This window comes from Gallinula chloropus (genome assembly GCF_964237585.1).
Source record: "Gallinula chloropus genome assembly, chromosome: 4".
NCBI lineage: Eukaryota > Metazoa > Chordata > Aves > Gruiformes > Rallidae > Gallinula > Gallinula chloropus.
Window position 1 is genome coordinate 44,912,288 of NC_140088.1, and position 71,108 is coordinate 44,983,395.

Consider the following 71,108-nt stretch of genomic DNA (forward strand, 5'->3'; position numbering starts at 1 on the left):
TCACTTAATTCGGAAGCTCTTCCCTAGATGTGCCTTTTTTGTCTGTGAAAGAAGACTTCTACATTTGTAACAATGAATAGCTGAGGGGAAGGAGTTAAAAATAGTTTCAGTTTGTAGTTGAATGTCCATATGAAGATTTAAAATCATTATGGCCACTTGCAGTTCATGTTTGGGAACTGACTCGTCCAAGTTTCCTTTTCATCTTTTTGACAGATTGTGACTGGAAGAATGTCGTTTCCACCTCATTTGAATCGCCCTCCTATGGGAATCCCAACACTTCCCCCTGGGATCCCACCTCCACAGTTTCCTGGCTTTCCTCCACCTGTACCTCCTGGTAAGTTATGTCGGTATATGGAAGTGGTGTAGAAATGAGTTACCTTTTATTATTCCAAATTGTATAACTTACAGAAGTTACTGGCTCTTAATGTATATCAACAACTCTGGTTTATGTACAGATCATGTTGTGTGAGCAAGTTCCTTCTGAAAAAAAAAAATCTAACAGTAAAGAGATAATACTGCCTTTGCCTCAGACCTTTTTCCCCCCACCCCCACGACCAAAGTTAGGTGATGATTTTGGTTAACATTAGGTATTCTAAGAGCTGAGGTTTTGACAGTACACTGTGAGTGGTGAAGTTAATGTGCTGGAGGGACAGGATGTCATCTAGAGGGACCTGGACAGGCTGGAGAGGTGGGTCTAGGTGGACCTCATGAGGTTCAGTAAAGCCAAGTGCAGGAAATGATGTGCTGGAAAGCAGCCCAGAGGAAAAGGACTTGGGAGTACTCATGAATGAGAAGCTTGACGTGTGCCATCAATGTGCATCTGCAGCCCAGAAGGCCAACCGCATCCTGGGCTGCATCAAAAGAAGTGTGGCCAGCAGTCTGAGAGAGGGGATTCTGTCCCTCTAGACTGCTCTTGTGAGACCCCAGCAGGACTACTGTGTCCAGCTTTGGAGCCCTCAACACGAGGAGGACGTGGACCTGTTGGAGCATGTCCAGAAGAGGGTCAGAACAATGATCCAAGGGTTGGAGCACCTCTCCTATGAAGATAGGTTGAGAGAGTTGAGCTTGTTCATTTTGGAGAAGAGAAGGCTCCAAGAGGACCTTATAGTGGCCTCCCAGTCCCTGAAAGATGCCTGTAAGAAAGCTGGGGAAGAACTGTTCATTGAGGGCATGGAGCAGGAGGACAAGGGTAATGGTTTTAAACTTGAAAAGGGGAGATTTAGGTTGGATATTAGGAAAAAAATTCATCACTACGAGGGTGGTGGTTCCTGGAACAGGTTGCCCAGAGATGTAGTGGGGGCTTGATGGGGCTCTGAGTGACCTGATCTAGTGAAGATGTCCCTGCTCACTGCAGGGGGGCTGGACTAGACAACCTCTAAAGGTCCCTTCCAACTTTACACATTCTATGATTCTGTGATTTTTCAGTTCCTTTCAATTAAGCCATTGTAATAGCCTTTGGAAATGCTTGGGTACACTGAGTACGTGTGGTGGGAAAATACAGGAGTATTGTTTGAGTTATTCCATTGTTTTCCCCCCCTTTTTTAAATCCCACTTTCTTTTATCCTGTTTCTTACATACTTTCCTTCACGCATCTTGTGAACTTCCTGTACCATTCCTCATTTCTTCTACTCTTCCCAAAAGTACTCCCAAAACTTCCCAAAAGTACTGTCTCTTTATTCATCATCAGTAAGATCAGTCTCTGTTTTTTGCATTGAGACTTTAAGTTGTTGGTCTGGAACCACCACCTGTCCCTATATTGCCAGTGACTGGAGGCAGAAAACCATGGAGCAAGTGAGAGAGAGGAAAATTTCAGAGAATTCCCCCTTTAAAATTCATCCCAGGGGTTGCAGAAAATAATTCCTCTCTGTATGGTTTTAAGCTGTGTTGTGCACAAGTGTTTTGTAGACAGTAAAGGCATTCAAAAACCAGATGGCCAAACTCAGGAATGGTTTGTGCACATCCATTCATCAGGCTAATCCTCACTTACATTAATTTTTCTAAACGTTTTTCCCTCCCTGAGATCCATGAGATGTTCCCTATTTTCAGCTGAAGGCAAAGTGCTGGATTTAGTAGCATTCTGTCATTAAAAATGTGAGGTTCAATTTTCAAACCACGCCTCTCCTAGCTTTGCTTTGTGTCTGCAGCTGTGAAAAATACCAGATACTTATTTTTAAAACTTAACTTTCTTAATAATATCTTAAAATGCTAGATACAAGTTTCTGCTCTGAACACTTGCTTCTTGACATGTAAGACAAAGATCTTTTTATTCTCTTGCTGTGTTTGTCTTACGGAAACAAAACTTCTTTATATATTAGTAATCCAAACAGTATGGGAAGTGGAGGAGCCTGGTATTAGGCCAGAACTCATTTTTTCTCTGCACACTAGAAACACGATTTGGTTATCTATACAGGTAACATATTTTGACATGTAGAGAGTATCTGTACACAGGTGTGTCAGAGTTGAAAATGCTGAAAACCCCACAGTGGTTTTATGAAAGCCCACTCTGAAGTTATTCCATGTATAAGATGACAGTTTTAGTGGCTTATACTACTGTCTTTAGCTGTTTGGCCAAATTTTCATGTTCATTTTTTCATGTTTTTAAGTTTCGACTAGAGCAGTTTGTGTAAGAATGAAGTTAGGGGAAGCATTTTTTAAAAATATATTTTAGCTGTTCCATTTCTAAGTGTGGAAGATCTGATAAGGAGGTGATTCTGATAACTCATCATCTCTGAAGATTATTTGGTACCATTAAGATGTAAAAATATTACCATTGATGTGTTAGAAGTGCTGCAGTGGGTCAGAGCAGAAGTTCATGTTGCCTGGTGCATTGTCTGGGCTGTGGGATTACAACATATTTAGAGTGGGCATGGAGTCCTTCTTGCTTTGAGTCTGTTCCCTTATACAGCTGTAGTGTTAGGGATGTTGAAGGAAAAATGAAGGATCACAGTCTGGCCTTCTGGACCTGTCATGAACATCTTGATAATTTTTGAGCCTGCAGATACCGTCCCTCTCCACCATAACCTCTTGCATGAAATTATAAAGCTTATTAACTGCTGTGCAAAGTGCTACTTTTATTATGTCAGTCTTTAAACTCATTGCCAATTGAGTGTCCCTCTCCTGCTGCAGTTCTGGTGTGAGAGTTGGGTGAGTTGTGTTCTGTGGTTTTATACATATGCCTTGCAAACCTCCTCAGAGTATATATAGAGTCTTTCTAAGTAAAGCAGCTGCTTAAACGCTTAGGTCATGTACTTGTTCTCTCTGAGGCTGCGTGTTCGTGAGTTGCAGGGTCCAGGTGTGTAGGCAGTAGTCAAGGTATAATAGGTGCATCAGGCTTTTTATGGAAACTAAATGGTGCCTGTGGTCCTGATCAGTGTGTTTTCTGATTACACCCAACGTTTTAGTGGCTTGTGTTTTGACTCTGCTCATAGTCTCAGGGAACTGTCAGTGATAACACAAGTTACTGAGTTGCACTTTTAAAATCCAAGTTCAGCATCATGATAATTACAGTTATAATATTTATAGGGCTACAAACAAGAGTCTTGGCTTGGAGTTGTTCCTCTGGACTGTGAGAACCCATGATGCATTAAAACTGAGAGCAATACCCCTTTTGATTCTCTGAAGAGCTTGGAGGGATAGGGTGTAGTATGACTTCAATATGAAAGGACTGAGGAAGCTTTGAGAGATGGAGAAAATAAATGATGGAATCAAAGCAAAGCCAATGTGGATGAGGAGAAACCTGCATTGGGTGTCTGAGAAGTTGTTTCAGGACTAAGCACTGGAGGAAGTGGGGGGAACCAGTCCAGGAACAGTAGGTTGCAGAAGTTTGGTTGGATTTTATGAATGCTGCAATAAGACAGATGAAGGATTGAGAGTGAAAGGTGAAGAAAGAATTTTGAAGGGCAACGTAGAGAGTATTTCTCTGAAGAACATGAGGTTGACTTCATTGTTCTTGAGTTTCAGTGTTGTTACTGGCCAGCAAGTAGTTTTGAGATCCGTTCACTTAATATCTTTAAGCTCTTCTAGCATTGGCACCGGAAGATAAACAGCCTTTATTATGATTAGATCTTGGCTGACATGATAGTACTTAGAGGGAAAGAGGGTATTGCATGGTGTCACCTTATTAAGTATATATAGCTTTAAGTTTTAGAGACTGCCAAGTCAGGTATTCAGCAGGTAGGGAGCTTCTGGATTGAGGTTTTCTTTGGCACTTTATCAAGCTATTCCATAAATAGAATGGCATTCTCCAGTGGCATTCTCCATAGCACTTCATCCCCAAGTCTGCAGAATTCATTGTGCTATGAGAACTACAGCAAGTCCAGAACAGGAGTATAATCTGCAGGACTTCAGATACTTTTGTTCTCTAAGTAATTCCCTCATTCATCACAGCTATCTTCTCAATACTGTGGTTTGAATGTGCTTTGAAAAACACACAACTTGAAATGGTAATATGATAAAGCTGACCAGGATGCACATGCTGTTGTAGTGTATTCAGGTTATGCTTGAATGCGTAAGGAATTACTGTTAATTAATACTTTGAAATTCTTATTTGACCAAAATTGCTGTCTTGTTTGGAAATCATGTCTGTGATAAGTTCCTTTGTATTCATCAGTAATCTTAACAGGGCAGGTTAATATTAATGTCATGTCTTTCTTAGGGACCCCTATGATTCCTGTACCAATGGGCATTATGGCTCCTGCTCCGACTGTAAGTATTTCAGTGGGGATGAGATCATAGTGAATTGAGGCAGAGAGTAGAATTTACTAGATGTCAGCAGTATTTTTGTTTTTTCTCCATGCCATCAGAGTTCACTCAAAGAAAATGCTTCATAGTAAATGCAACTATTATGCAAATATGCTAATTCCCGACCTAAACAAAGTTTAAAGTACAGTTACTGTCTTTGCAAAAAGCTGTACTTTGCTCAAATACAATGATTTAGGTTTGCCTTTGTTTCATGGGTGTGGTGAACTTAAACGGTACAGTTAGATGAGTTAGATTCCAGATCTCTTGCTTTTGAGTTTGTTGGCCTAACAGTGCTGTGAAGGCATCACCTCACCCTTGTTTACGAGGCCACCATGCAGCCTTGCTGATTTGGCCAGCAGATGTGTGTGTTTTGACAATCTTACAAACAAGCTCTCCCCACACTGCAGGCGAAGGAATAATTGCCTGTAATATGCATCTGCAGACGAGCATATGAGAAAAAGGTTTCCTCATTTGTCCTCCTCATTTCTAGTTGGAAGAAATTGTTATGATTTATGGGGGGCACAAAGGAACTCTAAAATACAGGAGGTTGGCTTAAAGGTGAACTACCCTTTCTGTGACTTTGCAGAAGTGAAACCTCCCCGAATTGCTCAGTTCTTTGATAGCTTGTGCTATCTGGTTTCCAGTTCATGCTGTTTTATTTAAGACAAAGATACAGAAACAGAAGAGTTGTTCATTTTTCTGATTAAAATAATTTTTATTAAGTGACACTTCTAGAAGGGTGCTCTGAGAAGAGGGACTTGGTACGTATGTACCGTTAAATTTTAGGTGAAAGGAGGGAAGAGCAGCAAAATGGAGGAGATGATTACGCCTATCTCTGTATATTGTTTTATAAATGTTTGCTTCTTTGCCAGTGGTCTTGGCTTGTATATTAATTAAATCAAGCAGCAGTGTTCATTCACCCTGTGAAAGCTCCCAAGACCTGTCATGTCCATTAGGTCAGTTACTTTTATGTTTGCAGCTTGGTTTTTAAAGAGTTCAGTACACTGTTAGATGAAGTACTTCAACCTTCAGTTCCTCAAATGCTGCAAACTAGTTATTTGTAGAAGAGGTAATACCTGGTGTTACATATGTTCACCTTGAGACCTTCCAGTAGCCGTGTTCAGGTACTCCTGTCTGTTTTGGCCAGAAAATGTCAGTCTCTTTTGTGTTGTATAAAGTGTTAAAGCCTGAACCACTTACGGGGTCTCATCCCATAAGCCTAACCAAGGTTTGTATGTGTATCCCCAGTCTTTTCTCTTAGGGATTTAAATACAGGAGGAAGCCAAAACCAAAGCACTCTTTTACACTCTGTCCTCGTTTTTCTAGGTATTAGTTCCTACCACAGTGTCTATGGTTGGAAAACATTTGGGAGCCAGAAAAGATCACCCTGGCTTAAAGAACAAAGAAAACGATGAAAACAGCGGTCCCACCACCACCGTTTTTGTAGGCAACATTTCTGAGAAGGCCTCAGACATGCTCATACGGCAGCTTCTAGCAGTAAGTACAGAGTGCTTGTGAAACTTCATCCCTGGCTGATGAATGAAGTAATGACTCACAAGCAGTGGATTGAAAATAAAAGCAGAGTTAGTCTCTGTCACTGGAATAGCATTCCACTGAGCTTGAGTTTGAAGTCAGCAAGTGAAGAGTACAGCTTTTTTTAAGCTGTAGGTGTCAATGAATGTAGACGTGTTTTATTTTTAGTAGTGTTTACCCTTTTTACATGTCTTTGGCAAAAAGTAGTTGTGATGTTTTGAACATAATAATATTTAATGAATAAATCTTATTTCTAATGCAGAAATGTGGCTTGGTTTTGAGTTGGAAGAGAGTACAAGGAGCATCTGGAAAACTTCAAGGTAATCATTCATACTTTTCAAACTCTTTAGGCTCTTGTTTTTATTAGCTGGCAGCTTTTCAAATGTTTGACACCTTTCTGTTCCTAATACTTGTACATTTCAAGATACTGTATATGATACTTAAGTGCTACATGCATTCTAGTAAAGGGTTAGTAGTTTCTGCCCTTGGAGTCAAGACAGAAAGAAAAATAAGATTGAGAAAGAGAAGATGTTTTGGGAGCTTAAGTTAGCTGACCTGTCTGTTTTGAGACTGAATCAGGAGTTTATAGACCATCCTTGAGAAACATTCACCTTGCAACACTGTCTTCCACTGCTGTATAGTAACCTTCTCTGTTAAGGTTTTCCTGATTAAAAAAATCGATCTTCCTTCCCTATACTTAAATTGAAGTGATTTCCATTTTCTTGTGGCTTTTCCTGATACAGGAAAAAACTTAAATTAATATTTTTTGCTGTTATTTTTTCATCTCTTCCCTAGGTTGGTTGGGATTTTTTCTTTTTTAATGTTCCTTTTTTTTAAGCTTTTTTTCCATGCTCCATTTGTTTTGCTCTCCTAAGATGTTTTTTCTCATGTAAAACTTTGTGTAACTGTTGTGAGGAACCTTTACATTAGCAATGAACTGTTGATTGATGTCCTTGCTTGTAAGACAGCTGCAAAATCTACCTGAGACATGTCCATCAGAAGAGGAGTGGCCAGCAGGGACAGGGAGGGGATTGTCCCTCTCTGCTCTGCCCTTGTGAGGCTCCATCTGATGTCCTGTGTCCAGAGCTGAGGGCCCAATACAAGAAAGATTTGAACTGTTGGAGAGGGTTCAGAGGAGGCCATGAAGATGATTAAGAGTGCTGGAGCACATCCCCTACAAAGAGAGGCTGAGGGAGCTGGGCTTGTTCAGCCTGGAGAAGAGAAGGCTGCAGGGGGACCTCATTGCAGCCTTCCAGTCCCTGAAGGGAGCAGAGAAACAGGAGGGGAATCAACTTTCTAAAAGAGCAGACAGTGGCAGGACAAGGGGGATGGATTGAAGCTGAAGGAGGGAAGGTTTAAATTAGATATTAGGGGGAAGCTCTTTACAGAGGGAGTGGCAAGGTGCTGGAAGGGGCTGCCCAGAGAGGTGGTGGATGCCCCATCCCTGGGTGTGTTCAAGGCCAGGTTGGATGGGGCCCTGGGCAACCTTGTGTAGATGCAGGCCTGGAAGTTGGTGTCCCTGCCTGTGGCAGGGGATTGGAACTGTATGATCCTTGAGGTCCCTTCCAACCCAGACCATTCTATGATTCATATAGACTTCATTCTTTAGATAAGCCAGGCATGTCAGAAGCTTTGCAAACACAGTCCACTGCTTTCAGCCTATTCTCTGGACCATTAGTTATATCAGACTAATGCAGTGGATGATCTCCCTGACTGTTTATGGTGTGTACCTCTGTTTTTTCTAAAAGAATGCTTATGTTCCCTGTTCATTGATTCAGAACACTTTTCTTCACATGAATTACCTGAAGAGCTTTAACACTTTTCATCTCCATTATCCCTTTCAGCCTTTGGATTCTGTGAGTACAAAGAACCGGAATCCACACTACGAGCACTGAGGCTACTCCATGACCTCCAGATTGGAGAGAAGAAGCTGCTGGTCAAAGTTGATGCAAAGACAAAGGCTCAGCTAGATGAATGGAAAGCAAAGAAAAAAGCTTCTAATGGGGTACGTATATAATGTGTGATTTGTGATGTTTTGGCAGGAGGGCAATGTAGCATTCTTCCTAGATCAGACTGTGACTCTCTCTTAGTTTCTATTCTTGTCTCTGCACTTAATTCATTTTAGGATTTCACCAGAATCACATTAGTGAGTCTGAAAATATGTTGAAAGGCAGTGAAGTGTAAGCTCTTAATTCACCAGCAGTGAAACTTACCTGTAAGCTACAACTGAATCTCTAGAATGAGTTCTGCAATTCATCCTGAATGAATTGGGTAGCAATATGTGCTACTCCTTACGATTCTGTTGTTTCTTTTTGGTTTTTAGAAACTTGTATAAGTATATAAACTCTACACAAAGTAGTCATACCACTCTACAGACCCTCTGTCAGTTGTCTGAGGAGAATGGGAGGGTTTTTTCCCCTCCATTGCTGATGATCTAGAACAAATTAATAAAAAGGGAAGAAAAAGATCTTCCAGTAGATTATGCAGTTATCAAGAAGTGGGCATCTTCCAGGCATTTAGTAGATGGGACACTTGGTTTTGTATTACCTGCAACTATTCCAGAACAGATCCTTAGCTCTAGAAACAGATATCTGATACCTTGAATTCTTTCTCTTAACTCAGAAATTTGCATTAAAATGAATTTTATCTATCTCTTTGCTAAAGAATAAAACAGATTGTTAGGCTTAGTCTCTAATGATTTTAAAGTTCTCATCATACCTTAAGGTAGTAAGTAATTATTTCCTGTGAAATGAAAGCCAGAAAAGGCTCTTGTTGAGGAAAATTAAAGGTATTAATCACACTGTAGCAGGTAAATGTTTAAAATTCCTGTTTGGAATTGTTATTAAAGGTATGTAAGATACTGTGGGAACACAGGTACTTCTCTCTTAACTAGAACTAGAGGCATAATGTTGTCTTGAAGTACTTGACTGACGCATCTTTGACTGTGAACCCAGTGTATGGGATAAAATGCAGTGGCTGAATAAAGCAGAGTACTAACTTCCTGGGGGTTGCATGGAGGAATGTTAACCTAGGTGAGGGCTTGATTTGACTGGCCCTTCCATTCCATACTTCCTTGTTTCCCATTGGCATGATCTGTAATATGGTGCTTCATACTAGAAACAAGCTTAAACTATCACTGGAGTTCTTGTACATCTCTAATGAAGGGTGCTTTCTGGGAGCTCCTCTGGCTTTCAGTTAATCCTAGGGGATTGTAATAAAGTAGAGGGTGCTGCTTGTGGCTTTGGTGAAGACAACAGTATGTGCTGCTTCCATTGAACTGGAGCATGAGATTAGCACCAAATGTTTTGTTTTGGGGCTTTTGGGTTTTGGGGTTTTTGTTTGTGGTGGTGCAGTAAAAAGAGGCTGTGAATTGCTGAGGAATATTGATGAAGCATAATGTAATCATACCTCTTGCGGTTCCTTTCATACCATTGTTGAGGCCCTGGTGCCACTCAGATCCAAAAGTTGCAACTTTTTTCCTTTAATCTTTTTTATTAAGAAATCAAATGCGTACACTACAGCACAATTTCTTAAAAAGACACATCTTACAAAGACACATCTTTTTAATTAGCTCCTCTCCCTGATCACTTCTTCTCCCCGGACCTCTTCAATTCCACTTCCTGTCAATGCCTTCTAGCTCTTTTCAGCTTGTTCCTTGGCCTGGCAGCCTCTTCAGCTCCAACTGAATCCTCCCTTCCCCCTCATTCTTAGCTGCTGCTCCATCAGACCCTTCCCTCCCCCTCACTCCACCCACCACCTATCGCTTGACGGGATACCCAGCTGGATTCTCAGGTGAGATTCCATTTTCTTAAAAGATTCAGGGGATCAAGAGGTGGGCTGCCTTGCTCAGTATGCAGATCATTGTTCTACCCTTTTGTGTAACAGTTAGTGAAATGCACTTCTTCGTCTGTGTTCCCTTCTTTTTCCTCCCTGCAAGGTGGAAAGGGGCAAGAAGAGGATGAACTACAAAGCAATTGATGAACAATAATAGAACAATGTTTGCTGTGCAAGGAATGTTTTCCCTAATAATATTGCTTTAATACAGTTCTCCCATTATATAAGTTGCAGCTTAAAAGTTATAAGTAGACATTTCTATTGCATGGCACTTAAGTTGAAGGCTTTGAGGAGCTGCTCTTGAAATGACTTGAAGTTCTGGAGGATACAAGGCAGAAACATTTGGCCAAGAGCTGGGCTGTGGTGACTGCCTTTCTGTGAGAGTGCGTGCGCTTTCTCTTTTCCTGTCTGCCACCTTATAACCACTTACATGTTCTGTTTTCTTGTGCAATCCTGAACTTGCTCCCTGCAGCCATCCCACAAGTAAAACAATGTGGTCCTTACAGTATTGCCAGTGTGAAAAGGTCTGACTAAAATAATGCACTTGATAACTACTTGTAGGTGATTTGGTTTGGTTTTTTTTTTTTTTTTGTAGGGGGGGTTGGTTTGGGTTTGGCTTTCCTGTTTTTGTAAATGCTGTAGGGGCATGAATGTGATGATCAAAGGTGAACTTAATAAATGAAAACTATTCTCAATTCACTGATTCTGGGTATTTTGCCATTTTTCCTTAGAACACCAGACCGGAGACCACAAATGATGATGATGAAGCACTGGATGAGGAAACAAAGAGAAGAGATCAGATCATTAAAGGGGCCATTGAAGTCTTAATACGAGAATATTCCAGCGAGCTCAATGCCCCCTCCCAGGAATCTGACTCTCATCCCAGGAAGAAGAAAAAGGAAAAGAAGGAGGACGTATGTGTTTTGATTTTGGACAAAACAGATTTTTTTCTTCAACTCACCTTTATATAATGACCAGACCTTGTGCAAATACTTTAAACCTAAACTTCTGATGAGAAACAGATCAACAAGCATTGAAGTCAGCAGCAATTTCACTTTTTAAAGCTGAAAGCTAGTCAGTTATAGACACCATCCCTTCAGGATGGTTTAGGCATTTAAGCACCTAGACTTCTTGGAACAACAGGTGTGAATCTGGGCAGGATTGAACTGACCTTTCATCCCTCTGAAGGTGGAAATACTGATTTAATGCAGTTTAATCTGTATGTCCATGTAGGATTATTTAGAGGAGAAGTTAAAAAACCCCAAGTGTTCCTGCATATGGGCTGTTTCCATTGAAAGGTGCCAGGGCACTTTTGTAACATCAAGAATTTGCTCTGGTAGTTTCTGACAAAATTATTCTTCTCTCTGCTTGTAGTACTGCACTCTTGTAGTGCACCTTGATCCAACTGGTTGTAGCTAATCTCTCCAGATGTGGAAGTTCTTCATTAGTTGTTTATGTGAAATAACCTCACAAACCTCAGAGGGATCCCTTCAGGGATGAAAGGCAAACTGTAATCTTCCGCCTTAGAAAAATCACTCTTAATGCACACGTGTCAATTTGGCTGGATTCAATCATCTGGTTTTCATATATTGTATAATGCAAAAAAAACCCTGTTAAGCAGGAATGAATGTTCTGGTGTAGACCTGCTTCTGTTCACGACCTTTTTATGGAATGGAACAAACTGGAGAAGGGGGAATAAGAATGAGCAAACTCAGACTTAGCTTTCCCAGCCAAGTGTCTAACCAGGGGAAATGGGCTTTCACACCTACCATTCTGCTTCTGATACGAAGGAGATTGGAAAATTATTTGACCACTTAAGTCTTCTGCATAGTACCTATTCCAAGGCAAAAATGCAGTTTCAAATACTTACGGGGTTTAAGTGTGGTACAAGAAGCAACCTCTCCCTCAGGGAGTGACTTTATCTTCCCCACAAAATTGTTAGCTGTGGCTGACCTGAGGTCTAAGAGTGCTGAGCTGAGAATTTCTTTTTCTTTCCTCTCCCTCTCTTTGGGAGAAGATGCTTTCTTGGATGAGAATTTACAAATGAGTCACTGTCTAATGCTACCAGCTGTATTTTTTTTTTTTTTTTGTTACAAGCATTGTTACAATGTGTATTGTCCTGCGGGTACATATATCTGTGGCCATGAATAATGCCAGGTAGTTAAACGTTGTAAGAGACCATTGCAGTCTTGGAAGAGCTAAGCGCTGAGTGTGTCCCTGGGACAGAGGTATATTCTGCTAGCTCTGCATGATGTAGAATTTGACCAATCTGAGCTAGTTGAGTAGACAAGTAAGTGCTTTTTAAATACATTGCACTTGTGGGTTGAAATTACACCCCCTCATCCCTCTCATACTGGGAAAGAGGCAAAGAACCTTGTAAGTTGCCATCTTTGGCCTGTGTGGATAGAGGTGGGAGTGAAGAGATGGTCCTAGCTTGTTCCTCTCTTGTCCTTAAAGGAGAGGGGAGAGAAAGACTGCAGAGGGTGGGGGGGAAAGGGAAGATGAATGCAGCTGTACTGGCGGGCGGGGGGGCAGGGAAACCTGTCCATTTTGGGCTGCTGTTCCTTGAAGAGCTCGGAGTCAAGGAGACTCCCCGCTGGTGTTACAACAGAGTCTGCTGTTAGTTCTACTGGGTGAAGGCATGACTGATGTGGGGGAGTTGAAAATGTGTGCGGGGAGCTGAGAGTGAGTGGAATCTGGTTTTCAATCTCAAGCACGGGGGAACCTCGCTAATTCGCACCGTTAGTTCAGTAGGTGCAATCTGCCAAATTCTGCGAATTAGCGAGTAAAGACAGTCAAGCTGTACCCACTGCTGCAAATATACTGATTGCTTCCATTGGCAAGAGTAGCTTAGTCTTCTTTATGATGCTACCATAGCATACTAATATCCTATAGTACACTTCTCATTCAGTGAAGTCTTACTAACAGGAGACCTCACTATGTATTTTTAAGTAGTCCAGAGAAGGGAGAATTAGCGAGGTTCTTCTGTAAAATTTTGTTGAATCAAAGAAATGAGCTCACAGCAATACAATATTGCTTTACAGTGCAAACATACAAAACATTGTTTTTCAGAGTAGTGTGCAATCTTATCTTTAAAAAAAAAAATCTCCGTGGATTTTTCCGCAGATTTTCCGCAGATTTCCAGTGGCCCCACTGATACCTTATCCACTCATCACCAAGGTTCGTTTACATTGTAGGCTTTGACAATGACTATGTTTACTGCTAGTTGCCAGATTTGTGACTCTTGTCCATCTGATTTTTTTTATTTTTGTTTTTTTTTCACTCATTAACATCAGACTGTCAGGTTTGGTACTGCAGAAGGACTTTGTTTATCTCTTGCAAGAAAACTGGTTGAAAACTTCTAACCTTCAGCTTTTCTCTTGTTCTCCTATGTCTGTACAGATGGCTCTTAATGTTTTTCCTCCTGTCCCCCTTGTTTTTTAGGAGGATATAAATGCTATAGAAATGGAGGAAGACAAAAGAGACCTGATATCAAGAGAGATCAGTAAATTCAGAGACACACACAAGGTAGTATTCTTGTTTTTGCACTTGATACAAATTAGGCTTTTTCAAAATCCAAAAAACCACTATTATAAAATTTAGCAGTACATTGCAATATCACTTAAAATTATGTTTATATTAGGTTTAATATACATATAGTTCTTTACAAAAAAAAAGACTACTACCACGTTAAAGTGGCCCTTGACATCTTTATGCTAAGATTTTGATTGCTACTGATTATTTTGCAGTCTGCTCACCTTAACATGAATAAAGGCAACTTAAGTTTCTACACATACATTAAAGTCAAGATATTTATAACTGAAGGCTAAACGGGGCTGCAGTATAAGACATACACTTGAGTGTGTTTCTGTAGGTAGATTTGTAACATAATCCAAGATTTTATGAAGAGTTGAAACTTGAATTATTTAAGTCTTTTATTTTAATAGTTCTAAGTTAAGAGTGGGGGAAGATTAAAACTAGGTCAGTGGTTACCAGACTTACCAAACTTTAGATGCATGGAAGAACTGTAAATTCCCATAAAGCTAATCTATTCATTGACCCCCACCATTATGATAGAGATCATATGGTGACTAATGCAAGATGAAACTCACAGCTTGGAAAGTAACATGGAATAGGATGTAAGTATGAGCTTCTGTTTTTTATTATACTTATGGATGCCCCCTCAGAAAAATATGCAAAGGGGTAACTGGCTTGGAACTGTTTGTGCCCATCAAGTCCCACCTCAGGGTTCCCACTTACAGAAGTTTCCGTTAATGCTAGTGCATCTGTGAATGTTTCTGCTTTGGAAAGTGATACTTGTGGATAGTAAAGCACAACTATGCATGTAATGTTCTTATTTTAATGTTTGGCTTGAAGTTGGTATTATTTTTGTCCCCAACAAAACTGGAATGCTCCTTGGCCTAGGGAAGTATCAGTAAGCTCCTCTTTTGAGCACACACTTGTTTCCAAGTGCCCCCAGATCAGTGTTAAAGAGAATGCTGAAGGTATAGCCAGGTGGAGTATGCCCGTTTTACTCAGCTTTACCACATGCAGCCACTGGGGATGGTACCACCTTCTCACACAGCTGTATCAGCGGAAACACAAATGACTGCACATTGTCCTACGTACACGTACTCAGTTCCTCCTCTTGACTGAAGCTGGTGGAGATAAAAACCTGGGGGAAAATTCTGGAAGGAAATCATCTGGAGAAGCTCAGCAGTTGAATGTGAAACTGGTCAGTGGTGAAACTTCAGTAGCATTGTGTTCAATTCCAAGCCCCAAGAAGTCACTGGTACTAAGATGTAAACAAGTAATACTTTAAACAAAACAAAAACCATGCTTCATTGTTTCAGAAGCTGTTGGGCATTTTATTGCCTTTAATCTGTATTATTGGGAGGGCCATTTTGGGCTTCTTAACATTAAAAATCAACTGGAAGTAGTCTTGTATTATTGGATCTGTTTAAAAGGGGCTGTTGAATCTTTAGCAGCTGGCTAGTGAGCGCAGTGAACCTTTGCATGTTTTTGGTATGAGTTTATAAAACAATAACCACGGACTGTCAGGGTATCAGCATTGCAGGGGGCGTCCATTTACAGCACGGACGAGTCTGAAGAGAGCTCAAGGTAAAATTTATAATTCTTCTACCTGTTCATTTCTGTTCATTACTTCAGTATATCTGATACCGTTCCCATCCCATTACCCTTTCAGATCCTCTTATTTAGACTGACAGAAGTTGATGAGTTCATATTTTCATTAGAAAATAGACCTTTTTTTTTTAAATTGGATTTTAAGAAAGCAGACCTACAAAATGGATTTGAATACACCAAGACTTGTGTGTGTGTATATTTACACCTGTAAACATATTTACAAACCAAATTAATCCACTCTCGAGAAGTAATTTTCTCACCACTAACAAAGGTTTTGAGTGGCAAAAAAGCAGGAGTTCAACCAAAGAAATTTCTATTGGAACATCTAAGATAACCTGTAAGTATTGACCACTTCAGTATGTAAACTTTTCTTTAAAAGTATATGATATTTGAGGTAAGTTGGATTTTTAAAAGTTAACAAACTAGTTTAACATCTGACCATGCTGAGGTTTAACACTGTAAAGCTCCTGTAAAATACAGTCCTTTTAGAAATTGGTTTCCAGCCCAATGTATATATTGTAGAATTTTAAGTTTTGTTTTTTCATATCAGTTTCTACCAATTCCTACCATTTTTAGTCCCTTTTTCCTTTTGTGATTTAAATGTATCCAACATTGGTTTGCCTGTATTGTGCTATCAATGCAGTGTAGTTTCACTGGATACATTGATCACTAGTGAATTAGCTTTTATTTCTGTAATCCTCTGTCGGTTCTCTGGTCCCCGTGCCTATGGCAGAAGAACACTTATCAGGTAAGATTGCTTTTTAAAGTTGTCTTAAATGCTTTGTTTGAAAGAAAAGAAAAAAGAAAAAAAAAACAAACCAGAGAAAATGCTGTTTCATTGTTCCAGTTTTTAATTTCATTTCAGTGATGGTAAACGTGGAGCCAAAGGGGATAAACCTGTTTATTCTGCTCAATATTTGTTCAAAAAAAGTGGTATTCTGGCATCCATCAGGTTGAAATTTGGTTTATTTGGTTGTTATTTGGTATATTTGTGAACCGTGTACTTGCTCTTCCTCCCAGAAACATAGCTTATAGGCAAGGTTAATCCAGTGTTGGCGGTCCATGTCCTAGCACAGCATCTGTAAGTTAACACATAACAATTGCTTCCGAGGATGGATTTATCTATCATTCTGTTGATGTATTTTCTATTGTCTTATAGGAATTTTGGTCATAGGAACTGTTTGTAATTGCAAAGCAAAAGTGGCAATTTTGTACAATTTTTAGTAAAACTATAGCAGGTAACCCTTTAGTTTCTGTGTTTCCAAAGAGCTATTTCCAACCTTTTTTTAACTCTCTCCATCTTGCAGTGGTGGAAGTTAAAGATTCCATTCTGCAGAATCCAGTTCTTACCAATGAATTGTTAGAACTTTTTAGGGAGGGAAAAGGGAAAAGGTTGCAGCTCTCTTCACTGTTTTACCACATGCACTACGTGTAAGTGGATAAATTTCTTTACCCAAGTTTTCATACAGGACAGTTTTGGTCTGTCAGGACGTTTTGGGAAACAACTCGCTGTTCCCATAAGCATTCCACTGCAATGTCTTTTCCTAGTTGCAATTAATTTTCTCAGCTAGAAGTTCACTTTGCTTGTACCCAAGCATCTTATAGAGCCCATGGAATTTGTTGCCCACCTGAATTATGACTGGCAGTGCACTGTGTACGTGCAGCTTAGTTTATAATCCGAGGCCAGCCCTGCTCTGCTAAGGTTGGAGATTGCTGGTCTGTGTAGATCTATGCTTTTGCACGAAACCTAGTCTTGTGATTGATGCATTTTAATTTCATACTTATGAGTTCCAAACAATACCCACAAAACCCTATTTAGTATTTTTAAAATCAGTGGCGGTTTTGGTATTTCCATTACCAGCCTTGTGTGTTGCGCCGGGAATATCCAGTTCCTCTAACTACAAAATTAACTATGAAAGTTCTCTTGTTGGTTTTTAGAAACTGGAGGAGGAAAAAGGCAAAAAGGAGAAAGAAAGACAGGAAATTGAAAAAGAACGCAGAGAAAGAGAAAGGGAACGGGAGCGTGAACGAGAAAGGAGGGAGCGTGAAAGAGAGAGGGAACGTGAACGAGAGAAGGAGAAGGAACGGGAGCGTGAACGAGAGCGAGATAGGGATCGGGATCGAACGAAGGACCGCGAGCGAGACCGCGAGCGAGACAGAGACCGGGACAGAGATCGGGAACGGAGTTCAGATCGCAATAAGGATCGGAGCAGATCAAGGTAAATGCACTTGAGTTGCTGTTTATTTCAGTTCTTGCTTGTGCTGTTTACCAAATGCATCTAGTTCCGCAGGTCAGCTGCCATGCAGAAGAGAAACGGTCCTTTTCAAAGATGACAAGTAAAAGCAGGAAATCAAAACTTTAGAAAATGTTGTATTTACACAAATTGGAAGAATACTTGAAATTCCTTCAACAGCACGGGAGTAAGGGCTGCAATATGGAGCAAGCAGATGCCTAACCATGGTTTAAGCACACTGGTTTTATCTCCGATATCTTATTTTTTCATGGGTAGCTTTATTCCTACTTAAGATTCTCTTTAAGCTAAAAGCACAAACATAAGTATGTTTTGCCTTTTCCTTTGGTGTATGGGGTTTTTTGTTTGTTTTGAGGTTTTGTGCTAAAAACAAGGAGATTTCTCCTTCAGTCTTAAACTGTAACAAATCATCTCAGGCTGCTTTATCTCTCTTCACCACAGAAAAAAATAAACCTTCACTTGAAATCATCTTGTCATCATCAGGTTGTCTGTAAGCCATGTAAACACAAAGGATTTATTAAGCATACCCTTTATTTGTGCGGTATTTAGCTGTGGCTTACTTTTGAAGAACTACTCTCACAATCTGAGAAGAATTGCCACGTACTCATACATAACTTCTGTAGATACCACTACTTATTGGCTTATAGGTTGTTTTTTAAAATACATCACAAGCATTGATTTATGCCAACTGCTGTACCAGCCAATCATCATGTATATCTGTAGAAGAATTAACTTGCAAGGTTCTATAAATAGTGCATTGTACCTTTCGTGGTTTGACTGGGTGGAGAGGAAAGCTCTGGACTTAACTTTGGATTCTTCCTTCAGAGAAAAAAGCAGAGACCGGGAACGAGAGCGGGAAAGGGAACGAGAGCGGGAAAGAGAACGGGAGCGGGAGCGGGAAAGAGAGCGCGAGCGGGAGCGCGAGCGGGAGAAGGATAAGAAGAGAGACCGGGAGGAAGATGAGGAAGATGCCTATGAACGCCGAAAACTAGAAAGGAAGCTGCGGGAAAAAGAAGCTGCATATCAAGAGGTAGGCTGGGATTTGTAAGGTTCCCTAAGGGGGAAAAAAGTGTTTGAGAGGGGTTATTACAAGTTTCCTACTAGAAAATACATAATTCCTTCTCCCTATTTCTAAATACGCTTTTAATCCTTTGAATCAATAGGTGCAGAAGTCATTGTCAGGACAACTTTGGACTTCTGATTCTGATTCTTGGGGATTGGACCCGATGATCTCTCAAGGTCCCTTCCAACCCCTGTGATTCTGTTATTTTATGTTACAGATAAATAATTTGCATTATTTGAAAACGATTGGTTTTAAGAAGGAGTCCAAACTAACTTCATAGCAGTAGTGCTGTTCTTAACATTCTCGAGATTGGAGTGTCTGTTTCCTTCTGTTGTAGCGGCTTAAAAACTGGGAAATCAGAGAACGGAAGAAAAGCAGAGAATATGAAAAAGAGGCTGAAAGGGAAGAGGAAAGAAGAAGGGAAATGGTAAGGCTTCAAGTTTTACTTGTAACTTTTCCCCCTTGTTCTTCCTGTCCCGCTTAGGATGGAACATTCTCCTGCTAACTTTATGGATAGCGATAGTGTGCTCATTTTTTATAAACTTTTTTTTTTTTTTTAAAGTTAATAGATTTGGTCTGTGGAGGTGATTGTGTCCCTGTACTCAGCATTGCTGAGGCTGCACCTTGAGTGCTGTGTCAAGTTCTGGGCTCCTCACCATACGAAGGACATTGGGGTCCTGGAGTGAGTCCAGAGAAGGGCAGCCAGGCTGGGGAAGTGGCTGGAGGGCAAATCCTATGAGGAGCAGCTGAGGCAGCTGGGGGTGTTTAGCCTGGAGAAGAGGAGGCTGAGGGGAGACCTTATCTCTGCCTACAACTACCTGAAGGGTGGTTATAGAGAAGTGGGCAATGGTCTCTTCAGCCAGGTGACAGGAGACAGGACAAGGGGAAATAGCATGAAGCTGTGCCAGGGCAGGGTCAGATTAGATGTCAGGAAAGTGCTCTTCACTGAAAGAGTTGTCAGGGCTTGGAGCAGGCTGCCCAGGGAGGGGGTTGAGTCACCAACCCTGGCTGTGTTTAAAAGAGAGGTGGATGTGGTACTTAGGGATATGGTTTATCATAGGATAGGAATGGGTGGACTCGATGATCTTAAAGGTCTTTTCCAACCAAGGTTTAAAGATGCAGTTTGGACGCGGGTGTGAATGTCCTATTTTATATTCTCCATAAAGAACTGCTCATTTATTTCATTTTATCGGATGGGGGAAAAATAGCTCCTCTTTAACCCCATATTCCACTTTGGTTTTAGGTCTGGGCATTAATGCAGCGCCACATGGTTTGGAGTAGTAGCACAGCAGGAAAGTGCTTATCATAAAAGTAGCTAATTTGTTTATGTGCATAACTAATTTTTTTTTTTTTTAAAAGCACAGCTTTTGAAATAAAACAGTACTAGTCAAGTTCACTTGAACTGCCTTGTTAAACTACCTGATACCAGACTTATGGATTTGAAGAACAGGAACTTTGATCCTCCTGTGATAAAATGTTGTGTGTGTGTCCCTTTTTAACCCTTTGAAATGCTAACAACAGAACAGTAGCCTGCACATCAGAGACATGATCCCAGTAGCCTTAAAGATGTACTATCTACTGTTGCACATATAGCAAGTTGGTTGGTCCCTGGAAGGTGATGCAGTTCCAAAAATAGAAAATGCTATATTTTTACTTTGTAGCATAGTAGATATTAAGTTAACTTACTAAGGCTATTACTGAATTTCAGACTTCTGGAAAGAAAACCAGAAATCCTTTCATAACACTATTTATGTTTCAACTTCCCGCAGGCAAAAGAAGCCAAGCGGTTAAAAGAATTCTTAGAAGATTATGATGATGATAGAGATGATCCAAAATACTACAGGTATGTTTTTGTATTGGTTCCTAACAACAAAACCTTTGTTGTCAGTTTTAACACAGTTGTGGGATTTGTTGGTGGGGGCTTAGGGAGTGTATAGTTGAGCAAATTATGTGGCGATAGTGAGTGCTTCCTATCATTTAACTTGTGGGTGAGGCAGAGCAGAAGTCACTGTGATGCCAAAATAAGGTGATGGATGCAGAGGGAAGGTGTCAAGCATGCAGCCAAAAAGCTCTCTAGAAGGAAGCTGTAAACTGTAGAAATAATAAGCTTGTTAACTCTTTAAAGCATGGGGAAGGATCTTTGAGCATGGACTAAAATTTGCAGCAAACTAATTTATCAGAACTGGCCTTTTTCAAGGAAAAACCCTATAAAATCATTTTTGCTTTTTTTTTTCTACATCTGTTTATTGCTTATTTTCTCTACATCTGTTTAATGCAATGAGGTAACTTCTGTCTAGTAATGTAGAGAACTGGTACCTTAGTTCTTATGAAACTCATTTTCATACAGTGGAAGGTACATCTGTATCAGGTATTTCTTCCATTGTGGTACCACGTTCTTGTTGGAATGTTCTTTGAAGTACAAAACCCTTGTCTTTTGTAGGGGTAGTGCTCTTCAGAAGAGGCTACGAGACAGGGAGAAAGAGATGGAAGCAGATGAACGGGACAGGAAAAGGGAAAAAGAAGAATTAGAAGAAATTAGGCAGCGCCTTCTTGCAGAAGGACACCCAGATCCAGATGCAGAGCTCCAGAGGGTGAGTAGCTGTTGGCCTGACACAGAAGAAACAGCAAAAAAAAGTGCCCTGGATTCTGGTGGTATTGTGCAAAACTCTGTATGATACCTGATAGTTAATATTTGCTGTGTTGAACTTGTCTTAAGAAGTCCGGATGTGTGGTAAGAACACTGGAAACAAAACTTTCTACATCTCTGGATGGATGTAGAAAACAAATTTGGGTTAGCTGGTGTTCCTAATTATAATGGCAGCTGTATCTATTTGTTCTTGACTACTAGGGATTTCTAGGAAACAGAGGATCTTTCGATTCTCTTCTGTTCTCTGATTCTCTCTGTTTTTGAGGAAGTGGCTCTTTTGCTAATAGTCTGTGTCATTGTAGATGGAGCAGGAAGCTGAGCGGCGTAGGCAGCCACAAATAAAACAAGAGCCGGAGTCTGAGGAGGAGGAAGAAGAGAAGGCGGAAAAAGAGGAAAAAAGAGAAGAGCCAGAGGAAGAGGAGGAGGAGCCTGAACAAAAGCCCTGCCTTAAACCAACTTTACGACCCATTAGTTCTGCCCCATCTGTTTCTTCTGCTAGTGGAAATGCAACCCCTAACACACCTGGTGATGAATCTCCCTGTGGCATTATTATCCCTCATGAAAATTCACCGGATCAACAGCCGACAGAGGAGCATCGGCCCAAAATAGGACTTAGCCTCAAATTGGGCAAGTTTGCGTTTTACTTTAACATTCTATACGGGATCAGAATGAGAAGTGTGGCTACTCAGCTCGTCCTTCAGTTTTCCAAATAGATTGTATGATTTAACAGACTGACAGCATGTTGTTGTTACCCAGGTGCTGTGCCTGATTTCTCCTATCCAGAGAATACTTACTTCCAGGCGCTTTTTCACCTTAATAGATCTCTAAATACCTCTTTTAGAAGTAATTGCTACTTTTCATTGGTGTAAGTATAGGCTAGATTAAGCCCTAGATACTAATGTTTATTCACAAAGTCCCTTTTAAATGAATAAAATTTAGAATCAGATTTTTCTTTTTCCTGTTAAGAGGAATGTATGACGGTTGCAGATGCAACACAGGCATTAAGTTCCTTAGTACTGTAGCAATTCCCTGGTGTGTTAAAATCTTTTCTTCTGAGCAGCAGAACTAAGGATATTTGTATTCTGGAAGGTTTGTGAGTTTATTAATTATTATTTTTACTAAATTATACTGGGGCTGCAGTTTGAGCTCACACCATGTTAGATCTTGAATGAAGAGAGACCGTATGATATTAGGCCAACTGATGAATGCTTTTCCTGCAGCTAGATTTACTGCAGCCTTTCACTAGTGAGCTGTGCCCCTGCTGAGGTGTGAACTAGTGCTACAGTCCTCCCTCAGTGATGTTGCTGGTTGGTTTTGGGGCAGAGAAAAAAAGACCTTATTATTCTAATTTCAGTCAAAAATACTGAACAAACTCAGTTTGTGATCTTTGCCCTAACACTAGGCATTGGCAGACACTTATGTGACATACAAACCAATATTCCTCAAGAAATGTGTGAAGAGCAAACTGGCTTCAGTTGGGCATGTGAATGTGTTATTTATTCTGTCTTCTGGGTCATAGGTGCCTGCAATAGCCCTAATCAGCCCAATGCTGTGAAGAGGAAGAAGCTCGCTGTGGATAGTGTTTTCAATAAATTTGATGACGAAGACAGCGATGATGTACCCCGGAAAAGGAAACTTGTCCCCTTGGATTACGGAGAAGAAGATAAAAGCAATATCAAAGGCAGTGTTAATACAGAAGAAAAACGCAAACATATTAAAAGTCTCATCGAGAAGATTCCCACAGCAAAACCAGAGCTCTTTGCTTATCCTCTTGACTGGTCAATTGTGGATTCAGTAAGTTGATTTAACCATTCACAAAACTTTTTTTCATTTTTTTTTATATACTTTGAAATGTGCCTGCTTATTTTTGTTTGGCCCTTCCTGAACTGTTACAACAAATTGTCTAATAGTTTTATGGAGGAGGGTGGAGAAGGTCCTTTAAAAACCTGTTTGAATGGCTGTTTGCAACACTTGGAGGTGCCAAATTGCTAGGTGTTACCTCATTGATAGCTAAATGTATCTTTTGCTAAATAGCGGTTTGCTATCTGCCTATCAAGCAGTATTGCTTCAAGACAGTAAAGTTTATGGAAATCATAAGTTGTTGGGTTTTTTCTTCTTTCCAGACACTAATGGAACGTCGAATTAGACCGTGGATCAACAAGAAGATAATAGAATACATTGGTGAAGAAGAAGCGACGCTAGTTGACTTTGTTTGTTCTAAGGTTAGTATCTCCCACTTCCATTGTGAAGTCTGGGGTTTGCTCCCTATTTTAGCTCCAGCAATGACTGCACTACCTGTCTTTGAAGGCAGTTTGTTCTTAGTTTCTCTGTAATCTGTGATACCGATCAGTAGAGACAGTTGCTGTCCTTGGAATCAGTATGTGCCCTAAAGTTACCTCCTTTAATGGTCGATATGTACATCCACGGTATGTACATGCTAGTTGCTGTTACCTTTCAGATAGACGTGTGGAACTGGGTTCAAGAAATGAGCGGTTGACAAGAGCAGCTGTTTTACCTCACACTTTTACCACTAGATGATCAGAGGGCTGGAGCACCTCCCCTATGAAGAAAGGCTGAGGGAGCTGGGCTCATTCAGCCTGGAGAACAGAAGGCTGCAGGGGAGCTTATAAACAGGGAAATCAACTTTTTAAAAGGGTAGACAATGGCATGACAAGGGGGAATGGATTAAAGCTAAATGAGGGAAGGTTTAAATTACATGTTAGGGGGAAGTTTTTTACAGAGGGAGTGGTGAGGTGCTGGAAGGAGCTGCCCAGAGAGGTGGTGGGTGACCCATCCCTGGAGGTGTTCAAGGCCAGGTTGGATGGGGCCCTGGGCAACCTTGTGTAGATCCAGACCTGGAGGTTGGTGTCCCTGCCTGTGGCAGGGGATTGGAACTGTATGATCCTTGGGGTCCCTTCCAACCCAGACCGTTTTATGATTTCAAGGTAATGCCTGTCCATTAACATTTTTAACTTAAAAACAGGATCTTCCTGAATTCAGGGGGAGAGAGCCAATAGCTGGATTTCACATACAGTTTTGGATTAACTAGATTAACTGCTTTAAAAGCTTTTTAGCTGCTGTTGTGGCTTTAGTAGTAAGCAAATAGTAATGTTTCAGAGTTAGCATTACAAGTCACTCCACGTTATAGTTTAGCCATTGCATGACTTGTTTAAACCAAGCTGCCTATCTTCAGTCAAATTACAAACTAAGTTCTAGTAACTTGCCTTTTTAAATTTGTCCCGTGGCTCTCCATGGCTTTTTCATGAACAGAGAATGTCAAGTCTTTTCATCTCTCACAGTGCTTGCGTTCATAATGGCCTGTCTCGGTTTGTCTTGTAGGGCTACTCTGAGAGGCCAAGCAAGCGAGAGTTTTGTGGCACAAGTGGTTCGTAGAAAGTGAAAAGCAGTAGTTGAATGCTTGCCAAGCTTAAATGATGTGTTTTAAAAATCCCCTTTTCTAGTGTTGAAAGACAACTTGTTTCTGAAAAAATATGTAACAGGCAGATGGAAAATTCAGTTAAGAGTGGTACAGGGAGAATTTTGCCTTTGTGCTCTGTTAGGAATGCATCGTTGAAGGTGGCGGGGTGGGGGGCACTTATTGCCCATGGGAGGCTCACCTGGGCATTACAGGAAGCCAGAGCTGTTCGATGGTGGGCCCAGGGGAGCATTCTTTAAAGGACCCTCTACCAGAGAGCTGCTGCTACACCCATGACCCAACACTGGGATGACTGGCCAGATTCTGGTGGGACATTAGATGACACACTGCCCAGCAGAGCGTGGCATACCTGGCTAGGCAGCTCTAATGGGGAAGTGCTTAATAGAGTGTTACTCCACCTATGGAATTTCAACCCAACACCTGTCTCTGCTGGAGCAAAATGTCTGGCAGCTGCCAGGTAATCATCATATGAGACAACAGAACGTTTACCTGCAGCTTCACATCCACCGCAGAATTAGAACTTAATTGGAGATGTAAGAATAGACAGCAAATACAAGACATGTTGAATCTATGGATCTTCCTGGAACTTGTTCTCAGTACCTAGCTGTAACCTAGCACTCACTGTGATGGAATCTGATGTAGTTCAATACTACCTTTTGCTCTGGCTAACACTGGGACTAAAGAACTTTGGTTTTGCACGTACAAAGCATTAAAAGTCATGAAGTCACTGGGTTTTGTCTGAAGAAGTTTGTATGGTTTATTCCAAGTTTTTGGTAAAAAAACCCAACCATTTCTTTCTTTCAGGTTATGGCTCACAGCTCACCACAGAGCATACTGGACGACGTTGCCATGGTAAGCACAAATTGTGTAGCTGATACACCTTCTAAACTATAGTGAAGCTAATAGCAGTTGTGCAAAAAAGGAGTTCATAACAAAAGGTTTTGACCTTTATATGCACAGAAAACATGATTTAGAGAGGAAGGCTGTTTTGATTAAACAGATGACGTTAGTACAGGTATGGGTTTGCTGTTAAAGCATCTAGGTAGAAATTACTGATCCCTGTTGAGAATTTTGCAGTCTTCAGAAATGTAAAACAAATAACAGTAGACATAAGAATCAACAATAACAGAACTGTATCAGAAATAAAAATCTAGTTAGAAGACTAAGGATGAAAGTTTCTATAATTAGTGCTTTAGTGGGTCTGTTTCTCATTATTGAGCAAAAGGTGATTTCTTTCCCTAGAAGAGTAAAAACTCCTTTGCCTGGTGTTGGAAGAGAGAACTGTTTTGCCATGTTTTTGTACACTGAAAGGTGTAATTGTTCACTCCTAATAAGGAATCTTGGAGACAGAGTTGGGTAGAAGCTGGTTGTAGAGTGACACTTGTTAATTTGTTCTTGGGCTAATAGGTGACATGGGGAACTTCCTCACGGTTGTGCCTGCTAAAAGTTTGCATAGGTTCAAGCCTGGGGAATAAACTCAGGGAAAAGAAACCCATTGAAGGATTACTTAAGAAATATACAAGGAATTTCCAAGCTGAAAATGAGCAGAGGCTAAGAATTAAGGGGAAATAGCATGTTATGTTGTGTTCTTACATTCTTCCCAAGCCTGTCATTTCTATGCCTCTTCCCAAGCCACTCTTGGGGACCAGGATACTGGTACTTCTATGTCTTCATGCTCAACAGCTGCGTTACTCCAGTATGTAACTACAACCTAGTCAGGTCAGGAGATACATGTGGGACAAAACTTCAGGGAATTTCTATCTGGTGCCTCACTCAAAGGCTTAAACTTGGATTGTACCACCTCCACTTTGTAGTTCTGATGTGTCTTGAATTAGTCTCTGTAACTGGAACGCCTAACCTGAAATAATAATCTATTAAATGTGTATTTCCTACAGGTACTAGATGAAGAAGCTGAAGTTTTCATAGTCAAAATGTGGAGGTTGTTGATATACGAGACAGAAGCGAAGAAGATTGGTCTAGTGAAGTAAAGCACTCTTCTTGCTTTTAGGGTTCCATTTCAATTTTGGGCCTTTTTTTTTCCACATCATTCAAAGACTTGGAATTTTCTCTGTTCTCAGAGACTTAAGACCTGTATTTTTTTATGTAGAAAATGTGAATTTTTTTGTCCTCTGCTCTGAGGCCCTCTTTGCCCTTCTCAGTTACCTGAATCCTGCATTGATTCCTTATAATTCACAAGGTACAATTACCGGTATGTTTTATAAGCTGCAGCTACTGTACACATTCTCTGGTTAATTTTGTTATGTTACTCTGATTATTGTAAATATTAAGAAAAAGCCCCTGTTCTGCAAACTGTTTGCACTTAATGTGGAACAGTATCAGTTACAGATTAAGAGAAATTATTTTACTGCAAATTTATCAGTGCTATTTTTTTTCCCCCCACACACTCCCTCTTTTTATTTAAGGAATGATCAGAATGTAATTTAAAAATAAGTGGCTTGAGCTTCTTTCACAGAACAGCTTTGTGTGGTCTTTTGGTCCCCGTACCTGACTCTGGAAAAGGGGTCCCTCAAGCTTTCCATTCAGACCTGAACCAGCAGTAGGTTTGGTATTTTGTTCCCTATTTAGAATTATAGATGAAGCTGGGAACTTAATCCTGTGCAGATGCTCTGTTTTTTTCCTAGAAAATAAAAATTGCAGGTTTTTTTTTTTATTCTTTGCTCAGTTAAAACAAGAGCAGGACCTCAGTTTGGTAAGTGCTATTTAATGATTGATTTATTTCTTTAAAACAGGCTGTCTTTTGCTCAACTTCATTTTAGCTCTTCTATCTCAAAATCAATCAGATGGGGGTTTTTTTTAAAGAAATTATTTTTAAAAGCCTTTTCTTTAGTATTTAGGGGGAAAAAACCAAAACAAAACATTTTGGATGTAACTGACTGTAGCAGCTGACAAAAACTAAACCCTAAGTGTTCAAACAGAGCAGAAGTCTTGTTTTATCCGTACTGTTAAACTAGCCCTAAATTTTGTTTTCTACTGTAAGCCACTCTATTGTCCACAAAACCAGGGTAATATTTTCCTGCCTTGTTTATATAGGTTTTTATAAATAGGCAGACATGGTATAAATTATGAGATGTACTGTAAACTGCATTTTTTATCTCATACCTGAGTAAGAAATCGATAATGTGCTACGAGCTGTTTTGATTGCAGGAGGACTGTGTTCCAGGGAGCAAACTGTCTCAAAAACATTTTAATTTTTAAAGACAATTCTTAATAGCAAACAAATTAAGTAAAGGTGTTCCAGTATCTTTATATTGTATTTAACTGAAGGATACAGGTTGACCTGTTCAGAAAACATAACTGTGACCTTGAGTTACTAGTTCTTTGTATCTGGAGAGGACACTTGAAAACACTGTTCTTAACAAATGGGATCGTGTAAAGGTTCCACCATGTAAATATTTCAGATATTAAAAATGTATATATTTGATTTAAGGGCTGACATTCTTTTGGAGTCTTGTGCAGCATGCAATTCTATTTACCACTGCTTTCTGAACCAGCAAGTGTTTGCAAATTATGGGTGGGGTTTTTTTAAATCTACATCCTGCTCTGTCAGGTGAATACAAAAGCCTGCAAAGTGATGAGGGGTTCTTACTCATCCCTGTAATGCACACCACAAAATGCTCTTTTCTTTTTCACTTGGTGTAATGCTTGCTGTTACTTTTCTGTCGGGCTTGAGCTTGTGTGAGAATGTTTCACGTTACATACTTAAGTGCTGCAGCCTTCCTTTTTTTTCTCTGCAACTTGACGTTACCCTGAGAAGTTATTTCTTCATTGTCCCCATACAGTTTTGCACCAGTATTTACAAAAATTGCCCAAGGCCCAAATAAATTCAAAAGTTGCTCTGTTCATAGGAAATGCAGAGAAGAGAGAGAGTGAACTTCATGAGTGCTTTTTGTCCGACTAATATGCTATTCCTGCTGTCGGTAGTAGTAGATAAACAAGCCAAATGTGACAGATGGGTGGTGGTGCCGCTACGTGACAGATTGCCTGATGTCCTTGTGGGAATTCTGCAGTGAAAGCTCAAGTTATGAAACTTCAGCTTATTTTCTTCTGCCCAAAACTAAGGCTGCGTACTCCTCGGTATATTACCTTATTTATGCATTGGACATAAGCTTGCACCCTTTCCAAAGGAGACTGAAGGTGCTTGGGTGTGGAAGACATCTAAAACTTAAGCTGTGTAAATAATACATCACAACTGCTTCAAAATACTTAAAATCAGTTTTGTGGACATTGAGGTTTGTGGAAGGAGGAGGGAATGGTCATTCTAGCATCTCTGCCATTTTTCCAACAAATTCTCCTCTTTCAGAATGCAAAATGTTGCTTTATTAAGTTACTTCTGCTGTTTTGCCACTTACATTAGTGATACTACTTCATGATAATATATTTTGTGCCTGTGATCTGTGCAGAGCACATTAGGTCCTGGTGAGGTTCTCAGTATAGAAAGTAAATTTCTTTTGTTCAGGTTTTCTTTCAACACACAGTAACAATTATTTCAAGGTAAACTTGGAAAAAGCCATTTTTTGCCAACATTGCAACATTTTACTCTCTGGATACGTGATACACACTGTGTATTATGCCAGTGAATGCACAGATTAAGAGTACACCGAGAATGATATCAGTGAGCAAAGTCTGTGTTGCCACTGGGTATTTGGTGTGCTGTGGCACAGGATGATGCATTCTGTGATGGAAATGTGCTTCAGAAGTTACACATAGTGCACGGGTGGCACGAGGTGTGGGATGTGGAAATACTAGTATTTATACAACAGAGCTGGATATACTAGTCATTGCTTTGGACTTGCACCACTTACTGTGGAGTAAGACTTACGTACCCTTGGAACATGCAAGTATGAAACATAAAGCCCCATTGCTTTCATTTGTTACACGCTGCAAAGAAAGGGGAATCAGAGATCCGTTACCAGGAATGATGCCTGTTTACTGTTAATTTGATACAGTCTTTTTGTGTGTCATCTTAAAATGATTTAACCTGTCCACATACTGATTTGATCTTTCTCATTTTGGCCATTTCCTTCCTTCCTTCTCATTAAACAGAAGCCTGCGCTAAGAATAACCACCTAGCTAGATGATGGTGGCTGTAAATGCGGGCAGGGGAAGGGGCCTGAACACTGCATGTGGTTTTTTACTGGATTTGTATTTCTTACTACAGCTGCCTTCCTGCTACTACGGAGAGGGAAGCATTAGACCTTTCATGGTTTTAGTAAATGGAAGTTGAGAGAGCTGCCTGAAGGAGTAGTTTAGAAAGGGGCTATGTATAAAGCTGGAAGTGGTTGGCATTTACATCGCTTGCACTTTCGAATTTTGTATGTTTTCCTATATGGGACTGTAGGCTGTTGGACGTGCAGAGTTAGGAATTAGTATGGAGCCCTGCAGTGTGAGCAGTGTAAGGTACTGTTGGTAGCTATTTCATCATAGATCAAACTTTACCAATCACATAGAGAATGGTCTGGTGCAGCTGTGTGCATCTGTGGTGTGGGTTTTTTTTTTTCTTTGCTTATTGGTGAGGCATCATTTTTGGTCTAACACTGGCTTCTTTTGAATGTATTTTGTGTGTGCTTGACCTACTGAAACTCCGCATTCATGTCAAGACGCTCATGTAAAGCCTAACTTCCCCGCAATGCTCCTGAGCCACTTCATGTTCCCGTGGCTCTTCCTGTGGTGTAGTCAGATCATTTTAACAAGGGGCAGAATTACATGGTCTCTCCATAGATTGCACTTTTAAAATACTTAGAGCTGTTACATCCCTTGTAAAATTTTCTAGTTGTTAGTAACCCCGTTACGTTATGCCTTTTGTGAGAGCAACTGTGGATTCTTAATCAAATACCAAGGGAGAGCAAGGTAAGTTCCAAGTTTGAAACTGCTTTCCTTTCTTCTGCCCTTGCCTCACTGCTCTCCTGTTGGCTTCTTGATTTTACATTAAGCTTTACTAGTGTTTTGAGGTTGTGGGTGGGTTTGGGTGGTTTTGGGGGGGTTCTCAAATACAAAGACTCCTCCATGTTACTGTCACAACAGTCTTTTAAAGGAGCCCCAGCAAAAAAGTTACCAGCCTATGCATGCCATGACTTCCACAAACACCTCTTTTCTCAGGCTGCTTCTCTCCGTAGAAACACCCCCTCCCCGCCTCCGCCGGACAAGCTCTTAGCTGAAGTTTAGGGGCGCTCCCCCACCCGCGCTCCCCGTCTCTCAGGGGCGTTCCCCTCCTGCCTTTGCTCAGGGGCAAGCGTTCGGCTTGTCCCGTCCCAGTGCTCCGGCGTGTCAGTGAGGGCCGGTCCTGGCCGGACGTCCCTCCCTGAACCTTCGCCCCTGCCCGAACCTCCACGAAGCCCGACCAGGGCCCGGCAGCTCCCGCGGTCGCTGCGGTGCCGCCGGCCGCCACCGTCGGAAGTGAGGTCGGAGCGGAGGGCGGGGCGCGGGCCGGAAGCGAGCGGGGCCGGGCTGCGGGGCGGCGAGGAGGCGGCGGTGGAGCTTGCGGGAGGGACGCCCGGCAGGTCGGTCTGTCAGCGGCCGGGGCGGGGGCCGGGCTCCCGGCGGGCCGGGTAGTGTGTGGGGAGCGGGGCGACGGCCGGGCGGGCGCGCTGCGCCAACTGGAGCTGGGCTGGAGGCACCCCCCTAGTCCCCCGGGCCCGGCGGCGGCCCGCGAGAAGCCGGCCGGACCAGGAGCCTCGGTGGCCGTCGCGTCCCGTGTTTACGGGAGCCCTGCGCCACACGCCCACGGGCTGGGCCTAGCCGTGCCGGGGCGGGGTCCCTGGCTGCTCCTCCGGCCGGGCGGAGGGGCGCCGTGATGGGCGCGGGTACACACGAGCGAGGGCTGCGGTCGGTCAGCCCGCACCGGACCCGGGTAGCTGGGGGTGCCGAGTGGGTCGGCCGGGGGCCTGGTCTCCGCCTCGCACACACACCTCCGCAGCCCGCCGCCGGGCCTTCCCGCCATCGCGGCCTGTGTGGGAACCGGCGGCGGAGCCCCTCGCGTCGGGCCCCGTGCTGCGCTGTGCTGTGCTGGATCTCCCGCAGCCGGGGCAGAGCCGATCCCCTGGCTGAGGCGAGGCCGCTCCGGGCCGCGGCCGAGCGAGCTGCGCGGGGCGTCCGGGGCTCCCCTCGAAGAGCAGCGGCAGCTGCTTGTTTGAGAGAAGAACCGCGGGTTGGACGGTACGGGCCTCTCTTCGGAGCCGAGAGAACGCCAGGGAGCTGGCTCCCGCCGTAGCTCGGCGTGCCAGGCTCGGCGTCCGTGCGTGGGGACTGCAGGTGTAGCTCCTGTTCTTACCGGAGACAGCTGGAGGAAGCAGCGAAGCACTTTTTAGACAAGTTATTTTAATGCTTACAGCCTCATTATGTCAGGGTGAGCCCCTTCTCGGGTCAGGCAAGGAAAACTTCCCTTGGTGACTGTTTCTGCACGGTTTGTTTAGACCTTTCCTTCATTTATAGCTTCAAGCTGGGGAACCTTTACATGTGTAAAAATAAAGTTATTAGGGAACGTAGCCTGAACCCGTTGTCCAGCTCTCGCGTCTGCAGGTGGGTTTGTTTTAACCAGCCACAAGTTTTTGAGGCTCCTTAGACACTCACTAAGGCTTTGGTGCACCTCTTCTGCCTGTTACTCCTCCCTGTCTTCAGTTTCCCGGTGCCGTTGGTAACTGGGGTTTTGTTCAGTGAGTTTGCCATGGGTTTCTTTACAGGTCTTTAAACTGGATTTTGTGAGTTAGTGGTTCTTTTCTTTTTGGTTATGTGTTTTGTTTTCCTATAACTCAATTAGAATTTTTGACATGCTTCATGTTTTGATAAAATCTTACTCCTTTGTGGTGGCCCTCTTACCCAAAACTTTTCCAACAGCAGCCGTAAATCAATGTGATTTATATTGTGGAGCCCAACCAAAGAACTGGAGAAAAAACTTCACAAGTAAACGCAATGCCTATTTATTTCCCTCCAATCTTACATTTCATTTTGTTTGAGATTAGATGTGCTTTATTTTTAATTACCAGCACAGAAGTGTCAGTCTGCACACTCCCACCAGACCTGTTAAATTGGTATTGCCTCCTAATGGCTCTTTAGTGTTAGCTACATCCCCCATGAAGTTAGCAAGTGCTGTGCACTAGTCTTGTAAGATATGTAGTTACTTGTAAGTAGAGGAACAGCTTCTGCATCTTGGCATCCTTGAGAACAGGCTTCACTTTTGACGTAAGGTGTTGCCTTGTGGCATTTGTGGCTTGGTGGTGCCAAAAGTGAGAGGCTTTGCTTTGTGATACCCTCCCTCTTATAAGTTTTTCGAGATTCCTCCATATGTTACTTGATTATCCCAAATTGTCAAAAAAAAAAAAAAAATCCCAGTTTTCCTGTATTTGTTTTCTTCTATTTTCCTAAGGGCTGCTGGAAGAGGACTGAGTGCTGGAGCTGGCACAAGGTAGTGGTGGGAGCCACGTAGGATGGAAGTGGGAACTGGCACTCCACCCTTGAGGCAGTGGTTTGTTCATGTCCCTATGTTTGTGCGACCAAACCAGAGGTTTATCGAGGCCTGCTCATTAAATACCCTTTTTTTTTCTGAAGCTTGCGTCACCCTCCTTCCTCTTTCCCCTGCATTGCTTTATTCTCCTTTGTTGTGCAGCACGTGGTTTTGTCATGTTTGCATAGGAAATTGCTAGCATAGGACTTTTTATTTAATTGAAGCACGTATAAAGCTGTTCCAAGCATATGGGATGTTTAAGTACATTTAGCTGCTACATAAAACCTGTCGGTCAGGGAGATGAATGCACGTGAGCTCTGGAGGCTCTGCTGAAATGCTCTTTTTCCGTAGCTCTAGGTTGATCTTAGGGCCAGGTTGGATGGGGCCCTGGGCAACCTTGTGTAGCTCCAGGCCTGGAGGTTGGTGTCCCTGTCTGTGGCAGGGCGGTTGGAGCTCTGTGATCCTACCAGCCCAGACCATTCTATGAATCTATGATTCTAAAGCATACATCCAGGTTTTAAACAATGGCGTGTAACTCTGCCATCCTTGCTAGAAGATTCCCCTCCAGCATATCAGCTTGTACTTTGCCGTGATGAGAAGCACACGAGCTGTGCTTGAGCAAGTGTGCAAGCGCTCCTCCAAGAAGGAATGGAGAGCTGTTTCGAACGATGGGGTTTGGTGCTGGCTTGTTTCCGTGGCTGATGAACTAATTTGATAATGACTAGGCATCTGATACTGGAAAATCCCTGTTGTGATCTCTTGATGAAGATGCACAATGCAGTTTGGTGTCACGGTGTAGGTAGAAAATGGTTTTCTTGGTTCTGCGCGAGCCCTAAGAATCGGGGTAGGGAGAAGGTGGAGAACTTGGTCATGTAGGAGCAAAGGCTTTATATACCTATCTCTTTTCCTTTCAGCATCTCAAGAGGAGAAATCTGTTTTGTGCAGAAATAACTGCTTTCCAGAGGACAGCCCCAATGACAGAATTGTCTGCACACCTACCCCAGTTTCAGCATGGGCAGCTGACAGAAAACTTCCCTGATAACCACCTCAGCAACACCGTACGTAACAAACAGTTCTGTGACCTGGTAGCAGTTAAATCAGGGTGATTAACGAGTGAGGATGGAAATACAGTTCCCATCTCTAGAAATCTGTTTGTTGGGAATAGCTTTCTCTGTCCGGACTGATAAGCAGTGCCAAAAGAAATGTTCTGTAAAAAGTTTGGGTTTTATATTTGCGTATGACAACAAGCTGAGTGGTGTGGTTGATACAACAGAAGGAAAGGAAGCCATCCAGAGGGATCTTGACAGGCTGAAAAGGTGGGCCCGGGTGAACCTAATGAGGTTCAACGCTGAGAAGTGTAAGGTCTTGCACTTGGGCTGGAAGAATCCCAGACATAGATACAGACTGGGAGAAGAGCCCCTGGAGAGTAGCCCTGGTGAGAAGGATTCTGGTAGATCAGAAACTGAACATGAGCCACTAGTGTGCTCTTGCAGCTCAGAAGGCCAATGGGATCCTGGGCTCCATCAGAAGAGGGGTGGCCAGCAGGGACAGGGAGGGGATTGTCCCTCTCTAATCTGCCCTTGTGAGGCCCCAGCTGGAGTCCTGTGTCCAGAACTGGGGCCCCCAATACAAGAAAGATGTAGAACTGTTGGAGAGGGTTCAGAGGAGGCCACAAAGATGATCAGAGGGCTGGAGCACCTGCCCTACGAAGAGAGGCTGAGGGAGCCGGGCTTGTTCAGCCTGGAGAAGAGATGGCTGCAGGGGGACCTCACTGCAGCCTTCCAGTCCCTGAAGGGAGCAGAGAAACAGGAGGGGAATCAGCTTTTTAAAAGGGTAGATAACGGCAGTACAAGGGGAATGGATTGAAGCTGAAGGAGGGAAGGTTTAAATTAGATATTAAGGGGAAGTTTTTTACAGAGAGAGTGGTGAGGTGCTGGAAGGGGCTACCCAGAGAGGTGGTGGATGTCTCGTCCCTGGAGGTGTTCAAGGCCAGGTTGGATGGGGCCCTGGGCAACCTTGTGTAGATGCAGGCCTGGAGGTTGGTGTCCCTGCCTGTGGCAGGGGGGTTGGAACTGTGTGATCCTTGGGGTCCCCTTCCAACCCAGACCATTCTGTGATTCTATGAAGACTTCCTTGAGTTTGAAGTGGTGTTGGGAGTGATCAAGCCCTCAAGGAGAAAATAAGAAAAATGGAAACCATGGTTTCCAATGGTCCCTGACAACCACTGACCTTTAGGGGATTTAGTGAGCTCTCTTGTTCTAGCCTGGCTGTGGTTGGCTTGACTCACAGGTCTCTCCTGTTTAAGGTAGTCTAGGTAGTGATCGAAGCCTGGGGTTTGTTGTTGCAGTTGCTGGAGGACTGCTCCTAAGCAGGAAGAGCAGTACTTGCATGTCTTACTTGTGAGTAATTGTCAATGTGCTCTCAGAGTTCTTGAGGTGTTGGGATGGGAGGGGGGAACTCAAACCATAAAGTTCCATACGATTGTTTTGGAAGACCCGAGCACGCAGTTGTTGCTAAAACTCTACTCACTGTACTGTACATGCCTTGGTAAAACCAAGGTTAGATGATTTCTTTGGGGGTGGTGCTCAGGCTCTTGGATTTGTCACGCTCAGCTCTTTGTTCCTGCTGTAGTTCTTGACTATCAGGTTTCCTTGTGACACAGAAATGTTCGTGTGGGGCGAGGCCATTTGTAGCCTGTGATTCGAGCAAGTATTTTTTGATCCCTGCTCTAACTCATCTATGCAATCCATCAGTTTAAGTAGAATTTTGAAAAATGCTAACTGTTATTTCAGATGAGCATCCTGCTCTGTCAGTAAAACAAAGTCTTTTACAACTTGTTTTTCAAATTAAAAGTCAGTCAGCTGTAAGACCTGTTATAGAAATCCTTGATAAAAATAGAAAAGTGGAAACTTTCTTACTGCATCCTTTGTGCTTTGACTTTAGAGGGAAGGAAAAGTCTCTTACCCTGTTGTGCAGGTGAGAGATGGACCTTTACTGAATGCTTCTGCCAGCCAGATGAAAAAGGCAGAGCTCAGCAATAAATTGTGGGCTCGCCATCCTTACAAATAGCTCAGTGATGCTCCTTCCCTGTACTGGGGGCGGGGGTGTGGATGTGGATGGTTCTGTTTACTTCTCACTGACAGCCCGTACTGGTGAATGGCTGCTACTACTGCTTTTTCATCCTGTGTTCCTATGTAGTACCAATACTTGCATGTAAAGATTTTTCTCCCCTGTGTGTGAAGACTAACTAGTGAAGTCTGTGCCTGCAGTCAGGCCAGGGGTCAGCTCCTGAGGCATAAATCTGGATTTAATAAAAGCTGTTAATTGAATATGCCAGGTTTTTTTATCTCTGGGCTTCAGGGGCATTGGTCTGGGTTTGCTATTAACTATTTTCCTGATAGGAAATAAAGAAAACACAACCCCTGTCATTTGCTTTTGATGCTGTTTGTTCACCTGAAAGCGCGTAGTCCATAACTTACGTTTGCTTACGGTGTCACAACAGGTGTTACTGACTTTTTAGTTTCAGAATTTTCACTTTTAGCTATGTCTGAGGAAAGTGAAGAGTCTGTTCCTTTGCTTCCACTTCAGCAAGAGTCCATGGCCTCTGCTCTGTTTAATACTGATCAGGTAGGATACGAGTGCACTTTGTTCTTTTAAGCAGCGGGGCACGCGCATGTCGTCTTTAGACACGCTTCAGCAGTCTGAAGGGCGACTTTTTTCTCCTATTTACAGCAACTCTTTTGATGCTCATCTGTTTCGGTGGACTATGTTTTAATATGTAAAGGCATTTTGTGATTGTGTCTTTGGTCCTAATTAGTGGAGAGGAAAAGAAAAAAGTAAATATTGGTCTAATTTCATAATTTTTTTCTCTTTATGTTTGATTTTGGAGGTTTTTGTAGTGGTGTGCTAGTTAATTGGGCTTTTCCTTTGGCTGCTTTTGTGTTTGTTTTGCAAAGCCCTAGATTTGTATTTTATGCTTTGTATTTCCATGCCTAAGATAGGGGCAAGCACTCCCTCGTGCAGGGCTGCTCTTACAGCAGAGAGAAAGCAACATGTTCTGCAAGTGTGTAGAGACCTGAATGCAAGGTCTGCTTTGTTTGTGAAGTGTCTCCAGGCTCTGATCATCTCCAATATAGTGTGATCATCTTATGATCATCTTAAGTAGTCTATTTAGATAGGTAAGCTTATTGTTGTCTTGCTGTGGACTGAAATAAATCGAGATTTCACTACCAAAGTGGAAAATGTTGCATCTGATAATCCACACAATCATATAATCCACACAGAAGGAGGTTTTGCAGCCAGCATTTCAGAATAATTAAGCATGATATCTTTATTTACATTCACATTCCTGTCTCTTTCTGACCTACAATAATTGTATGCAAAGAGTTTATGCGAAATGCTGAGTGATTTATAATGATTTTATAACTTAGTAAGAAATAATATTGAACCTAAAATCTTTGTCAGGACATACTTTAATACTAAATTCAAATTAAGGTTAAAACCTTAATTCTAAAAATCTGGGTGCTTGCTAGTTTTAATTGTTTAATGAAGATAATACTAGATATTTTTTTCTCCCCTATATTCCATTTCCCTTTTGAAAAATAAAGCGTACTTTCTTGAAACTTTTCTGAGCTTGATCCTGAGGTTACCACAAAAAGGAGTACATAGGCAAAGCATTTGGTGTGTGTTGTTACTTCCTAATGTTTGGTAACAGCAGATACTTCAGAAGTTGGGGAAGTTGTAAAGCTTCAGCCAAGATTTTAGCAGTGTCAGTGTTTGCAGTTCAAAGTCCAGGGACTCCTTAATCACTTAAGTGTTTTTGAACGCCTCCTGCGAGTTCCTGAGTGTGTACTTAACAGCTTATCTTTTCCAAGGCTGGGGCTAGGAAAATTCTGTATAAAGATTCTCCAAAATTACTATTGGTTTATTGAAAGACTGCACTGAGTTAATGCGATCCTAGTCAGCAGTTCTGTTTGGAAATGTCATTAAGATCAGGTAATAAGATTTTAACGTTGCATATGCAAGGAAAAAGATTACCTGCATGAGAGTACTTAAGCAGACATTCATTAGTTTATTTTCAATGCCCTGTCTTAATGTCTAGAGCAGTTTTGCTAAAGCTGAGTGATGTTTTAATGGATTAAAGCTAAAGGAGGGGAAGTTTAGATTAGATATTAGGGGGAAGGTAGTAGTGAGAGATGCTGGAACAGGCTGCCCAGAGAGGTGGTGGATGCCCCATCCCTGGGGGTGTTCAAGGCTAGGTTGGATGGGGCCCTGGGCAACCTTGTGTAGATCCAGGCCTGGAGGCTGGTGTCCCTGCCTGTGGCAGGGGGTTGGAACTGTATGATCCTTGGGGTCCCTTCCAACCCAGACCATTCTGTGATTCTATGATTTAAAGGGACTGCAAAAGGTATCTTCCTTTGGTTTCTTGTAGATGTTAACGTAAAGCTGCCGCAATGCACTTACTCAGGCTGAGCTGTTTGTAAATGAAGTAATTCTGAGGAAATGAGATTCATTTTGTAAGAAATAAAAAAAATCTTTGTGCTACATCTCTTACATAAACCCTCTCAACTGAAGGGACTAGGAAGGGTGCAGCATTGACTTTGGCCATGGGAGTAATACCGAAAGGAAAGCAGAGTAGTCTGTATGAACAGTCACACTTTAGGGTTTGTTTGGAGTGACTGATAAACATGGTTTATTGCTTCGTAGTCCAGAACAGGTGAAATGTAGAGCACTCTCCTGTTGTGTTCTCTCTACCTGCACACAACATACACAAAGGTAAATGCCCACTCTTGAGGGGGCTTCTTGGGGAGGGGTGTGGAGCTTCAGCCCCTATCAGCAGCTAAGCACCACACACTTGCTCACTCCCAGAGGAGAAACAGCCATAGCCTCCATAGGTTGGGATAAGGACAGTTTACTGACAAAATTACCATGAAAGGGGAACAGTAACAGCCAGTTATACTCACACCCAGTGATAACACAGAATACCTTACAGATTATAGAGTGCTGCGTGGCACAAGGACCCAACACCACAGCCACACTTGGACTGCTATAGACGCACCCAGGAGCATCCCTCCCCAACAAGCCCTTTTTATGAGGGAGTGGTGTCAGGTGGTGTGGAAACAGCCTGAGCTAACTCAGCTCCACTGGACTGACTGCTGTGGGAGATTTACTCTGGCCTGTCCAGAACCAGGACAAGGGAACAAAAAAGGTTTGTCACAGTAGGAGAGCAGGACTCACTTCTAAGTGATGCTCCCAGGTTTTGCTTGTGGTTAACCTTAATTCTGCTGACGGTTTACCTCTGTGTATGAATGATAGCCTTCTTGTTCCATATAGCAGCATCAGGAAGGCCAGGAAGCTCTTTCATATTTGTTGACAGGGGTGGTGATATTTCTTCAGTGTCAGTGAAAGGATGTGGCAGTGGTATCCCTGGGAGAGGGAGGGAAAGAACCTACAGACTTAGCTCATCGCGCTAAAATTTTGCGATCAAATCTCAGCGTAAAGACTGAGAATTATCTGTGTTTGATCACTGTTTCTGTCACGTTCTTCTCACTACAGCTCTCACAACACAGCTCTGCATGAAACCCCCATTTTTTAATAGATATTCTAGGTAGTGTGCTGTGGTGGGTGCAACACAGTCAGGAAAGTAGACCTTTTCTCCAGCCTTTTGTGGAGTTAGGGCCATAAGCGTTTGTTTGGCATTATTTCTAGGAACAGGTCTTGTCAAGCTGTGAGTAGTCTCCTGTCATACGCCCTTGTATCAGCTGTAGTTTGGGCAAAGGGAAATGCTGGCTTTCTTTAGCTTTTAGAACTGCATTGAAAGGAAAGGGGGTACAGGCTTTTATATGCAGCCAGGCCTACTTTGAGCTGCTGCTGTTCTTAATATAAATGCTTCTAATGTTATCCTGTGCTGCCATTCTTCTGGTACCTCTGTGATGCGATTAGCTACTACTGTTCAGATCCTTGCTGCAGCAAGTAGTAAGTATTCCCTTACACCTTCCCCCCTCAGGATACCTTTAGTTCAGTGCACAAGAATATGGTTGTGGGTAGTTGCTGAGGAGATGTTAATGCCTTGCAGAATGATAACAGTGAAAGGCGTCGCCATGATACCAGCGACCGCAGAAGAAATGACAATCCTGAGTCTGAGACCAATGGGCAGCCACAAAACAACATCCAGCAAGTGGTGGAACAAGATGAAGAAGAAGATGAGGAGCTGACGCTGAAATATGGAGCAAAACATGTGATTATGTTGTTTGTACCTGTCACACTTTGCATGGTGGTCGTTGTTGCAACCATCAAGTCTGTCAGCTTCTATACACGCAAGGATGGACAGCTGTATGTATCTGTTTTTTTCCCCCCCATGTTTTTAATGGACTCACTTAGATAACTTCCTTTTATTCCATTTCTTAAGGAGTCTAATTCAAGCAGTGAACTCCCTCTTGCCTCCCTTTTCTCCCTCAGCAGCCTGAAGATAGTTGTGGTTTGTTTCTTCCAGAAACCAGACTACATATTTGTGATACTGGTGACATTTGTTGTCTCGTCTGGTGACTAGTCTTGTTTGTTACTGCTTGATTCAGATCCTAGTCCTGATTTTGATAACTTTTCCATGCCCTGTGGTATTTATAAAATAAACTCAATCCTAAACCAAAGCCATTTCAGTTGAACTCTGGTAAAACACAAAGATTTTGGAAAAGGAAAAACCTACTCATTTCAGTGAAGTAACCTAGGTTACTTCCAAAATGCAAGAGGAAGACAGCTTTATGAAGTTGGCCTCTACTGTAGTTACAGACACTTTCCTGACAGGTTTCCTCTACAGAATTTTTTCCCCCTAAAAATGTTGCCAAAAGAAAGCAGTTTGTGAAATCTGTTTTGAGAGAAAGGAGACAAAGGAAGGACACTGAACCTGTCAGAACCTGCAGCAAATCAGTCTAAATGTTCCACTGCGAAAACATTTAGACAAAATGATTCAAAGTGTGTCCGGCTTGGAAATGTTTGTGCAATATAAGCATGTCATAAAACGGTTCAATATGACACAGAGTTCTCTTTCACTATCAAAGTTGCTGATCAAAGAAATATTGAGGTTTTATTTGAGAAGTGCTTTCTTGACCTCTTCCCCCCTCTTCACTGTAACAAAGGGGGCTTTTACCCCAGTTTTGAGTTCTGTAAGGAGAGTTGGGGCCCCTACATTGTTCTATTGAAATCTCTGGGGAATCTTTCATCGTAAATCCACTAGATGGTGTGCTTAGAAAGGTCTGGTGGTGATAATGATGCTTAGTGTGTGATTAATCATAGCAAACAGTGTGGAGGTCTGGGTTTTGTTTGTTTTACAGAGCAGAAAACAGTAATCTAAGACTGTAGGAGAGGCAAGTCCTCTAAGGTATTTTTTTAAAAAAAAACCCCACATTTACCTAATATGACAATATTCTGCCTTTCAAATTTTGCCTAAGTAGAAAACAAGTTGCTTTTACAGCTCTGAATTGAAAGATTGCTGCAATTTCATTTGATGTTGGCCTCGCATCTCAGAAATGTCTGTGCATTCAGTGGCATTTCAGTTGACTCTCTGTTGTTGTAGCATCTACACTCCTTTCACAGAAGAGACGGAGACGGTAGGACAGAGAGCCCTGAATTCCATCCTCAACGCGGCTATCATGATCAGCGTGATCATTGTCATGACCATACTCCTGGTTGTGCTTTACAAGTACAGGTGCTACAAGGTGAGTGTGAATATTGTCCACGTGAGTCATTTTGCCAGTTTTATTCATTATATAGATTATGGAGAGTGGAGCAAAATGAAGTGTTACCAAGGATAAGTGAGCAAAAGTAGCAGAATTGGTGATTGGGTTCCCTGTTTCAATTTTGTGGCTTCTGTTCCTTTGACAACAGGGAGGGAAAAGGCCCAGCGCTCCCATTGCTGGCTGTTTAGTCAGTGAGAATTAGGGTGACGTTGTTTCCTATCCCTGTGAAATATACCATGTACTGATAACTTCTATGCTCAAGAAATACCAGTACAGACCTTCTCCAACAATTTGAAATCCGTTCAGGACTTCAGGGGCTTTTTGGGGGCTCACCTCTCTCCACCCTGTCTCCAGTATAGAAGTTTCCCCACAGCGTGATGTGTGTGTGGCTGTACACGCAAACACAAGGACTCTAAGGCTCTTCCGTGAAAGGGTTCAGTTATACAGTGATGTGATCTAGGCAGGTCCAGGTTTAGCATAAATAATTGCACGTCACCTGCCTGGGAAGAGCTGTTCCTGAAAATTCCTGGTTGTCTTTTGGTCTTTATGACTCGTTTGACAAGGCCTGGCCTAATAAAACTTCCCAGGGTGCAGCCAGGACCTTGACTCTGTTTCACAGCTGTAAAACAGGCAGTGGGATCCATGTACCAGTACAAAGCTTTGTGCCACTTTATATGCAATAGGGGGTGTGGAATATTTTTACCTTCATAGCTGTGAGTGAAACCTCTTTACAGAGTATCTGTGGAGTGACTGGGGAAATGATTTTTGCCTGAATCTACATGGAATAGTGGGATTTTCTTTTAAAGCATGGACCTTCTCTTTTATTACAGTGTGGTGTTAAACCTGGACTGACAGAGTTTTCTTTTTAACCTGTCAGTTCTATTCATTCTAATGAAATCAAGTAGCTGACATACTTCAGCTAGGCTCCTTGGCAGCCAGTCCGTTCTCCTCAGGCACTGAAGGCATCAATTAGGTTCTACTCAGCTCTTCATGGTTCTGGCTTCACTCTGGACCTTACAAAGCACTGTGTGTTCTTAGAAAAATAATTGTTGTACTAAAAGGTTAGAATGATTAGACAACAGAAATGTCTTGTATTTTATATTTTATGCTTATTGACAGAAATAATTGGGTTTGGAATTGTCAGTAGTGTTTCTATGCTGCTATACCACAGTGTGGCTACCTATATGTTGATTTCTATTTTACATGCTCTTCTATATTTCTGATGTAGTCTAGATTATGGGAAATGGAACTTACAATGGAAGAACATTAGGTCTCCAACTGGTAGTGAAAAATTGCTTATCTTTACAAGATTTTTATCTGAAAAGTCCTTTGAAGAAAGGAAGTACTATTTCAGCTTCAGTGCTCTTAACACATGCAGGAGAAACACAGGAGACCAAGCTAAGCGTGATCCTGATTCTAGCTTCTAACTCTAACCAGAAACAGCATCTTCAAAGCCGATTGCATTTCATAGAATCACAGAGTGGTCTGGGTTGGAAGGGACCCCAAGGATCACACAGTTCCAACCCCCCTGCCACAGGCAGGGACACCAACCTCCAGGCCTGGATCTGCACAGGCCTGGATCTGCACTGGCCCAGGGCCCCATCCAACCTGGCCTTGAACACCCCCAGGGATGGGGCACCCACCACCTCTCTGGGCAGCCTGTTCCAGCACCTCACCACTCTCTCTGTAAAAAACTTCCCCCTCATATCTAATAATTTGACTAGTTTTTCCTTCTAACATATTTTATTATGCTCTACATCCTTCATTGTTTTAGTCTGTCTAACCAGAATCACAGAATTGTAGCGGTTGGAAGGGACCCCAAGAGATCACAGAGTCCAACACCAAAAATCTGGCTGCAGTAGCTGGTTTTTATTCTCTGCATTCTGCAATCCTTAGTTTTTATTCAAGCGGTAGCAGGCAAAGCTGACCCTCTACCAGCAGTCAATTAGTGCTGAAGCTATTGTCAAATAAAGAATGAAAATTCTTTGATTAGAAGGCAACAAACTTGTCATGGCATCCTGCTAGGAAAAAGATGGGCAAAACTTTTGAGAAATACTTTGGAAACATGGATGAGAAGAGGCTGATGATCTGGAAAATGCTAGAGCAAATGAAATATATACTGAGAATAAAACAAATCTATGTGTAAAATAGCAACTTATGTCTGCTCTTGAAACTACCTCCTTTAATGCTGGTGGCAGTCGTTATTCAAAGCATGTGTAGACATTAGCTGGGCCGTGGCCTTGGTGTTTGACATTGTTAGTGTTTTACTCTTTACTAGAATGAAACATTGGTGTTCACAGTATTTTTCTAAGTGGTAAAGTTGAAGAGCTTCTACTACAAAAAGAGGAACGACAGGTAGAAGCCACACTGTCATTAAAAGGAATGACACATCTTGCTTTGCTGCTTTCTTAAAATGGCTTCAGCTACTCTGGTTAGGTCGCTAGTTAGATATCTAGGTAGCTTTACGAGTTGTTTGGAAGCTGGGTTCTGTTTCAGGTACTTATCAGTCTTCAGCTTTAGTATGGGGGTTCCCCCCCCCTCCCCCCCCATGAGTGGTGGCAGTTTGAGGAAGTGAGACAGTTTCCCTGCAGTATCTTTAGAGGCACCATGCTTATTACATGTGGGGATATCTTAAGTCTTTTTCAGAATACACTGGAAAATGTGGAGAACCAATCTGTTAGATTAGCAAGTTAAATGATGGGTTTTATTAAGCTGAATTTGAGATTGAACAAGGGCAAGCATAGGGTCTTGTGCCTGGGGAAGAACAGCCCCAGGCACCAGTACAGGTTTGGGACTGGCCTGTTGGAGAGCAATGTAGGGGAGAGGGGCCTGGGGGTTCTGGGGAACAGCAGGGTAACCATGACCAGCAATGTGCCCTCGTGGCTAAGGCAGCCAATGACATCCTGGGGTGTATGAGAAAAAGGGGGTGGTTAATAGGTCAAGAGAGGTCCTTCTCCCCCTCTACTCTGCCCTGGTGAGACTGGAATATCGTGTCCAGTTCTGAGCCCCTCAGTTCCAGAAGGGCACAGAACTCCTTGAAAGAGTCTAGCACTGGGCCACCAAGATGATGAAGGCAGTGCAACACCTTCCTCATGAGGAGAGGCTGAGGGAGCTGGGCCTCTTTCCTGGAGAAGAGGGGTGACCTTATCAATGTTTATAAATATGTAAAGGGTGAGAGTCCGGAGGATGGAGCCAGGCTCTTCTCAGGGATGGCCAGCAATAGGACAAGGGGTAATGGGTGCAAGCTGGGGCAGAGGAAGTTCCATGTGAATATAAGGAGGAACTTTTTCACAGTGAGGGTGACAGAGTGCTGGGACAGGCTGCCCAGAGAGGCTGTGGAGTCTCCTCTGGAGATGTTCAAACCCCACATGAGATCCTGCTCTGGCAGGGGTGTTGGACTAGATGAGTTTTTAAGGTTCCCTCCAACTCCTACCATTCTGTGATTCAGTGAAGGTTAAATTTGAACCTATTTTGAAAGTCAGTGTGAAGGAGAAGAAATGCTTCAAAAGTTGCTGAGAACTTTAAAAATGCTTAAGAAAACTTTAATACTAGACTAAATGTACTAAATTCCTGATAGCTAGATTCTTAATTTGCTGGAAAGTCTTGGTTGCCTCATGCAAATGTAATTCCTGCAGTCTGTGCATATGGGGTTTGCTTTTCAATTAACTGTTGTAATATATATTTTTAAAATGCACATCAAGATGCATTCTACTCTACCTCTTTCAGAAGAAGAAAAATAAATAACACAATTCCTCAACAGTTTCTTATTACTTTGATCTGCAGCACATACAGAGCTGATCTAACTCTTTAATTTTTCCACCAAGCACATCTACACGAAGCAGCATTTCTTATGCAGCTTGAGTTTCTTGTGGTCTTTGCTCTGATTTTGTATGTAAAGCTTCTGTGCTGAAAATCTGAGAAATAGCTGTTCTATTCTCAATTCAGAGAGTGGTAAGCACTTCCATTGGTGCAAAGTCTGAGCACCTGTCAGTTTCTGGTTTAAATCTATGTGTCCCCCTGATCAGTACAGCTGAATGTTTTTTTTTCTTAAATTACTGGGCTTGTATATCTGCTTTACTATCAGAATTAGGTGTTATGTCTATAGATGATCAATGGGCAATACAGAAGTCCTTATGTAGTCATTCATTGATAACACGCAGATTCTGAATTCCAACAGATGACACTGCATATTTTGCTGTGTTCCAGCATTTAATTCTATAACTGCATTTTGAAAATTATTTGGAATCAGCAAACTTTCTAATTGCACAAGAATAGGTCATATATCCCACCTGTGTTAATGCTGGATACTGACATTATAATGCCACAGTTATCAAAATGGCCTGAAGACATATACACAGTAGTTCTCCTTGTATAGAACCTCTATTGAATGACCACAAAGCACTTAAAACTCTTAAGTGTAATTGAAATAGCATAATGTGTATAGACTAAATATGAATTTAGCAACAACCAGACAGAGAGATACCTGAATATCATTTTCTTGCTTTAATTAAAAAGGAAAATTAACTTTCAAGCATTTTAAGTAGATATTAACTTTAAAATATATATTATATATGTATATAAAAACTTACTGATTTTCTCCCCCCACACCCCCCAGGTGATCCACGGCTGGCTTATCATTTCTTCTCTTTTGCTGCTTTTCTTTTTCTCATTTATCTACCTGGGGTAAGTGAACTAAAGCATTAATATGCCATTTTTCATGGGTCACTTTGTGTATGTATTTATTTTAGAGGTAGCCCTTGAATCTTAACAAGAATGGTAGTGAGTGAGCTATTGCAATAAAATCTTTAGTTTTATATAGGTTCATGTAAAAGAGAGAGTAACTTATGGGGTTACAGTGCAGCTGATATTTTACAGAAGCTGTCCATCACAAGCCTCACCAGAATGAGCTGTCTTCCACAGGATAACTTAACAACTTCTGCCTCACAGCAGTGCTGCCTTCCTTTTGCAGAGGGTCCAGTGAGTGACCAGTGAGTTTGCACGCCAATTATAGGAGATGGCAGTAAGGGGCCTCCTGTTAATGCTGTACTTCTCAAAGGTGTCGCAGTTTTGTCCCAGCTGAGAGCCAGGCACCACACAGCCACTTGTTCTTTAAGAGGGAGGAGAGGGAGAAAGGGAGGGAGAAGAAAACCCCAGGAACCAGAACCTCACGGGTTGGGATAAGGACAGTTTACTTGGGATAGCAGAGAGATAGATATAATAATAATATTAGCAGGACTTTTTAGCAAAATATATGAAACTGGTGATACACAGTACAGTTTCTCACTGAACCACACAGCTCAGGCCATTCAGCTCAGAGCCATCCTGAAACCGGACTGTCCCCAAAACCATGGGTCCTGGAGCCGCCTTCTCCTCCCCCCTCTTATGCAGAGCATGATGCAGTTGGCATGGAATACCCCCTTTGGCCAGTTCGGGTCACCTGTCCTGGCTGTGTCCCCTCCCTTCTCGTTAGTGGGGAAATACTAACAACTGAAAAGTCCTTGACTGCTTGGCAACAGCTAGAAACATCCAGTGTGTTATCAGCACTGCTCTCATCCCCCCTCCCAAACACAGCATTCCATCCACTGCTAGAAAGAAATTAACTCTGTCCTAGCCAAAACCAGGGCAAAAGGCCAGCTAACAACTGTGGAAGAGAAATTTCCAGGAGGAAAGTATCATGGAAATTGGAAGGTTCTTAGTGGCCTGATGAGCAGGTAGCAGCAGAATTTGCAAAGAGCCTTCACAATCGTTTCTTCCCTGGATCAGTCTGAAATTGTCTGTAACTTGGTGACAACATATTTGTCTATTTTGGTTTTACTTGTTGAGGCTCTTAATTAGTTTATCGTTTTTGGTGTGACAGAGTGACATGGGTCATCCAAAAAGAAAACTTTTTACTTTAGTGCTTGTGGCAAAGAATAAAATAGAATAACCATGTATATCTCACTTCGAAGTTAGCAAAGTGTTTCAATTCCACGGGCAGCAGGTAGGTAGAGAGGGATCTGTTTGGATGCCTTCAGAGATCCATTATGACCTCACAAGTTCTTCTGGATTTTAAAAATCACAAGTATAATAAAAATGACTGGTTTTGCAGTAACCGCCTTCCCAGTCAATTTCTGCCTCGATTGAGAAGGAAATAGAACATTAATCACAGTTTTTTTCAGTAAAGTGGAAGGGTTGGTGGGAAGCCAATACTGGTTACATTACAGAGTCACAGAATCCTAGGGGTTGGAAGGGACCTCCAGAGATCATCCCGTCCAACCCCCCTGCCAAAGCAGAGTCTCTAGGACTGGTCGCACAGGGAGGTATCCAGACGGGTCTTGAATCTCTCCAGAGAAGGAGACTCCACACCCCCCTGGGCAGCCTGTACCAGAGCTCTGTCACCATCACTGGGAAAAGTTCTTCCGCATGTTGGTGCGGAACTTCCTGTGCTCCAACTTGAGGCCATTGCCCCTTGTCCTGTCCCCACAGACCACTGAAAAGGGGCTGGCCATTTCCCCCCGCATCCCACACTTCAAATATTGATAAACATTAATAAGGTCCCCCTTTAGTCTTCCTTTCTCAAGGCTGAACAGTTCCAGCTCACTCAGCCTTTCCTCATAGGGGAGATGCTCCAGGCCCTTAATCACCTTCGTAGCCTCCTCTGGACTCTCTCCAGGAGATCCCTGTCTTTTTTATACCAGGGAGCCCAGAACCGGACACGATACTCCAGGTGGGACCTGACCAGGGCAGAGTAGAGGTGGAGGATCACCTCCTTTGACCTGCTGGCCACACTCCTCTTCATGCACCCCAGGATCTCATTGGCTCTCTTAGCTTCCAGGGCACACTGCTGGCTCATGGCCAACAGCTTTTTGAATAATAGTTAGCTGATGATTGGAGGTAGGATTTTGCATTTGTTACCTTGAATATAAACATTTAAAAAGCCCAATGTTGGGCTGAAGCTTGTTCCCATTGTTTTAAGCAAATGTAGTCCATATTCTTTTCTGCTTTGTTTCTTTTTTTTTAGTGAGGTTTTTAAGACTTATAATGTTGCCATGGATTACATCACAGTGGCACTCATGATCTGGAACTTCGGTGTTGTGGGAATGATTTGTATTCATTGGAAAGGTCCTCTTCGGCTCCAGCAGGCATATCTCATTATGATAAGTGCTCTCATGGCCTTGGTATTCATTAAGTACCTTCCTGAATGGACTGCGTGGCTTATCCTGGCTGTCATTTCGGTGTATGGTAAGGTCTGGGGCAAGGCATGGTAACAGCTATTGGAAGGGGAGGGAGTTTCATTTATTCCCTGACTTATCTCTTTGTCTGACTAGACCTTAAAAAAATGTGTGTGGGTGTCATCCCAAATAGTGGATAAGGAGATTACAGACTTCAGAAATAAGATCATGATCTAAACAGAGATCAGTCGTCGGCCATCAAGGACTTTGTGTGACTGTGTGATGCTGTTATGTTTTCAGGATTTTTTAGATTCATTGGGAGGGAGAATTGAAGTAAGAGGGAGAAATGGGACTTTTATCACCATTTTGATCTCTTTTATGAAGGCTTCTCATTTTCTTGAGAATTTTCAGAAATTATTCTATTTTCAGAATTCTGGAGCTTGTTCTTTGGGTACAGTCCTGTACAGATAAAGATCTGTCCAACTTAGAGTTGCTTTAATTTGTGGACACAGAAACAACCTGATCGATGCCTAATAATATAGTGAGAAGGAAGCAGGGAAGGATTAAAGGCAGCTTTCACTGCTCAGAGTAATTTTGCATTTAGAAGGATATAGTCATGAGATCCGTTTCCTTGATTTATTTTTTTTTAAAGAAAATTCATTCGAATTTTAATATGCTTTTTCAGAATGATGACTGAAACACACCTGGATGTACTTTTTTCATAAGGCTTTAGAGGGCACTGGACACTATCTGTAAGAAGATCACTCTATATCCCAAATACTGATTTAGTTCCCAGACAGGACTAAATTCCAGTTGCTTAAGCAGAATTAAAACATCACAGCTGAGGATATCCATGAAGATGGGTTCATAACTTGAATTTTTTTGAAAGGATCTAAGTGTGATGAATAAGTACTCTGAAAGTCACTGATCACAGAATCATTGAATGGTCTGGGTTGGAAGGGACCCCAAGGCCTGGATCTATACAAGGTTGCCCAGGGCCCCATCCAACCTGGCCTTGAACACCTCCAGGGACGGGGCATCCACCACCTCTCTAGGCAGCCCCTTCCAGCACCTCACCACTCTCTCTGTAAAAAACTTTCTCCTAATATCCAATTTAAACCTTCCTTCCTTTAGCTTTAATCTATTCCCCCTTGTCCTGCCACTGTCTACCCTTTTAGAAAGTTGATTCCCCTCCTGTTTCTCTGCTCCCTTCAGGGACAGGAAGGCTGCAATGAGGTTCCCCCGCAGCCTTCTCTTCTCCAGGCTGAACAAGCCCAGCTCCCTCAGCCTCTCTTCGTAGGGGAGGTGCTTCAGCCCTCTGATCATCTTCGTGGCCTCCTCTGAACCCTCTCCAACAGTTCCACATCTTTCTTGTATTGGGGCCCCAGCTCTGGACACAGGGATCCAGCTGGGGCCTCGCGAGGGCAGAGTGGAGAGGGACAGTCCTGTCCCTGTCCCTGCTGGCCACCCCTCTTCTGATGGAGCCCAGGATCCCATTTGCCTTCTGAGCTGCAAGAGCACACTGCTGGCTCATGTTAAGTTTCTCATGCCCCAGAACGCCCAGGCCCTTCTCAGCAGGGCTGTGCTCCAGGGGCTCTTTTCCCAGTCTGTATCTATGTCTGGGATTCTTCCAGCCCAAGTGGCTGGAACTTGTCAGTGTTGAACCACATCAGGTTCACCCAGGCCCACCTTTCCAGCCTGTCAAGATCCTTCTGGATGGCTTCCTTTCCTTCTGTTGTATCAACTGCAAATAATAACTGATAATGATAAAGACTGAGAATCTCCATGTCTGTAGAAGTGTGGAAATTAGTAAGATATTATTAGCTCTGGCAGGTCAGTGTACTCCTTAGGTGTGGTGTCCTCTTCTTTCGGAGGGAGGAAAATAGCTGTTGTGTGTGCTCATGGATCATGAGGCACATTAAGAAAAGCTTCCCCTCCCTCCTCCCCACTTCCTTCCTCCGTATGACTGGAACAAATCTGAGTATCCCAAACATCCAGGCTTCATTCACTAGATGCAAAATGAATTTACTCTTCAAATCTTATTACAACTTGGTTGTTTTGTGTAATGGGGAGGTACTTCTTAAAAAACTGTGACCCCACTCTTAAGAATTCATTACTTGAGCAGGACCAGCAGCAGTGCTGAGGTGCATTAGGACCGGTCAGTGCAACGTACAGCTCCTGACAAGTCAACTGCTCCCTGCCAGGTCCTGTTTTAAATAAATTTGGAGGCATACAGTGAGTGGACAACAAAGATAGCAGCAAGGTTAATAGGCAAACGTTAAAACTTCCTGTCCAGGTATGCAAGACAAGGAAAAAGTAGCGGGGATTGTTTGCAGAGTTGCAAAGTTCATTAACAAACTGTCAACATTCAGGTGAAAAAACAAGCAGAGCATCCAATAGTTCTGTTTTTCTAACTGTTGTGCTTTGATCTGGAGGAGTGACTTGTACAGTCATCCTATTTTGCAAATACTTGCTTTTCAATTAATTTTTACTTGTTCACCCCATTTCATACACTGTCCCATGAGCAAGAACTGAGGGAAGCAACCCAAAGCTGTTGGGTTTTTATGGTAAAAGTGTCTGAACGCCTCTCAGATCTCTGCAAACACAGCGTTTTCCTGCAGTGCTTCATCAGCCTGTTTTTTTAACTTTTAACATCCATATTCCCTTTGTTTCCTCTTTGAGAATAAATTGGCAGTTGTAAAAGTTACGTAAACCTCACTTACCTGTTGTCTTTAAATTTGCTTTAGCATTTTCAAGGTCAGGTTGGATGGGGCCCTGGGCAGCCTTGTGTAGATCCAGGCCTGGAGGTTGGTGGCCCTGCCTGTGGCAGGGAGCTTGGAACTGTATGATCCTTGGGGTCCTTTCCAACCCAGACCATTCTATGATTCTGTGATTAAACTTGGGTTAAGAAAAGCTTTGATAGTAGAAAGCAAGCTTGAGTGTTTGCAAGATGATCACTGAATAGTGGCTTTTGGGAGTTCCTTGCTTTCAACTTGCAGGTCCCCACTCAAACTTCACTGCATTTGCAGTTGCGTAGAACGTAAGTGAGGAACCTCATTTCTCTTTGAATTTTTATGCATATTATAGCAATATGTAAAACAGGCTGTACAACGGAGAAAACTACAAAGTATTACTCTAGGGTACTGACTTGTGGCGCTCTCAGAAGCCTGTGATCAGGGTGGCATTTGATCTTATTAGCAGTCTCTGCAAGCGTTGTGGAACAAGCATCTTAGAAGTCTGTCTGCAGTGGGGTGAGATCTGTTGCTCTTCCTTTCAGATCTGATTGCTGTCCTGTGTCCTAAAGGTCCTCTCCGTATGCTAGTTGAAACAGCTCAAGAGAGAAATGAAACTCTCTTCCCAGCACTTATTTACTCCTGTAAGTATAGTTCATTAAATATTTACATTAAATACTTAGTCACCAGCTCAGCTGAAGTGATTATTCTCATTTTTCTCTGTTTTAATGATGCCTGTCAGCTGGAATTCTTAGTCTGTTTACTTGGGCTTCAGTTTGACTGTTGACTCAAAAATGTGGAACATCATCTGGCTAAGATCTTTCAAGATAAAACCCAGCATGTTTTGTTACAGAACACAAACAGGAAAAATGGTAATACACCTTGTTTTGGCCAAACAAGTGTGGCCTTAGGCTGGAAATCAAGACTATTCAAAGGGAGCACTTGTTTATATAAAAATATTTATCATCTTCCAGTGCTTAAATTCCAGTGTGTTACTGGAAGGAAAGGGAGAAATTGCCAGGAGGAGATTAATTTACAGAATTACTTTCACCAGGGCTTGTCTTTTCTTGATATGTTGCTGTCCCAGCAGTAGCAGAAACTAACCTACTGAATGCAAATTGCTGTCATGACCCTTGTACCAATTAGTATGTAATTGACGTGCTTCTGAAGTTTTGTGTCACTAGCTGTGATCGTATGGATAAACAGTGAGATCAGTTAATCATGAGTCATGATGCCTGCACAGGGAGAGGTGTGTTGTAGACTGATTGGCTACTTCAGGAAGGAGTTTAGAGAGAAGAAAGTGGAAGGGTTTCTTTATCTGCCACTCTTGCTATGACTTACTGATACTGTTCATAACTGCCTGTTGTTCTGTTTTGTGGAAGGAGAGATTAACATTGAGAAACCACAAACTTGAATTCAAGTACAGTATTTAAGTGTGACAACATGTCACTTGCTCAGCCTCCAGATTGGAGAATTCTTTGTGATGGTTGGGGCAGAGAACAATTAACATGGATGCAGATGCTACCTCTGAATTGAAGTTGCCTCAGTGCCAGTCATGGTAGACCTTTTTATTTGCAGATAAAGGAGCTGATTGTCCTGGTTCTGGCCAGGCCAGAATTAACCAGGACACTGATTAATGGAATAAAGTAGCTAAATTGTTGATTGGGATTTTCAAAGTGAGCCTCATATATAGAAATAATTTTTCTGGCAACAGCTATAGCTATTTTTTTCAAAATCTAGTAAGAATAAAACTTGGATTCACCAAATCCCGTAAGTGCATGTTGTAGCTAGTACTGGCTGTATTCCAGATATTACTGTGATTTAATGAGAGTAAAATTGCCTGTTGTGAAAGATAATTGTATCCAAAAAAAAGGAAGATTGATGCCAACACTATCTCAGAATCACATACGTCTGAGGACATGATGAGCTATGTTGTTTTGGTTTTGTAATAGCAACAATGATATGGCTGGTGAACATGGCTGAGGAAGATCCAGAAGCTCAACGGAAAGCTTCCAAAAACTCCACTTATGATAAACAAGGTGAGTTTTTCTTTGACAAGCCTTTGTAGTTGTCATTTTCTTAGAATACATGTTTCTGGAGACATGTTTCTTGGCTTTTTAAGTGTCCTGGTTGCCATAGAAGTCTGAAAGCATGGAAGATTTATTAGGAATGATGAATCTGTCAAGACTTCACAAACTGCTCCCTTACTGTGCCGTTAATGGTCAGGCATTCATTTTTCTGGGATCCAGGATGTTGGTGCTGAAGTGACTCTGGGTAGATAACTATTGACTGTGCTCAATTGCCCGTCAGATTGGGATGATAAAATATATATGGTGTAATGTAGCATAATGCTAACTCATTTCTATTGAACAGAAGAGTGCCTGGCCCTCTTGGCTGTGCAGCCATTATTTAAAACCAGGGGGCTTGTTTGCTTACATGTGTTACTAAAGCAGAGTGGAGTTCCTGAATTTAACATGCTTGGAGGGATGTATGCATATGTGACTTAAAAGTTCTCTATTTTTCTGGAAAATTAGGCTGTCAAAAGTGACTTAAAAAGCTAATGAAATATTTGATGAGAGTTAATTCCTTAAACTGTGACCTTTAAATCAGGTCACCACAGAACTGCCACTCTTTTCTAACAAAGTACTCCTGAGTACCTGGACTGGAGTGCAACACGTAGGTGCTGTGACCGCAGAGTGCACGTTGTCTCCTGATTGTTTATTAAAAATCCTAGGAAAGAATGTCTTGTAATGGTGTGTGCCAGTGTTAAATCTTGCTAAATATTACGGGATACCTGGGTTTTTTCCTCATTCTCCTGTGATCTTACATGTGGAGAGATTGTCACATTTTAGAAGGCAGGTTTTTGAAGTAGGTCTTAACTGTCTGTCTTCCTTTGAGCTCCGGCAAACCAGGCTCAGAATGAAGGTGCTGAAGCAGACGATGGTGGTTTTAGTCAGGAATGGCAGCAACAAAGAGACAATAGAATAGGACCCATCGAATCAACGCCTGAGTCACGAGCTGCTGTTCAGGCTCTACCCAGTAACTCTCAAACCAGTGAAGACCCCGAAGAACGTGAGTATGGAGTACTAATAGCAAACTGGAGAACTGCTTCTTGCTCATGATCAGTACTGTCGTGCCCATAGAAATACATGGAGTTGCTTTTCTGTAGCCTTCAGGTTTGCTACAGGAGTGAATAATATTCACAGAATCACAAGGTTGGAAGAGACCTTGGAAGATCATCGAGTCCAACCGTTCCCATCCTGTGCTAAACTATATCCCTGAGTACCTCATCTACCCTTTTTTTGAACACATCCAGGGATGGTGACTCAACCACCTCCCTGGGCAGCCTGTTCCAGGCCCTGACAACTCTTTCAGTAAAAAATTTTTTTCTAATATCCAATTTAAACCTGCCCTGGCACAGCTTCATGCCATTTCCCCTTGTTTTATCTTCTGTCACCTGGCTGAAGAGACCACCTCTACACCCTCCTGTCAGGTAGTTGTAGCTGGTGATAAGGTCTCCCCTCAGCCTCTTCTTCTCCAGGCTAAACATCCCCAACTCCCTCAGCCGTTGCTCATAGGATTTGCCCTCCAGCCCCTTCCCCAGCATGGTTGCCCTTCTCTGCACTTGCTCAAGGACCTCAATGTCCTTTTTATGGTGGGGAGCCCAGAACTGCACACAGTACTGTAGGTGTGGCCTCACCAATGCCAAGTACAGGGGCACAATTACCTCCCCAGACCTACTGGCCACACTATTTTTGATACAAGCCAAGATGCCATTGGCCTTCTTGGCTGCCCGGGCACACTGCTGGCTCATATTCAGCCTGCTGTCAACCAACACCCCCAGGTCCTTCTCTGCCTGGCAGCTCTCCAGCCAACCTCCCCCAAGCCTGTAGTGCTGCATGGGGTTATTATGTCCCATGTGCAGCACTCTACACTTAGACTTGTTAAACTTCATCCCGTTGGTCTCAACCCATCGGTCCAGTCTGTCCAGATCGCTCTGAAGAGCCTCCCTACCCTCAAGCAGATCAACACTTCCTCCTAGTTTAGTGTCATCTGCAAACTTACTGGGGGAGCATTCAATCCCTTCATCAAGGTCATTGATAAAGATGTTGAACAAGACTGGACCCAGTACTGAGCCCTGGGGGACGCCACTCGTGACCAGCCTCCAGCTGGATTTGGTTCCATTCACCACCACCCTTTGGGCCCGGCCATCCAGCCAGTTTTTAACCCAGCTGAGGGTCCACCTGTCCAGGCCAGTGTCAGCCAGTTTCTCAGTCAGAATGCTGTGAGAAACCATGTCAAAGGCTTTACTGAAGTCCAGGTAGACCACATCCATAGCCTTCCCCTTGTCCATTAAGCAGGTCACCTTGTCAGAGAAGGCAATCAGGTTAGTTTGACAGGATCTACCTTTTGTAAAACCATGTTGACTAGGCCTGATCCCCTGGTCATCATGCATGTGCTGCATGATAGCTCCCAAGATGACCCTCTCCATGATCTTCCCTGGGACTGAGGTCTGACTGACAGGCCTGTAGTTCCCCGGATCCTCCTTCCAGAGGGTAACATCTGCCAGCCTCCAGTCAAGTGGAACTTCCCCAGTCTGCCAGGATTTCTGGTAGATGATGGAAAGGGGTTTGGCAAGCACACCTGCCAGCTCTCTCAGCACCCTCGGATGAATCGCAGCAGGTCCAATTGACTTGTTAGTGTCTAACTAGCAATAATATTGGCCAAGCTGATCTTCAGACTCAACACTTCAACAGCACAAGCTGCTTTTGGACAATTTTACAGTCAGTTGCATTAGCTTCTGCTGCCATAAATGTAGTCAGTAACTTTTTTTGCCTCCAGGTCAAACTACTTTAATCCACCCTGCAAAAGCAATGTTTAAAACCTAATTGGAGACTGAAACGAACACAGGATGCCGTGGGCTTGTTTATTTTTCTCCAGCATCTTGCTGAGGTGCAGTATCTTTGGAGAGCATAAATTCAATGTCTGTCTGAACAGACTCGTGATTTCCAGTTGGAGTTTAAGCTGGCATTAGATTTGCGAAGCTGTAAATAAATTAGGGTCTGCCTGTCTTGACAAACTGCTCTCCCCATGTGATGCTACTGTATTTAGTGGAGGCAACTGCTTTGTCTGATTCTCAGGTGCTCCTCTCTTTAAAAATACAAACACTTCTACTTTAATAATAACTTTAGAATTTACTTTGTCCTTGAAATTCTAAATCTAGTGAGTATTGCAAATGCACTTTCATTTCTAGAGCTGAGTGAAGTAATGTTAAGATGCAGAAATTCTAGGAATTGGGCTATTTTAAGATATTTAACTGGTTAACCAAACCTCTTGTCTGATCTGACAAATAACGTTCTCCTTTCTGTATTCCTACAAGAAATAGTAATGACAGATGTGCAGTGATCGAGTCTGACTTGTCAGCCAGCATTAGCTTACTAGAAGTTTGGAGCAGCTTATTAGAAATTTGGAGAATTTCTTTCTGTGCTGTGCAGCAGTTCCCTTTGCCTGCTGTTCTGTCACACTGAAAGGAAGCATCCAGGTTTTATTTCAGCAGTTAAAGGGGTGTTTTAGTGCTTAAGACCTCTTAATGAATTCACTGTTCTAGACTATATATTGGAAAGGCAGTAAGGTTGCCTTTTTTCCTTTTCCTCCTTTCCCCCCACCCCCTTTTTTCCCCTTTTTTCCCCCTCCCTCAGTGATCAACCAGGCATACACCTCTGTTTTGATGCTCTGAGTTCCTCTCAGAACTCTACATGAGTTTTGGGCTGGACTGTAATTGGTGACAAACTGAAAAACAGGCCAGATGAAAACAGCTGGTGACCTGCAGCTGGCCTCTCTGACTTAGTATCTTGGACTAAAAGTTCAGAAAGTGAACTGGCATTTGGGACATTTTCATTATTTTGCCTGCAGAAATAATTGAGTGTTATGCTCCCAGAGTTGTTGCTGGGGTGGTAACTGCTATTTAAAAGAATGAGATGTTAACTCACGAGTTTTCCTAAACCTCACATCTTGGACTAAATATGTTCTTTTTTTTTGCCTCTGCGATATGCTCTGTAATTGCACACAAGTGCTTTTTAGAAGAACCTTACTAAGAATTCTGTAGGAAAACTGGGAGAGCCCTGGAATATTTTGCTGGGTGTAAGTTTCGAACTGGCAAATAAAACCTCATCTACAAATGTCTTAGTTGCTTTCCCCCTCCCTCAGCCAGCTTAAAGGAATTGTACTTCACTAGTCTGTGGAATATGACATGACAACCAAAAGTGAGCACCTCACCAATAAATATAATTACAAATATCTGGCTTGGTACACAAAATATACTCACTACAATATACAGTATTCTCCTACATGTACAGAAGACTAGGAATACAGAAAAATTCTAATTATAGGATGAATTAATGGAGTGGTATAATGTTCCTAAAGACATGTTGTTGCACAAGGGTTTTTCTTTATCACTTGGTTAGGGATTGATACTGTTTTGTAAACTGATAGTTCTGAAAATAATAAGCTCTCATTAGCAGGTTTTGATACATGATGTAAATCTGTATTACTCTCTGACAATTGCTGATGTATTAGTAGACTATCTGATGCTTAATGCTACCACGTATTCGCTTTTGCAGGAGGAGTAAAGCTAGGTTTAGGAGACTTCATTTTCTACAGTGTCCTTGTTGGCAAAGCCTCTGCAACAGCAAGCGGGGACTGGAATACAACTTTAGCATGTTTTGTGGCCATATTAATTGTGAGTATGATGTCATATGATAATAGGAACAGTTTTTATTGTTCATCTAGGACAAAGTTGTAACCGCCTTTTTTCTTTAGGATTTGTTTATTTGGTGGCCTGACTGAAAGCTGATGAGGGCTTCAGCTGTTGTCATACATCCATCATGTATACTTATAGTCTAGGAATGCTTTAACTGTATCTTGTATTTCTGTGGGGTTTGTGTTTATATAGAGAATCTTTTCCTCACCAGAGTTCCCTAATTTCTCCTTGTTTTTTGTTTGTTTATTTTCTTCCCCTCAGGGCCTGTGCCTTACACTTCTGCTTCTTGCCATCTTTAAGAAGGCCTTACCAGCGCTTCCAATCTCCATAACCTTTGGGCTAGTTTTTTACTTTGCTACAGACAACTTGGTGCAACCCTTTATGGACCAGTTAGCGTTCCATCAGTTTTATATCTAGCACTCTTGGTGCTGGCCTGTGGATATTTGTAGCAAATCTGGGAGGAGGAAAAATGTGCTTTCCCCCTCGGTTCTCAAGTGAGACTGAAGTTCAATACACAAGATTCCAAGCCTGAATCATTACAGCTTCCTCCGATGGTTTGTTTTGTTTGGTTTCTTTCCTGAGACAGCTGCTGCACTGGGCACCATGGGAATTTTCCTGTGTGAAAGTGGTTTCTTCCTGATGGCTGGTATAAACCGGGTGCTGTTTATATCAGAGGTGATGCGATACCCATGTCTCTGTGTGAAAATTGCTAATGCTTTCACCAGCAATGCGATCTCTTACCGCAGGTTGATGATTTTCACAGCATTAAGGGTGCTCAGGACTTCCTTCTTGTTACCAGAGGAAGCTGACAAGTCACATGGAACTTGTCCCTGTAACCGCTTGAAGAGAGAGAACCCAGTTCAGACTCCTTCAGCAATGATTTTTCTTGACAGCAGAGTCCTCACTGTTTTGTGTAATGAGAAAGGACTTTGTAGCAATTCAACAAAAGGAGAAAGTACTGTCACTCCAAGAGTGCTCCACCACGTCATAGCCTCTGTGCCTGAGTGTGCTTGGTTTAGGAACTTTGAAAAGCTTTTTTTTCTCCCCTCCACACTGGAACTAGAGCCTCTTCTCAGTTTTAATACTTTGTATTCTCAAGCATGGAGTGCAACCTTCTGTACACCTGCTCCAGTTTTATGTAGCTACTTAGACTTGGACTGAATTATTTGGCATTAGTAAGAACTTAATTTGGATCTTAGATTATAAAACGTTAATAAACTACATTAAAAAGCAATATCAGGACTTACTCTTTGTGCTCTTGCAAACCATTTTGCTAGAACACTGTTTCAAACCCTGTGTTTGAGAACAGCCACTAACAGCATGGACTGCATTGTTGGCTTATGTTCCTTTTATTGAAATTCTTGTGAAATAAGTAGACTTTTGCAGCAATCCCAGATGGAGTTTTGCTTGCTGGATCTAAAGGCCAGAGCGCTATCAGCAGCACTTCAATGCATCACTGAAAATTCTTCTCTTCAAAAACGTGGTTTACAGTTCTGTTGACCTAAATTATTGGTCACTCTAAGCCGTCTTAACACCTCAGTTTGGGCAGGTGGTCAGTTTTTGTTTGTTTTTCATGCAGCATCTTTATTGGTGAGGATACTTAAGTTAGGTGAGACATTACTTCGTGTTACCAAGGAGCAGAATTTGTGCCCTCCTTTGCTTTAATTACCTTTCCCGTGAGGAACAGAAGACTGGAGAAATGAAAGAACTCAAAATCACTGAAAAGAAGATACAAGATTTCTGAACTTCTTGCAAGATAAAGAATCGATTCTAACCTTAAAACCGCTAAACTCTGTTTTCTTCTTCATTTGAAAGAACTTGTTTATGAATAATTGCTTGGAAATGAGACTTGTGTGAGATGGAGGGTTTTTTGCTGTAGACTCTCTTAATCTGTACAAGTCTGGCTTGGTTTTTTCCCCTTCAGAGGTAGGCATAGTGAATGGATACTCTTGATGGGCATTCTAGTTTACTTGCATCGTCATCCTAGAGTCTGGCAAATAGAACTACAGTCAAAATCCTGACACAAGCACCTTCTACCCTTTTTTCTGGGGCTTTGTTTCAGTGCCTATCAATTCAAAGGACTGGGACATCACAGATGTGTACCAAGCATTGCCCGAGTAAGGGAAGAAAGGCTATGATGTATAAATCTGCTTTAAAACCAAGAAAGGTTTGCTTTGATTGTCCTTGGAAACGTCTCTCTCTTTCCAGTATCACTTGCTAACAGTAGTGTTAGCATTTACATTTGCATCACATATGTTGTCTCCTCTAAAGTACTTTTATTCATCTCATTTATGTGCTGATACGTCATGGATAGCATTAATAAAGTAACCATATCAAGATTGCTTTACATGGACTTTTCCAGGCAAACTTGCTCGTGTTTCCCAGCTTAAGTCACCCTTCCATATTTTGCTGCAGTGAACCTGACTTAACACAGGTATTTTACTTTGAATTTTTTACAAGACTTTGAGATGGTTTTATACTATTGTAAGTTGTCCCCTTCCTGAGCATTCTATCTAAGGAAATTCCCTTGTGTGTTTTGTTGGAATTAATAGCTCATTGTTTCATTGTATAGAAGAGGCTTGCTAAGAGTTGGTATCACTATCATCTGTTTGCACATCTGAGCCAACTCTGAGTTGTTACTTAAATGCAGCAGTCATCTTTACTGCTTGGTTTTTAGCATAAATAGGCACCATTGGAGCACCACCTCCATTAAGAGTTGCTTTAGAATCTGTAGAGATACACAAAAGCCTTTCCACGTACTTGAATGGGTGTTAGATGTGCAACCCAAGAAGGAGCTCAGAATTTTCAAACACTAAATTGCCAGTCTTCCACTCTCCAAAGCAGCTTCCTCTATCCTGAAGTTTTAATTGATTAGCTGGTGTGGAGTTACAGTGGTGGATACTGTAAACATTTGTGGTTTTAAATCTCAAATTCAGAAGGGAAATATGCTCTTCAAGTCCAGGCCAGTATCTGTTGAAGTACCAAGTCTTATGCACGCCTTCCAAAGCCAAGACAAAGTTCTCTAAATTTGCCCTCTTATGCAAATCTTGATATTTTATGTTCCAAGTGGGATCTTAAAACCAAAGATCACCTCAGTACTTGGGTCCATAAGGGTCAGTTGAGAAGAGTATGTGCTTGCTTTTGGGTTTTGTGAATGCCCTGTCACTTTTCTCCCCTTTGTCTTAAAACACCAACCCAATTTGAGATCGTGAACCGTTTCAGTGTGGTGTTACTGAAAGACTTCTGATGTGTAGGCTGTGTTTTCGAGAGAGTTTTTTGGTTTTATTCCATTAGTTAACGGCAGCGCCTTGGCCTGTAGCTGTGAAAGAGCCATTGCGTAACCCAAGGAGCTAGATTAATCTCTTTTTGCCCAAGAAGACTGACTGGTAAGCCTGGTGTGACTCTTTCAGTAGTCATGATACCTTTCTCTGCCCTTTCAGCTTACATCAGTGATTAGTCTTCTTTGGCTAAGCTTCAGATAAATAAGTGTGAAAACGTAATGCCGAGGTACGGATTTTGTCTAAAAAACAGACACTTTAATTTCTCCCTTTTTTTTGTGTTAGTGGATTTAATCCAGAGCAAAAAGTCTTCTTATAGCAAAGGTGTGTGATGCTGTGTGGCTGTTGTGGCAGCACTCAAATTCAAATGTCATCTGTGTGAGGTGGGTCTTGAAGGTACACACTTGTTACCGCGACACATTCAGAGTAATTCTGACTGGGCAGATGATGGCTTCTTTGAGCCAAGTAACCAAGGGCTGTGCTCCGCTAAAAATGGCAGCACTCAATGTATAAAGCAGACCCTGATGGTTTCAGTAGGAGACTGGTGCTTCTTGGAAATATATCTGTACCTATAGAGATGTAGATACATGCACTCTGAGCCTCTGGATGACAGCTGTTCTGCCATTAGTGCAGTCAGAAGTTAAATGTGCAGGAGTACGTTTTTGGTGGATGGTACTGTATGAAGAGACTTCTCAAAATGCTTTATTTAAAAAAAAACCAACCAACCAACAAACACACAAACCCAACTTTGGCAATGATGCTGTTGAAAGGAGTTGAATAGACTGTGGAATGTGTCTGCACTGTGATTGCACCTCAGTGGTAACTTGAGTCATTGGGAACGCTGAAACATGAATGGAATTCTTTTACACTCAAAGCATTTGCTGTTTTCTTTTTTTACAAACACTGGTTTGTACATAATCTGAATTGAATGTGAATGTTTTTTAAAAAACCTTTCCAGTTCTTGATAAGATACGTTTTTGATAGATTATTGCAAATTTTCCTGTATTTGTCTAATTATTAAAATAAAAATTGCATGGATCCTGACTTGCCTTGCCTTTACTATGTTATTTTTAAAGCTGTCGCTTCATGCTGTTGGAGGCCTAAGCACAGCTATTTTTAGTCAACATTTAATGAGTAAGATTCCTGTCTTAAGACACTTAAGTAGCTTGTTTCGTTGTTTTGGAGAAGGATTCGCTGCAAAGTTTGAATTTGTCTGGAGTTGACTGACTGCTGTTGTAGATGGATGTTTCTTTGGTGTACTGTCTTGTCTCTGCACAGGAGACCTAAAGAAAGGTCCATCCTGACAAGTAGAAACTCGAGCACAGGTGGTAGGAGGCCTGCACGGATCAACCAGATGCTTCTAACTGAACTCAAGCAGGAAGTGTTAGAAGAGGTGGAAGCAGTGGCAGGTGACCCAAAAGGAGCAGAGTTACTTTCTGATCTTGTAGGACTGGGGCTAGGAAAGCCAAGGCGCTTCTGCAGTTGAATCTGCCAAGGGCTGTGAAGGGCAAGAAGAAAGGTTTCTGTGGCTGTGCAACAGTGAAAGGGAGACCAGGGCTGCTGAGTGGGGTGGAGGACCTTGTGACAAGTGACATGATGGAGAAGGCTGAGGTATTTGATGTCCTCCTTTCCGTAGTCTTTATTGGTAAGACTGCCCTTAAAGAATCCCATACCCCTGAGACCAGCAGGAAAGCCTGGAATGAGATAGACATGCCTTCAGTGGAAGAGGTCAGGTTAGGGAGTGTGTGAACGTGTGGGATGTACTTAAGTCTATGAGGCCTGACCAGTTGCACTCAGGAACTGGCTGATGCCATTACAGGGCTGCTCTCAGTTGTGATCTATCTTAGTAGGATATTACTGAGGTTAAACACTGAACTTGGGGATATGGTTCTAATACTCAAATTTATTTACCCACCTGTCTGTTCCATTTTTAATGTAATCTCTTAGGGATCAGTATGTAAGTTTATTTTACTGCCAGCATTATCTCTTGGTCTGTAGCAGTCACTGATAGGTACTTACAAACTACCAAGAAATTGCAACTACTGTATCTTTAAGGCCAAATTCTAGTCTGTAAATGTCAGGCGTTTGTGAACTCTATAGAGAAAAGTACCAGTCTTCATTGGCAAGAGCTAACAGAACTGGGGTTTGGATAAGGAAACAATTGGTCGCTTCCTGAATTTGGTTCTCTTCTTTCTGAAGCCCTGTTTGCTGCAGGAAGGTGATTTCAACTTCACAGAATCATTGATTCACCTGGATTGGAAGAGCATTGAGTCCAACCACAGCCTAACCCTGACTAGTCCACCTCTAGATCACGTCTTTAAGGACTTCATCTAAATGCCTTTTAAAGCCCTCCAGGGATGGTGACTCCACCACCTCCCTGGGCAGCCTGTCGCAATGCCTGACAACCTCTTCAGTAAAGAAATTCTTCCTGATATCTGACCTAAATCTCCCCTGGGACAATTTCAAGCCATTCGCTCTCCTATGGCTTGTCACCAGAGAGAAGAGACTGACCAAACATCTCTGCAACCACCTTGCAGGTAGTTGTAGAGAGTGATAAGGTCTCTACTCCTTTTCTCAAGACTAAAATGCCCCAGCTCCCTCAGTCATTCCTAGTAGGACTTGTGCTCAAGACCCATCACCAACTTCATGGCCTTCCTCTGGATGTGCGCCAGCATCTCAATATCCTTCATGTCAAGAGACACTGATGGATTGTACCAATGTAATTGGATTAGATTTGGTTTCTTTGGTTTAAAGTGAGCTTTTAAACTAAACTGACTGGAGTAATGAATAGACTTGTGTGGGTGTAGGAGTTTTCTGCTTTCAGTAGTTTTAGATAAGGGTTATCCACTTTGATCTGGGTGATGCTTGGATCACAGTTAAGCATTGTACTTCTCACTGGTTTTGTTGTATAAGTCAGTACTTGGAGAATGCCTCAAGGCACAGCTAGGTGTTCACCACACACATCTCCTGTTCAGTCAATGGTTTGTTTAGCCACCAATGCCTGACAACACTTTCAGTAAAGAAATTCTTCCTGATATCTAGCCTAAATCTCCCCTGGGGCCATTTCAAGCCATTCCCTCTCCTATTGCTTGCCACTCAAGAGAAGAAGAAGAAAATCCCAGTCACTGGTCTAACAGTGTGCTTGAATTAAGGATGTCCCACTGCTGTCTAGTTACCAGCAGGTGTATGCCCCGAGCACGAACGTAATGGATACTCTTTGGTAACCAACTGTGTGACAAATGCTACTTCCAGTTGTTACCTGTGAGGAGGGAATTAATTTGAACTTGGATGCAACAGAACACCTGGGGGATTCAAGGGGGAGGTGTGGAGGAAGACCAAAACTGGCTAGTGTCTGGCAGCACAGAGCAGCTAGAGGGCTGGCTGGTCCCTGGAGTGCTCCGTTTCAGCAAGGGGGTTGGTTACTGTCTTGGGGGATGGCGGGCAAGAAGCGAGCGCTGCCTGGGAGCAGAATTGGGATAGCAGCTCCTGTCCTGGTGTCTGCAGCCAGCTGCCAGCAGTAATCACTTGTGAAGCTGTAATCACAGCAGCGCGGTGCCTTTCCTACTGCTTTCTATTCTTAGTGCTTGTAAAGAGCACGGTAAAAAATACACAGAGACTGTTATAAAATATGACTTCCTCTCAAAGGGCTGTATTTAGTACGTGCTGAATCCTGTATGGGAGGCATGTATGCCTTGCCAGTCACCCCTAAGGTTGCAAAACTATTTTAAGAGTGGCAGAACCTGGCTGTTGTCATAGTAGCAATAAACCTTTTAATCCCACTTCCTGGGGAGATGAAGCTGTTGTGTACTTAAGCTGCTTAAAGAGCGTCAGGTCTGTTTGTGTGACAGGGAACTAGGGATGCAGCACTTGAGAAGATGCTACTTCTTGTCCCCCAGAAAGTTTAGTGCTTTTTGTCTACTTTGGTAGCATTTTGCTGGGTTATCACAGAATCGTAGGGGTTGGAAGGGGCCTCCAGAGATCGAGTCCAACCCCCCTGCCAAAGCAGGCTCCCTAGGACAGGTCACACAGGGAGGCATCCAGACGGGTCTGGAATCTCTCCAGAGAAGGAGACTCCACACCCCCCTGGGCAGCCTGTCCCAGGGCTCTGTCACCCTCACTGTGAAAAAGTTCTTCTGCATGTTGGTGTGAAATTTCCTGTGCTCCAACTTGAGGCCATTGGCCCTTGTCCTGTCCCCACAGACCACTGATAGGCTGATCTTACAACAAAGTAGTAGGGCAGCCACATGGGAAGCTTCATTTATCTTAGTGCTTTGGAATGGTCAACTTCTTGTCATGGTTAAGTGAGACTGAGTCTAGGTAGTTCTGGGTAAGAGCTTGCCACTGTGGTAGGTCTCCCATAGTTTAAAAGTATCTCTTTTGAGGAAGTCCTTTCATCCTCAATGCTTCCATTTGTGAGAGCCCCTGAGTTTTCCTAACAGCACTGGGCCATGTTTGTATGTCGCTGTAAAGCCTCTGGTCCCTGAAAAGTTAATGCAATCAAAAATTCCTTGAAGTATTTGGATAACGCAGGGTCACTTACTCTTAAAAGTCCAACTGGTAGCCAAGGGAAATCTGCAGAAAAGCGACATGGTCTTCAACCATGTTTGTTCATAAGTATCAAGAACCAAAAGAGACTTTCCTTCTCACCTGATCAAATCTCTTCAGTAATTACTGAGCTCGGCACCGCTGGAGCCTGGCTGCAGTATTGCGTTATGCAACCTCCCGTCCTGCTGATGAGCAATATGCATCTCTTCTTTGTATTTCACAGATCATAGGATCTTTAAGGTTGGAAAAGATAGCTTAAGTTCATCAGGTCCAACCGTCAACCCAACACCACCATGTCTACTAAATGATGTCCCGAAGTGCCACGTCTACACAGTTTTTGAATGCCTCCAGGGATGGTGACTCCACCACGTCCCTGGGCAGCCTCTTCCAACCCCTGACCACTCTTTCAGTGAAGAAATTTTCCTAATATTCAATCTAAACCCCCCCTGACACAACCTGAGTCCGTTTCCTCTTGTCCTTTGGCTAGTTACTTGGGAGATGAAACCAACACCAACCAATTTTGATTCGCATGTACTGAGTAATAGCAACAGTTTGGGGAGTTTTGTTTTCCTGAAGCCCGTGTGCTCTGGCTAGATGAACACTCAGGCTTTAGGACAAATCACAGAACACAGTAAATAAAAGAATTGGTCCAAAATTAGTTATTTACAAAGTTAAAAAACAATATGTATTTCACAGAAACACAGAATCACAAGGTTGGAAAAGACCTTTAAGATCATCAAATCCAAACCGTTCCTGTTGTATGCTAAACCATATCCCTAAGTACCTCATCTACCCATCTGTTAAACACATCCACAGATAGTGACTCAATCCCCTCCCTGGGCAGCCTGTTCCAGGCCCTGACAACTCTTTCAGGGAAGAACTTTCTCCTAACATCTAATCTGACCCTGCCCTGGCGCAGCTTCATGCGGGTTTTGGAGATGCTGGCTGACTCCCATCCAAACTGATGGATGGGGGGGGAAGTGGCTCCTTCCTCTCTCCCCTTCCTTTTCACTGTGTTGCCTTCAGGGGAGGGAGCTGTGAACACCCTGCAGTTTGGGCACTGGCCAAGGAAATCCCTTCAACCCATCCCGTGTGCGCCCTGGGAGGTGTCCTGTATAGGGTCTTGCCAGAAGGCTAGTTAGATGGAGGACATCTTCCCAGCAGACCTGTTCATGTTACTGTCTGGAGGGGCTTTGGAAACTTTCTGGTTTGAGATTCTGAACAAAACAAAGTTCTTATTTTAAAACAGTTTCTGTTTTGGAATGTTCTTAAAATTTAAAAATTCACATTTTTTATTGTTTCATTAAATCTGACATTTGTCCCGCTTCAGAACCTTTTTCACCACAAGTCTTCGATAGTTTTATGGCATGAGGCAACTTCTTCCTCCTTTTAGATGGTAAAAGTACTAGCAGAGGGGTTTGTTGGTTTTTTTTCAGGGGTTTTTTTTTTTTTCAGTTTATGTAAGTGATCTGTCACTATTTGGCATCTCCACTGCCCAGTTGGCTTCTTAGCAAGAATAACTGTTAAACTCTGGGATAACTCTGTTAAAGGCATTAGGTTATCTTTACTGAGCTGTATTATGTTAAATTAATTCCTAAGTGTTCTGATCTGACTGGTGAGGAGGCTGCATGGAAAAAACTGCCTCTGGATTCATTAATAACTTTGTAGACACTTAGAGTCCTGAGGCATATTCTTTTAATTTTCAACAAGGATTTTGATCATAATTTGGGTGGCCATCCATTTGGTGCAGTATTAGATAAAAAAAAGCCCTGTAAATCATAGAATCATGGAATCATAGACTGATCTGGGTTGGAAGGGACCCCAAGGATCACACAGTTCCAGCCCCCCTGCCACAGGCAGGGCCACCAGCCTCCAGGCCTGGATCTACACAAGGTTGCCCAGGGCCCCATCCAACCTGGCCTTGAACACCTCCAGGGATGGGGCATCCACCACCTCTCTGGGCAGCCCCTTCCAGCACCTCACCACTCTCTCTGTAAAAAACTTTCTCCTAATATCCAATTTAAACCTTCCCTCCTTTAGCTTTAATCTATTCCCCCTTGTCCTGCCACTGTCTACCCTTTTAGAAAGTTGATTCCCCTCCTGTTTCTCTGCTTCCTTCAGGTACTGGAAGGCTGCAATGAGGTCCCCCTGCAGCCTTCTCTTCTCCAGGCTGAACAAGCCCAGCTCCCCCAGCCTCTCTTCATAGGGGAGGTGCTCCAGCCCTCTGATCATCTTTGTGGCCTCCTCTGAACCCGCTCCAAGTTCTACATCTTTCTTGTAAATCATCTAGTTTCATGTCCAGCTCCACTTGAGTTCTGCCAAATAAGATAGGATTAATGCTTATAATAGCAGCTAAAATGAAATTCCATATTTTAGTAAGAAAGCAGCAGATTTTATCGACAGTGTTTTAAGCTTTGCAGGGTGAGATCAGCATTATGTCAGTGTATTTTGACATGTGCAGTAATGGAAACAAACTGAAGGGCTGGGTACAGGTGTCTCCCGTTCTGATAGGGAAATGGTTGGCACCTCCAGGTGCTGCTTTGTCTTTAGTGGGTTTGGGTTAGGTTTCCTCCCCCCCGCCACCCCCCTACCAAGGGTTTTACTGTAATTATAGAGATGAGAGCTCTTTACTCTTAATCTCGTAATGAGTTTGTTTGCGTAATGTGTTTCCCCAAGTGGACTGGCTTCCTAGAATGGCCAAGCAGCAGGCAGGCTTGCACACGCTATGCCAGCTGCTGGATGTGCCGCTGAGGGTAAACCGGGAATGAGCCAACAGGTTGCATGGTGGAACAGTGTGGAAAGCTCTGACTCTCAGCACTAGCGTTAGTACCACACATTGTATGAAAAAAAATAGCCTTAAAATAGCGCCTGTCTCTGGCTGGCGATGGCAACCTTGAACTAGCTGCTCTGAAACAGTAAGTGCTGCCTCCCGCTGTGGTTCCCTGAGTGTTGCATTGGGTATTGTGGCTGTGGCTGATAAAAACACAGAGAGATAGAGCACTGTAAGTATGTGCCTGAGAAGATGAAGTATGTGTTTTGGAGCTTTACTACTTGCTCCCCAGGGTTTAGACTGAGTGGTTTGCTTTGTCAGGCCGAGTGGTTACTTAAAAGCCGTTCTTGTTGGAGGGTTACAATTTTTTCTTACCATTTAAAAATCTAGGCTGGTACTCATGTTGCTGAGAAAACCCCATAGAGTGAGGGAACTTACTGACTTATTCCCAAAATGTTCCCTTTGAAAGAACCTAGAAACTGGAATGCCTGTCATCTGCTTTCAGATGGATTTTTAAAGGCTGTGATTTTGGCATCCCTTCCTCAGACGCTCAGAGGTATGCACATGATAGGAAACCTGCCCTTCTGGCTCCTCCGTGCTTCTGGGTGAGAGGAACAGTTGCTTCTTGGCTCAGAGACCCGTGAAGAAGACACAAGTAAGTCTCACATGAACCATCCTCAGCTTGGCAGCTTCGTGCTGTCATTTGCTTCTAGTGCTAAAACCGGCACAGCTGAGAGCGGTACTTCAGTCAGATGCTGTAGCTCCCAGCCCTTCTGGGAAAGCATCACAAGTTTTGCTTCCACCTGTGACACTTCCTACAATTTTCCTGACACCCACAAAAGCAGGAGTGGGGTTCCCAATGGTTGTTCCCCTGGTCTCTTCCCAGTGAGCTCTGCCTGGCCTGCTTTCCTGTATCTCAAACCCATGTGCACGAGCGAATGATAGAGTGATAGCATCTTCTGAGCTGGAAGGGACCCATAAGGACCATTGAGTCCAACTCCTGGCTCCACACAGGGCCAGACAAGTCAGAGCACGGCACTGAGCGCATCATCCAGACACTTCTTGACCTTAGTCAAGAACATGCAGGAGAGGGCTGGTTACCTTCGCAATCAGGTCTCTCAGTGTAGTGCATGCTGCACTGAGAGGTTTAAGGCAAAGCTTTCCTGGTGTAATACAGCAATGAACTGACCAGACAGGCACTGTTTGGCTGAGTGCACAGGGATCACTGCAGTTTTCAAGGTGATGGTTGTACAGTTGGGCCCTTGATATGTATAAAAGCATTCCTCCAGCTGAGCTTTCTTCTCTACACTGTGCATAGGACCTGGACATGACTGCAGAACAGTCCTAGAAATAGCTTTCCATGTAGTTTTCAATCTTTCTTCCTAAACCTGGTTCCTAGAATTTGCATTTTTTGAAATCAGCATCTTCTCTGGGCACTTGTTGATGTTTCAAACATTTTTTTTGGCCCTTTTATAACAAGATTCAGATTTCAGGTTCAGATTAGACATTAGAAAAAAAATTTTTACTGAAAGAGTTGTCGGGGCCTGGAACAGGCTGCCCAGGGAGGGGGTTGAGTCACCTTCCCTGGATGTGTTTAACAGATGGGTAGATGAGGTGCTCAGGGATATGGTTTAGCTTAGTACAGGAACTCAATGATCTTAAAGGTCTTTTCCAACCTTGTGATTCTGTGAAGATGTCAAGAATGAAACATTACACCCCACCTCCAGTGGAGTGGAGGGAGGTCTCCCTGAAGGTTCTTCATCCTCCTGTGGTGCCTCTATGTAATACAGTGTCGCAGTGCTTTATTGGGCCACAAATGCCTGTGTAACACACTGGCTGTTTGCTGTGTGTCTTTGCACACTGAATTCTTGTGCTTTGAATTCTTTTCCTCAGGTATGCTGTTCTGCATTTTCCCTGGACTCACTCCTGCTGCTTGCCTCTGGCTCCAGTTCTTCTCTGACAGTAGGGTCTGGTGATGAATTCAGGTAACAAACTACAGCTCAGGTGAGAGTCTCATGGCTGCATTTCTCTA

The 71,108-nt window shown here is 42.6% G+C and overlaps 2 protein-coding genes across 3 annotated transcripts; both read left to right on the forward strand.

Annotated features, from left to right (window-relative positions):
• The first annotated feature begins 6,079 nt into the window (after window positions 1-6,079).
• Window positions 6,080-28,092, forward strand: RBM25 (RNA binding motif protein 25). 2 transcript variants are annotated; one of them, XM_084263800.1, is made up of 16 exons: window positions 6,080-6,237; window positions 6,536-6,593; window positions 8,118-8,278; window positions 10,839-11,021; window positions 13,234-13,287; window positions 13,552-13,635; window positions 17,191-17,471; window positions 18,330-18,534; window positions 18,905-18,994; window positions 20,337-20,410; window positions 21,008-21,158; window positions 21,517-21,841; window positions 22,734-23,008; window positions 23,338-23,436; window positions 25,455-25,502; window positions 26,546-28,092. In XM_084263800.1, the coding sequence occupies exons 1-16, from the start codon at window positions 6,091-6,093 to the stop codon at window positions 26,636-26,638; spliced, it is 2,328 nt and encodes a 775-aa protein (XP_084119926.1). In that variant the 5' UTR covers window positions 6,080-6,090; the 3' UTR covers window positions 26,639-28,092. The 2 variants fall into 2 exon arrangements, with proteins under 2 accessions (XP_084119926.1, XP_084119927.1); XM_084263801.1 differs by lacking the exon at window positions 13,234-13,287.
• A 3,066-nt stretch (window positions 28,093-31,158) lies between these two features.
• Window positions 31,159-58,900, forward strand: PSEN1 (presenilin 1; the record flags this gene model as incomplete). Its single annotated transcript, XM_084263417.1, has 12 exons — window positions 31,159-31,168; window positions 34,023-34,166; window positions 36,697-36,735; window positions 40,184-40,440; window positions 41,678-41,819; window positions 46,456-46,523; window positions 48,841-49,061; window positions 52,269-52,367; window positions 53,676-53,762; window positions 54,622-54,795; window positions 58,344-58,462; window positions 58,745-58,900. Exons 2-12 carry the CDS (start codon window positions 34,083-34,085, stop codon window positions 58,898-58,900), a joined length of 1,446 nt encoding a protein of 481 aa, XP_084119543.1. The 5' UTR covers window positions 31,159-31,168; window positions 34,023-34,082.
• Between the last annotated feature and the right edge of the window lie 12,208 nt (window positions 58,901-71,108).

Bases quoted from the DNA above. Each gene is read 5' to 3' on its own strand.
- RBM25 (XM_084263800.1), top strand. From the start codon at position 6,091: ATGGTTGGAAAACATTTGGGAGCCAGAAAAGATCACCCTGGCTTAAAG. The intron at 6,238-6,535 runs GTAAGTACAGAG...TTTCTAATGCAG, and splicing joins TCATACGGCAGCTTCTAGCA to AAATGTGGCTTGGTTTTGAG. The intron at 17,472-18,329 runs GTAAATGCACTT...TTCTTCCTTCAG, and splicing joins AAGGATCGGAGCAGATCAAG to AGAAAAAAGCAGAGACCGGG.